At 38.0% G+C, this 72089-nt stretch overlaps 4 protein-coding genes across 5 annotated transcripts; 1 reads left to right on the top strand and 3 right to left on the bottom strand.

Annotated features, from left to right (window-relative positions):
• Positions 1-1863: 1863 nt before the first annotated feature.
• On the bottom strand, positions 1864-3821 carry LOC143560405 (uncharacterized). Of its 2 annotated transcripts, XM_077048722.1 has the most exons (3): positions 3407-3821; positions 2254-3315; positions 1864-2140 (listed from the first exon to the last, which is right to left on the bottom strand). In XM_077048722.1, the coding sequence occupies exons 2-3, from the start codon at positions 3202-3204 to the stop codon at positions 1964-1966; spliced, it is 1128 nt and encodes a 375-aa protein (XP_076904837.1). In that variant the 5' UTR covers positions 3205-3315; positions 3407-3821; the 3' UTR covers positions 1864-1963. The 2 variants fall into 2 exon arrangements, with proteins under 2 accessions (XP_076904837.1, XP_076904831.1); XM_077048716.1 differs by having other exon boundaries at positions 2254-3821.
• A 23811-nt stretch (positions 3822-27632) lies between these two features.
• On the top strand, positions 27633-28539 carry LOC143561244 (proteasome subunit alpha type-4). The gene has a single exon (XM_077049378.1). The coding sequence runs from the start codon at positions 27668-27670 to the stop codon at positions 28415-28417; it is 750 nt and encodes a 249-aa protein (XP_076905493.1). The 5' UTR covers positions 27633-27667; the 3' UTR covers positions 28418-28539.
• Positions 28540-29488: 949 nt separating this feature from the next.
• Positions 29489-30803, bottom strand: LOC143560984 (ERBB-3 BINDING PROTEIN 1-like). Its single transcript, XM_077049156.1, has 6 exons — positions 30781-30803; positions 30631-30724; positions 30394-30530; positions 30213-30304; positions 29960-30139; positions 29489-29550 (listed from the first exon to the last, which is right to left on the bottom strand). The coding sequence occupies exons 1-6, from the start codon at positions 30801-30803 to the stop codon at positions 29489-29491; spliced, it is 588 nt and encodes a 195-aa protein (XP_076905271.1).
• A 1684-nt stretch (positions 30804-32487) lies between these two features.
• LOC143560993 (ERBB-3 BINDING PROTEIN 1-like) lies at positions 32488-33270 on the bottom strand. Its single transcript, XM_077049164.1, has 5 exons — positions 33174-33270; positions 33016-33100; positions 32792-32941; positions 32568-32721; positions 32488-32505 (listed from the first exon to the last, which is right to left on the bottom strand). The coding sequence occupies exons 1-5, from the start codon at positions 33268-33270 to the stop codon at positions 32488-32490; spliced, it is 504 nt and encodes a 167-aa protein (XP_076905279.1).
• Between the last annotated feature and the right edge of the window lie 38819 nt (positions 33271-72089).

Consider the following 72089-nt stretch of genomic DNA (forward strand, 5'->3'; position numbering starts at 1 on the left):
GCAACAATAATTATTCCTACAATTCAACTTTCTTTAATTATCTATAAATCGTAAATGCCTTATGTTTTAACTTTACTTGAATTTTCATTTAGTGATATAAATCACTTACTCTATAACAATCATCCAATATTATGAATAAGTTTCACAATACAAAAATTATTGAATTTAACATAATTAAATTGTTAAATTTGAAAAACGCATTTTCTAATTATTAGCTTGTTTTTAACCATTTATTAGGATTTGAAAAAAATCATGATTTAAACCGTTATTAACAATCTATATATTATATTATTACGTCATAAGCACAAGTTTAAATAGCTCTCATAAAAAAATATTAAGTTTACAAAATTTGAAAAACAGTTTCCCTATCTAAATACTCGTATAAAAACATTATATTTTAGGGTGTTCCAAAAATCAGAACGGGTCGAGGTTCGGGTTCAAAAATTGATGAATGTCATGCTTTACAAAATCATACAATAAGAACACGAATTATCAATTATCTCATATAACTAACAAACGGCTCATGAAATATTTGGATTAAATAGGTCATGGGTTATAAGATATAGTAAATGGGTGCATTCAACAGAAGGTTTTTTTTAATTTAATATAGAATTATTTTAATAGTAAAAAATTTTAAGGTTGCAAGTTGTTTATGGAAAATAGTCAAGTTAACAAAAAGGTCTTGCTTTAATATAATATTTTTAATTTAATATAGAATTATTGTAATAGTAAGAAATTTTAAAAAAGTAAGAAATTTTAAGGTTGCAAGTTATATATGGAAAATAGTTAAGTTAACCAATAGGAAAGAACCATATGTCTAAAAAGGGTCTTACTTTAATATTATATATATATATAGGTTTCTGCACTTGATTCTGAGTCGTTGCGTAAGAAAATGGTTATGTGCTAAAAATAATTTAATTTAATTATTTATAATTTAGATTGTTCATAAAAAAAATTAAAAATTAATAAATGATGTTTTAAAGATCTATCTTGACTATAATAATGCATTCTAAGATGGTTAATGCATTGACTATGATTTAAAGATAGTTAATGTATTTAATATGATTTAAAAATATGTATAATTGCCATATAATATAAGTTGGCATTCAATATGCATTTAAAATTATTTAAATGTGAATAAAATCTATGAAAGCTTGATATTTTATTTTATTTTTGAATTATTTAATTATAAAGAAAATCAAAGAAATGCTTGTTATATATGAAAGCAATATGGTTAGACCAATAAAAAATGTCATATGTCCAAAAACTCTATTAGTTTAATAGTATAGTTAGATTAAAAAAAAGGTAGAAGTTTACTCTTATAAAGTTGACCATATATTTAAAACGTATTACAATAATTACAATATCTTTAACATATATATGTGTCGACTAAGACTTGCGAGTTATAAGTTACAACCTAATTTTCATCTAATATAGCGTTTCTAGTAGAGTAGTAGTTAAATCGTATTAAAGAACAAGTATAGGATCGGAATCTAAGTACAGTTTATTAATTTCCATTTGACTTTTGGATTATCATATTTTACTAGCATTTTTTAAAGAACATAAAACAAATACTTATAATTTTGGAGAGAAAAATAGCCATTAAAAAGATAGGAAAGAATTATAAACACAAAATAAAATAAGTATATCTAAACCCTAAACCCAAACATCAATTGAATCCAAAACCCGGATCTACATAATACAAATAACAAGTTCTGATCAAGGCAGAAACTCAAACAACAAAGAACAATTTTACACACAAAACAGTTGAGAGTCCAAGCCGGAGACAAGAATCATAGGACAACATATGTTACAAACACTAGTTCATTGCTGCATGAACATGGACATCCAAAACACCTACTGCAAAGGGATTATTAAAAAAGATAAATCCAGTTGCATCTCTCAAATGCCAAGAAATTTGATAAATTGAAGCATTATGGTTGACACCTGCCGCCACTGCCGCCTATTGATTGGTGGTATGAATGTCCTCAGAGCTAGCACTGCTGCTTGTTGCAAGAGGAGACTCTGAAGCACTTATGGTTCTGGTTTTAGCTGACTCTGGTCTCACACTATACACCGATGAAGCAGGAACTTTTGTGATTGATGCACGCATGTTGCCGGGCATGCTTCGCCTTATATCCTATATATAAACGTTATTCATATTCATATATGAATTCTATCTTATATTGTAGAAGCATAAGCATACAGAAAATTTTGCATGTGATAAAAAGGAAGTAGATAGAAGAATCATACCAAATGTCTCAAAGCCATGTCGAACGATTTCTTAGACAATGATCTTCCAAATCCTGAGTTGTTTTGGGACACCGACAACTTCCCAGATGCATTATCTTGATCAGACTCGCGGTCTTCCCTCGGTGGAGCCAGCTTTCTCATGTTCACAACCCTCTCAACCATTTGGGTCCCCATCAAAACCGGGTTTACATCATCATCCCCATTCGAATAACCACGTCCTCTCGTCATCTCAGATTTCACACCACCATTGGATGCGCTTGATGATCGTAATGTTGGTGTTGAAGATCTTGATGCTGACTTGGCAGAAGCAGTTACAGTTACAGATGGTCGTTGAGTTGGGGTTGAAGATCTTGATGCTGACTTGGCAGAAGCTGTTACAGTTACAGATGGTCGTTGAGTTGGGGTTGAAGATCTTGATGCTGACTTGGCTGAAGCGGTTACAGATGGCCGTTGAGTTGGGGTTGAAGATCTTGATGCTGACTTGGCAGAAGCTGTTACAGTTACAGAGGGTCGTTGAGTTGGGGTTGAAGATCTTGTTGCTGACTTGGCAGAAGAGGGTTGTTGAGTAGGGGTTGAAGATCTTGATGCTGACTTCGCGGAAGCAGTTACGGAGGCCTGTTTCGTTGGTGTTGAAGATCTTGATGCTGATTTGGCAGAAACAGTTGCAGAGGGCGGCTGAGTTGGGGTTGAAGATCTTGATGCTGACTTGTCAGAAACAGTTACAGAGGGCCGTTGAGTCGGGGTTGAAGATCTTGATGCTGACTTGACACTTGCAGGTACAGAAGGTCGTTGAGTTGGGGTCGAAGATTTTGATGCTGACTTGACAGATGCAGTTACAGAGGGCCGTTTAATAGGGGTTGATGATCTTGGTGCTGACTTGACGAGTATGGGTGGTCGGGGCGTTGGGGTTGTGGACCTTTTTATCAGGCCTGCTGGCTTTGTCGGTCCCATTAAAGGAGCCTTTCTTGATGGCGATGGTCGCCTGATGGTACTAGCAGGTTTAACACCATTGGTGGATGATACGCTGGTTGTTGAAGTAACATCTGTAGTGGGGTTTCCTAGCTACATGGAAAATATAAAGATTGTTAGTAAATCAATATATGTTATTTGAAACATTAACTATACATAAAAAAAAATAAAATCAGAGGCTTACTTTGGACTCTAGAGAAATAGATTGACCATTAGATATCAGAGTATGATCGCTAAGAGTTATCTGCTCTTCGATTTCCAACGAGGGTACCGGGTGACGTGGTGGGGAAAGGAGCCTGAGTTAAAAACATATTGTTTATTCTCTTTTCAATATCGTTATTGTATTAATATTTGTTAAACAATATATATTAGGCACATGAATTTATGCAAAATATTTGATTTGGTCAAATGTCTAAAACCCTTCAATAAAGGCAAACTATAAAGTAATGCAGATAGCAAAAACAATATAATAAATGATTTGTGATGATCAAACTGCTATAAGTATAATAGTTCCCATGTTCAGTTTGCACTTGCATATGAGCATAGGACTCTTTTTGAACCTAAATGGAGTACACACAATGACACAAAATATTACAAACTTCTATTTGATGAGCAAAGCTTACATGATAACAGTACATGTACATGTTACTTACTTTAAGTGTGGTCCATTTCTGAAAAGAACTGGACAGCAGCATATGGGTCATGACAAAAGTAATCATTTTTTTCCCAGAGCAACAATGACTTTCCAGAGAGCCTACGTCCACATATCATGGATGAAAGATGGTACCTTTCACTGGATTCAGTCATTTCAACTCTGGAAAAAGGAATACCCTTACAGATTTATGAAAGAAGCTACAAGGCTTACCAATCATAGTCCGTGATGTTCATGGAATTCAATAAGTCCTCAGCAGCACCAGAATCTTGACCATGTATTATTGATTTTGTTTCAGGCTTCAATTGGTACTCAGATGCAAAGTCTGCACATATATTATTAAACTGTCAATGTCATTTTAACAGAAAAGCATTTATGCTACCAGACAACCTCAAAGTGTATCTAAATAACTATACTGATGAAATTTTATAAAAACTATAAACATTTGGCAGTGTTAGACGATTACACACTTCTGTATAAAGTATAACTCGATTAAAAAGTCACGTTTCCATGTCCATATGGCTTCTTTTGAATGGAATAGACTTTATACAGACGTGTCCACGGTTAACCGGTTATAGTTAAAAAAAATAATAAAAAATAAAAATAAAATTGGTCAAATTGCTGCGTTAGGTGAATAAGTGAGTCAAAGTTACAATTTAAGAGGTGTTCCCTTATTTATAACAAATGCACACATCAGTGAAACATACGACACAATAAAGATAGTACAATCTAATAAAAATGGTAAATGAAACGAGGATTATGTGGGGCGACCGACCCACATTTTGCTTAGGATTCCCTAGTAACGGTCAAGATGTTGATCACTGATTGCTAAAGTGGGTCATTCTTTATATGCTATACCCTTGTTACTTGTACCATGCCATATAATGGTCCCACTGCAACTAACAAAGGTTGGGGATAAACACAGGCATAACTCCACTTACTACTTATCAAGCATATTCTTATTGGTACTTAACTTCAAAAGCCATCAAGTTTAACTTTTGATAAAAGTGGTTTAATGTTTTAATTAAAAAGCAATACGGTTTATAGACTTGTTAGTACCTTTTTAGCATAAAATCACAATCGGATTAATTTTACAAGTCAGTTGGTTTTTAAAACTTATATACAGCATTTTGCAATTTCGATTTACTATTGATTCATAAATTTAAAACTATCACAAGCTAAATGACAGCAATCTTTTTGCAGGGAGGTAGGGAACTACAGCATATTTGTTGCTTTTGTGACTGAGAGGACGGACGCTTAATAGTGAAGCTGGAACTAGGGATACACTACAGTATAGCTGAAGAAACTAGAAAGTTTGATTTTAAAGATTTCATTTGAGTAAATAAGTTCTCAAATGCAAAGTTACAATAGAACCTTATACATGCTTCTGGTCTATCACTTTTGTATATGTTATGTTATGTTAACACCTACAAATCTAGAATATAATTATACTTTTTTTTTTTTTTTTAATTTAAGTAGCAGCAGGTAATGTTCATTTTTTCTCACGAATATAATTCGATAAATCATCACACACAGCTCAGTTAAAATTAAAATTGACTAACAAAGACCGAATGAAAACCTAGCAATCAGATGCAGCAATATAAATATAATATAAGATGAATTACCGAATGCAAGTTGAATCTGAAGAAGATCAAGCGACAGATGGTTAGTGTTCTCCGTCTTGTCCTTAATCTCTCCGGAGCTCATGTCCTCTTGTCGATGCTCAACAGACGCCAATCTGTTAACTAAGGTTGACCTAAATCTGACTTTTTCTAATGTTAAAGTTAAATTAAAAGCAGGTGTAAGAAAGAAAGAAAGAGTAATTGAAGAACTTACAGCCATTGAAGCGGCGAATCTGACTGAGTGGAAAGAGTTCAATTTGGTGAAGGAAGATCTTGACAGATGGAGAATTTGATTTTTTATTGGATTCCAATTCTTTTCTCTCTCTCACAAGGAAGGGTTTGAGGTCATGTAATTATATTTATATATACTCTGTCTGTCCACGTGAGAGGAAGGCGCCATATTTTTAATTCAATTTGCTGTTGATTCACTCAGCTGGGACTCGGATTATTATGTTTTAAATTAGGACATTTATTTATACCTAATCCTAATTCCTAAACTCATTAATATAAAACCCTCTGTTTGTTGCGGTTGGTTACAATTCGATGCAAATTCTGGCAGTTATGATTTAATTTGTACGGGAAACGGTATTTAAATTAAACCTAAACTTAAAAAGTAAATTTATCTATACAAAAAGTAGACAAAACAGCAAAAGACGTCCTTTATGTTTGAACGTTTTTTCAGTGGACGTCCTTTAACGAAACTAATGGCAGAAAACATAATCGATGTTTCAAATCCCTTTCACATTAAGTCCTTTAGCACTAACCTCGTTAGTTTTGCTCGTTAAATCTGGACATGAGCAAAGCACATGAGGGTATTATTGTAAATTTACATACTTATTTAATAATATTAAAACTAAAATAATAATATTAAAACCAAACAACCACAATCGCCACCTACCCTCACCACCACCACCAGCCGCCCTCGCCCTCGCCACCGCCACCCGCCTTCACTACTGCCTAACATAAACACCATCTGCCGAGTTCCACCGCCACCACTAGGCACCAATAACAAACCCTAATTTCTTCTGGCCACTAGTAACAAACCCACCGGCGATGACGTGACTGAAAAGGAGCAGAAAAGTAATAGACATCTCCATCATCTCTGATTTAAAATCGGTGGATTAAATCAATGATTTGTGATCCTCATATCTGCCCCTTTTTTATTTAATGTTTTTATTAAATAAATTGTAAATTTACAATAATACCCTCATGTGTCTTGATATGTCCAGATTTAACGAGAAAACCGACAAGGTTAGTGCTAAATGACGTAACATGAAAGGGATTTGAAACATCGAGTATACTTTTTGCCATTTGTTTCGTGAAAGGACTTCCACTGAAAAAAACGTTCAAACATAAAGGACGTCTTTTGCTGTTTTGTCCAAAAAGTAACACATTTAAAAAATAAAAAGATCTTGATCATGTGACATTCGTATAAGAGCACTCTCAACCGATCCCTTATCACGATCTCTATAATTACACTAAAAAACACTACATTTCTCTCTTCTGTTTAATTAAATAATATTTTTTTGTACTTTAATCATTACAGTTTTTTCTCTCCATCCTATAATTTACAAAAAAAACACTATCTTTTCCCTAAATTTACAAAAAAATCACTTACATTTACTCTCTCCACCCTATAATTTATACTCACAACCACTTAAAACTCCAATCTATAATTTACAGATTCCCTCACAAAATTTTGGGGAACCGGATGAGAATGCTCTAACCTGTTTGTTACAGTTGCGAGTGAATATGAATTCGAACAGTATCGGTTAGGTTTGTAACGATAACGAAACCAAAGCCAATGGTAAATCAACCTAAAAAGCAAAACACAACTATATAAAATTAAAAAGAAAATAAAGAACAAGTAATAAGGTAGTGTTTCGTATGCAACAATGACAGGGGGAATGAAATGATTCATTGCGTATGAATGAAAAAAATGATGTTTGGTTGCTCATGGAATGGAATCATCCATTACACAATACACACGGAATCCCATTCCATAAAAATCATCCCTTCCCACCCCCTTTTTTTTCATTACATTCCTCCTTCACCCTACTTTCTCAACACTGCCGCCACTTAACAACAACAACCATCGCCACCACCCAACACCACCGCCGCCATCACCTTACCACCAGCGCTACCACCGCCGCCACCATCGTTGCGGTAACCACCGCAACCATTGTCATCGCCTCCGCTTGGCTATCACCGCCGCCACCACTATCGCTGCCTAACCACCATCATCTGACCGCCACCACCATTGCCACCATCACTACCAATTCTACCACCGCCACCCCCACCACCACAACCATCTCCCCTGCCGCCTGACCACCACCACTATTTTCGTCACCGTCGCTACCACCACCGTCGCCAATGTAGTATTTTTTTTCTATTTTGGTGAAAAAATATATTTTGAGATACGAGTGTTTTTATTATTTCTATTTCATTCCTATAATTTTTTTTGGATACCAAACAACATAAAGTAATAACTCATTTTATTCATATATGTTAACCAAACAATACAAAGAAATTATAATGATTCATTTTATTCTCTTATCCATTTCATTCCTCCTCCCATTCCATTCTCCCTTTATTCCATTACCTCCAACTCAATATATACCTTCGTGTCTCTATTTGGTCCCAATTTGATTAATATGGAAAAGAGTAAATAGGTGTAGAAAGAACCATAAAAATATTAAGTAGTGTGAGACACGCGCATAATCATCTTGTGAAACATTCAACGGGCTATTTATTCTAAGTTAAATATTTAGCTGGAAGCGTGTACGGTTCGGTTTTGGTCTAAAACCAAACAAAAACATCAGTTTTTAGATTTTTGAAATTGTTCGGTTTTAGTTTTTTCATTTTCGTTTTACCTTTTTTCGGTTTTTGCCATTTGACCTTAAAAATTTTGGGAAAAGAAAAACAAGTTTGCCAAAAATATTAAATTTAGGTATAAACCATTTAAAAAATTAATAACTAATTGATTAATATACATTTGAGCAAATATTTGGGTTGTATATTTATTAAATTTATAAAATAAAAAAATAAAAATGAAAATCTAGATATTCGATTCGGTTTTTGATGTCCCCAGTTCAAATAACAACATTAACATTCTTGGCCTGTCACTTGTATCAAACGACATGAGAGCATTCACATCCAAACCACTAGATTTTGTGAGTGGGGTTTTTATAATTTATGGGGTGGTTAGAGTGTTGTGAGTATATGAGGGAGAAAATGCAGCGATTTTTCTGTATATTTGAAAAGCTACTATTCACCCCCTATAATTTTTTAATATTTGTTCTTGCTATCCCTATAGATGGGTTAGGCCATCGTATGTCTGCAGTGGAGTATCGTACTATCCTTAAGTATCGCCTCATGATTCCTCTATTCCCGGTTGATGAGATATGTTATGTTTGTCGTAAGGCGTGTTTAGACTTATATGAGGAGCACGCGGGGCACTGTAAAGAGCTCCCGGGGTTCAAGTACTAACACGATTTGGTTAGGGATATGCTCTTTAATATATTCAGGCGGGCCAGAATTTTTGTTAAGAAAGAAGCACCTGTGAATTTCCTGATTGACCCGTCAGAGGGAAGATCATCTCTTCGACCGGCTGACATTTTGGTGTTTGGATGGATAGGAGGAAAACACGTGTGTGTGGATTTAACAGGGGCTTCCCCTTTGGTGGACCTAGGGAGTAGTGGTTTCGCAGTTGGTCAAGCTGCATTAAAAGCTGCTTCAAGCAAGGTGGCAAAACATGAGAAGGCGTGTCTTAACAATCAACATGTATTTATTCCTTTTGCTTTTGACACTTTTGGTTTCCTCGCGCCTGAAGCTGTGGAGTTACTTACCCGTGTTCAGCGGGTCATGCATAGTAGTATTATAACTCAAAGATCAGCAAATGTAGTTTTTAAAAGATTGGGTTTTGCAATTCAAAAAGGGGTAGTGACGCAGCTTGTTGCCCTCTTGCCTTCTGTTTCGATGTAATCTAAACATTTTGATTATAAATTCATAGTGAATTAAAAAAAATGTTTACACTTAAAAAAATATTTATTAAAAGTGGTTGTGAGTGAAATATAGAGAAAAGATAATGATAACAAAAAAAATATTATTTAATTAAAAATAAAAGAGAAAATGCAATATTTTTAATTTAATTTTAAATTTAAAATGGAGGGAAATCGGAATGAGAGTGCTCTTATTAAATTGCAACTAATTCTTCATTTCAAGTTGGTGAAGTAGGTTACACATACGTGAATTATGGTATATTAACCCAAATGGGTTGAATTTGTTAAAAATTGGTATATTAACCCAAATGGGTTGAATTTGTTAAAAATACGTTTCTGGCTCCCACCGTTGAAAAGGTGCATAAAATTTACAAAAATTCAAGATAGTGCAAGGAAGAACACCGAAAGAGCCTTTGGTGTGTTTAAGAAACGGTGGCATATAATAGCTAATCTGACACGACACACAAAAAAACTAAAAATTATGATATATGCTTATATCATATTACATAGTATTATAATAGATATATAAAGGTAAGACGATTTATACCTACGTTGAGATCGATGTTCCACAAGAACAGGTTGACGAAGCACAACAGAAAGTCAGAAACAATTTATCAAAGTATTACAAACATACAAGTGAATTAAAATTTGAAATCAGATTTAGCAAATCATATTAATTTTTAATTTACAAATGTAAATTTTAGCTACATTGCGAAGTGTTTAGTAGTATTATCTTAGCTCTATTCTTTTATTATTATTTTTAATTATTAGTTTTTACTAATTTTAGTTTTTTATAAATTCTATTTTGTTACCATTTAAAACACAAAAAAATATTTTTTTTGTTTAAGAAAAAGAGTGTGTGAAGAATGAAGTAGGACTCTAGAAATGGTCCATTACCTTGGTGGGGGTGAAAGAGACTGGAGTATGATATAACGTTTACATGACACATAGTGAAATTTAGCAGTAGACATACCATATAGTCTTTAGAAACATATACTTGCGTACCTTAATTGAGCGTATTTTAAATAGTTAAAGAACATGCCCTAATAAATGAATAGAACCACTTTAAACCACCAACTTATGTTTTAGATCAAAGATGTTCAAGCATTCATTCACTTTTACTTGTTTATAGAAAACGAAAATTATGTATAGCTCTTTCTACACATATGTATTTACCGACTGATTTGAACTAATAATAAGTTAGCTTGTATTTTATTTGCATATAGTAATTAATATATAAGTTATTAAATTAAAATGGCAAAGTAAGACAAAAAAAAAAAGAAGTGTGAAAAGAATATGTGATTACACAAAACCCCTAAAAAATTTAAAAAAAAATATAATAAAAAAATCATAACTCAAAATATAAAAAAAAAACTTTAAAAAACTAAGATGTTTCCCGTCATTTCCGTTAAAAAAAACGACGAAAAGACACAATGTCGAGAAAAAGTACACAATGATGAAAATAAACAAAAAACACAATGATAACTAAAAAAAGTCACAATAGATCGCAAAATATAACACAATATCAAACAAAATAAAATACAAAATTTAGTAATATAGCACAATATCAAGAAAAAAGACACAAATAATGACAAAAATAAACACAAAACACAATAATAAATAGGGATATGGATTTTAATAAACCAAACTTTGGCCTATTGGCCTGTATTAATCCCAACTTAAAAAAATTTCTAGGTTAATATCAACTTTCACCATTTTGGGCACCACTGATCATGTTCTTAATAGGAACTAGCCCGGTTAGTTTTAGAGCAAAGTATGTCATTTCTTTAAGTTGACGGGGACAAATGCAAAATGTAAATAAACTTAAAACTCACCACCACCGCCATAACCAGCGCCGTCACCGCACCCGCCACCACCACAGCCACGCCCACCATGACGACGACTACGACCACCACCAATGCGACCGCCACCACCATCACCATTGCGACCGCCACAGTTGCCGCCACCACCACATAAACACCATCACCACCTATTTATGGAGGGATTGAAAAGTTATATAATTGTTACTAATTAATATAACTATGCAAAATAAATAAATAATACATATTATATAAAGTTATAATTAAAAATATATAAAAATAATTATAAATATATAAATATTGATTAATAAATATATAAATATTGATTAATAAATACTAAACGAGTTGGACTCGAGCTTAAAAAATCACTCACGAGTTGAGCTCGAGCTTTAGAAATTAAGAAAGAAGCAAGCCAAGCTCAAGCTCTGTATAAGTTAAACAAGCCAAGCTCCGCTCGGCTCGGCTCGTTTGTACACATAGTTGGAGAAGAAAAATAAACATGGGTTCTAATAAAAATAAGTTTTGGAGAAGAAATGACATATTTTGCCTCAAAACTAACTGGGTTAGTCTTTATTAGAAAAAAGGCTCGGTGAAGACCAATATGATGAAAGTTGTGATTAACATAGGAATTTTTTAAGTTAGGATTATTGTTGGCCAAAATGCCAAAACTTGGATTAAAATCCAATATCCCAATAAATAAAAAAAACACAATGATCTTTATTCTTTAACATTTTTTTTTCTTTTTTTGGAACGAGGAAGACGGTGAAACATGATGTACTAAAAGTAGTTTAATAATTATTAACTAATTTAACTAAAAATAAACACTAAGTAATACTCTAGACTCTCTAAAACTCGACTAAACTACTAACCGGCAAGTGAACCGATCGACTCTAGTAAAGCTAAGTAAGTTTGGATATCGAACCCACGAGACTCTTTAAATTACGTTTATTAGCTAATTAGACTCGACTACAAACACGACTTATTAATTTATATTTGTTTGGGGGGTTTTATTTAAAATAATTATTTAATGCTATAATTAAAAACTAATTAAAAAAAACAAGTAATTTAAACAAAAACAAAAGTTTGTTTATTTAAAATAAGACGATGATGAGAAAACTACCTAGGCTAGAATCCCCTAAATTTCAGTTTTGAATTAACCGGGAAAATATTTAGTTATGGACTGAGATCGTAAAATAGACACTTAAAAGAAAACCCGAATATGACTCCTGACCCTTTTCAAGAAGACACCTATGGGTTTCTAATAAATTTTAACGCACACCAGTATTAAAAATCAAGTTCCCTTACGGTCGTTCACCTAATTAATTATGATCTAGTTCCTTTATAACGAAATCCTATCTTACAGCGCGGAAATCAAAGGCAATTTAAAATATTAAATTGACTTAATAAGCAATAATAAATAATCAACCCTAGACGGACTCCTTACGAAGAACTAAATCTAGCAAGATTAAATAATAAAGATCTATCAATAACCTAGTACTTTACAGATTTTAGGTTAGCAGCACACTTAGGTTTATTTGACAATATTATTCCTATGATCTTATCATGAAATCAACCATAAAATAATCAAAAACACAAAGTAATTGACCTAATAGCAACCTATCATATGACAAACAATAATCAAGGAAAGATATGGAATAAAACTCATCAAACAATCCTAAGCATTCATACGCATCAATTTAATATAAGTAAATCTTTTACTAAACCATAAAAACCATAACAATAAATAATCCCAAGTCAAAACAAAACATCAAAGTAGGTTCAGCATAACCTAGGCGGTCTAAGGGTTTAGCCAACAACCATACTCAAGAACAAAAGAAAGTAAACAAGTTCAAATAATAAATTCATGACAAAAATAATAATTTCAAATCAAATAATAACGATTCTTGGATGAATAGGTGTTGAACCCGGACGCTATTTGGTTGAACCAAGGCTTACTCCTTCTCTCTCTCTTTACTGCTTTGCGGACTCCTCTTCTGACCACGACTCCCTATCTGCCTTTTGCCTTGTCTTTTCTTTTTATATATCAATTTGTTGGCGGTGGCCTTTTTAAATAATACCCTATGTTTCCAGCCTCATCCACCGACTTTGTCACAAGATCCATTAGATAATTTCCATGTATGCCTTATTTTTTCTCTTTTTCAACCTATGGCCCATTTAAATTTATTCGTTAACTTCCTGAAAGATATTAATTCAAATCATTTATCATATTAATTCAATAAATAAAGATACCCAATTAACTATCAACTTATTTTACATGAGATAAAGTTAACGAAATTCATACTAATGTGTTTTCTCTTTATTAGTTTTGTTGTGTAATTTTAAATAAACTTAGATTGTTAATTATAGTGTATATTATTTCTCTTTTGTAGCTTATTCGTATCATTTAAGCTCATGATCTCAAGTTTAGTAAAAGTACCCAAATTTTAGCTCACTATCTCTTAGAACTTTAAAAATCCACATATGAGCCAACTAATAATAACATTAAATAAAAACCTAGCTCAAAGCACTTAAAAGTGTAGGAATATTTATATAATATTATGTATATTTTAGACCACATAAAATATCCTCACACTTGAACCTTTTTCGTCCCTGAAAAAAAAATCTAATTGCAATGGGATCAGAATCTGAGAAATACAGTCTTAAAAACATCTAGGTTATCTTGAAATTTAGAACAACGCAAAAACTACGATCACCGATATTGTTGTCCACTTAAACCCATGACTTTGTCTTTACCGGGACAAATAAGATCCAACTATTATTATTATGTATATAATCTAGTGGAACCCACAGTCCAGACCCGCTTTATTTTAGATTTTACCGGATCAAACCACCTTAACTTGACTTAGACCTCATAATAGCAGATTAAAAACATTGTTGCACATTTTTCATGAATAGCTAAAACGATCAAGGATATTGTTTATCCACCTAAATTTAAACATCAAAGTATACCAAGCAGCCATTAGATACGATTAAAGTTCAATTATTCAACTAACTAGCTAGTGTTTCCCACTACATGATATACCCCCGTTATCAAGCAACACCTCGGACCCATTACCACCCGTGATTTTACAAGTTTCCATCTGTCGGTTTACATACGTCGTGTCTCTAGTTGATCCTGTTCTTACTGGTATGGGGCGCAAGTAAGAGGACCATGTATGACTAACAGCGGGATGATCACTGGATCATCAAGATTTTACTTCACTGTAATTGATGTAAGTAAGTGTAATGATTGCAGTAAATTGCGGGTTTATGCTTAAAAGCTCTTATTTTTTAAATATCCGAAGACACCCAGATGAACAATCGTAAAAAGACCCGTGGTCTCCGAACCCGAGGCATCCCATCAATACAGGATTTAAGGCCATAAACCATACGCCTATGAAGTGTTAACCACTAAAACTAGAAGTGCAAATTTTAAGTTTATCTCACAGGCTACACGATATACTTTAACGTTTAAACCTACCCAAGCATCGTATGATAGCGTATTCAGATTTCTTTAAAATTCATAATTTTCTACAATCAAACTAAAAATGAGGCTTGAGTATGGCAGACCTTTCATCTCGTATTTTATACAGACTTAACATGTTTCCTACTAAAAATCATATTTTTTCGATTTAAACCAACTATCAAACTGCCCTTTCATTCTCAAGGCTGAGCCTACCGACACATCCCTAGTTAAATGCGTGTTCTTTAATTATCTCTTATTATTAGTAGTTTGGAAAACCGATTCCCGATAAGTATCCTCATCTCCCATTGATACCCAAAAAGAAACAAAATCAAGGGACATTTTCAAAACTTTTTAATTTTTCAATTTTTTTTAAATTTATAACTATGAAACTATGACTTAAATGTCCTATCCCCACACCTAAATTTTGCATTGTCCTCAATGCAAGGATAAGGACTAAAAATAAAAATAAAGTCGAAATACAAAAAACTAAAAACCTAAAAATAGAAATAAACAAGCAAGAAAGATAATGGAAAAGACTTAGCTGATAACATGTGCATGAAATATGATGTCAAAGTCTTCTTCCAAAGCTGCCCTCCAACTCCGAACGTAATCAGCAAACGGTATATCCTTCTCTCGTACACAAACGGAAACGACAATAAGACAAACAATATCTAAAAAATTCATCTTATCAAACTGATGGATATTAATCTTTCAAAGTATGGAACCAGACAAACCAATCAAACTGAATAAAAGTAGCAAATAAATAATAAGAAAAGTATACGGCTCCTGCTGCTCCATCCCCACACTTGAATGCATTATACTTCAAGGGGATCTTCTCTCTATCTTCCTTCAAAACTTACAAAAACTTAAAAATAAAGAAAAACTACCAAAAAACTACGTTAGTGACTCAAAAAAAAAATAGAAATAAAAATAAGAAAGAATGTACAAACTCTACACTTGAGAGTTTTCACTCAAGAACCTCGTGTGACAATTTAGTGCGACGAATCGAGAGGAGTTTCCTCCATCTCGATTGATTCCTCCGGTCCTCCAAGATAGTGCTTTAAGCGATGACCGTTCACCTTCCAAGATGTTCCATTATCCGGATTCTCCAGCTCAACCACTCCATACGAGAAAACTTCTTTCACCAAATATGGTCCCAACCACTTTGATTTCAACTATCCTGCAAACAACTTCAAACGAGAGTTAAATAAAATTACCTTATCGCCTTTCTTGAACTATTTTCCTCCTTTCAAACGTCGATCGTGTAACGCTTTCTTCTTTTCTTTGATTTTCAACGATCGAGAATATGCTGCATCCCGAAGCTATTCCAACTCATGGATCTGAAAATACATTTTCCTTGCAGCCACGGTAAGATCAACATTCACTGTCTTCAATGTCCAATAAGCACGATGCTCCAACTCCACCAGAAGATGACAAGATTTACCATAAACAAGTATAAACGGTGTAGTACCCAACGGAGTCTTGTATGCAGTTCGGAATGCCCACAACGCATCATCTAACTTCTCCGACCAATCCTTCCGACTAGCCCCAACCATCTTCTCCAAAATTCTCTTCACCTCTCGATTTGCATTCTCGACTTGACCATTTGTTTGAGGGTGATAAGCAGTAGATGTACGATGCGTAACCCCATAACGAGCTAACGCCTTCTCCATGACGGTATTACAAAAATGGGTTCCCCGATCACTAATAATAGTTCTCGGAGTACCGAAACGAGTAAACAGCTTCTTAAGAAACCTCACAACAACTCGTGCATCATTCGTGGCCAACGCTTGGGCTTCCACCCATTTCGATACATAATCAATCGCCACCAAAATATACTTATTACCATTCGACGTGGGAAACGGTCCCATGAAGTCGATGCCCCAAACATCAAAGATTTCAAGAATTTGAATGGGTTTTGAGGCATCTCATTCTTGGACGATATATTACCTGTTCTTTGGCACGCATCACAAAGCTTCACAAACTCTTCAGCATCTTTAACAACTGTCGGCAAATAGAACCCACTATCAAGCACCTTCTGCGCGGTAGCATGCGCACCATGATGACCTCCAGTCAACCCTTCATGAGCATGCTTGAGAATACCCAACCTTCTTCTTTTGTCACACATCTCCTCAGAATCCGATCACCACCAATCTTGAACAAGAATGGGTCATCCCACACATACCGACTCACATCCCGAAAGAATTTCCTCTTTTGTTGCGTAGTCATACCCTCCAAAATAAAACCATTAGCCAAATAATTAGCAACATCAGTGAACCATGGCATACCTTGCTTCTCAGCCGCAACAAAGTTAATCGACTCGTGAGGGAATGTATCTCCAATCTCCTCCTCACGCAACTCTTCTCTCCTCGGGTCTTCTAAACGTGATAGATGATCGGCCACTACGTTTTCCGCACCCTTCTTATCTGTGATCTCGATGTCACTCGGAAAGTAGAAGAATCTACCGTATAAGACGAGGCTTCACGTCTTTCTTGTGAAAGAGAAAACGCAAGGTTGCATGATCGGTAAAAACGGTGGTATTCGAAAGCACGAGATACGAGCGGAACTTGTCAAATGCAAAAACAACGGCTAAAAGCTCCTTCTCAGTGGTGGTGTAGTTCTCTTGGGCATCATTCAATGTCTTGCTAGCATAATAGATGGGGTGAAAATGTTTATCTCGCCTTTGCCCCAAAACTGCTCCAACGGAATAGTTATTAGCATCACACATGAGCTTGAACGGTAAACTCCAATCGGGAGAACAAAGGATGGGAGCACTTACAAGCTTTTCTTTCAAATACGTGAACGCCTTCAAACACTCATCATCAAACACAAACGACACATCTTTCTCGAGGAGTCAGGTCATCGGGCGGGTAATTATTAAAAAATCTTTGATAAATCGCCGATAAAATCCCGCATGACCCAAGAAACTCCTAATCGCCTTCACATTTGTCGGTGGAGGAAGTCTACTTATAGTATCAATCTTCGCACGATCCACCTCAATACCGTCTCTCGAGATCTTATGTCCCAACACAATCCCTTCAGTCACCATAAAATGGCATTTTTCCCAATTTAGCATTAACTTCGTCTCAATACACCCCTTCAACATATTCTCAAGATTAGCCAAACACTGATCGAAAGAATTACCGTAAACCGAAAAATCGTCCATAAACACCTCCATGGACGTCTCTATCATATTCTGAAAGATGGCAACCATACAACGCTGAAAGGTGGCCGGAGCGTTGCATAGTCCAAACGGCATGCGACGGTACGCAAACATGCCATACGGACATGTAAAAGTCGTCTTCTCTTGGTCTTCTAGTGCAATTGGAATTTGAAAATAACCCAAAAAACCGTCAAGAAAACAGTAGAACTGCTGACCTGCCAAACGCTCTAACATTTGATCAATAAACGGCAACGGGAAGTGGTCCTTCCGGGTGGCATCATTCAATCGCCTTTAGTCAATACACACACACCAACCGGTAACCGTGTGCGAAGGGATAAGCTCATTCTTCTTATTCATCGCAACAGTCATACCTCCTTTCTTTGGAACAACTTGAGTCGGGCTCACCCATAAAGAATTGGAAATCGGGTAAATCATCCCGACATCCATCAACTTCAATACCTCCTTCTTCACCACCTCTTGCATATTTGGATTAAGGCGCCTTTGTGGTTGCACCACCGGTTTCTACTCCTCTTCCATTAAAATCCGGTGTGTGCAATAAGCGGGGCTAATACCTTGAATATCGAAAAGTCTCCATGCAATCGCCCCCTTATGTAGCTTCAACACGTCTATCAACTTTGACTTTTCTTTTTCCGTTAACTTAGATGACACAATGACAAGCAAGTTCGAGCCCTCATCAAGATACGCGTACTCCAAGTGTGACGGGAGAACTTTCAATTCTAACGGAGTGGGTTTCTCCTCAGAACCCCCCTCACTTTCACAATTGATCTCATTTACCTCTATCATCTCGGGCAACCCTGAAATCTCAGCCAACTCATCATAAACCGAATCGTTCTCACACAACTCATCTTCACCCAAATCATCACAATCGATAAGCCCATTACTTCCCACGAGATCCGCACCACAAATATAATCGAAACAACTATCAATACCTGCAATAAACGAATTAATAAAATAAACCGAGTGGCACGGACCACTGAAATCATCTTAATCACTCGGATGCTTCATCGATCTCGCGACATCATAAGTAACATTCTCATCACCAACCCGAAGCGTGATCTTCCCATCATACACATCGATAAGCGCCTTCGTGGTTCGTAAAAACGTACAACCAAGAATAATGGGAACCTTCTCGTCGGCCTCTATATCGAGCACCACAAAATCAAACGGGAACACAAACTTATCCACCTTTAGTAACAAATTCTCGATAATACCTCGCGGATACTTGACCGAACGATCGGCCAACGACAAGGATATGCGAGTCGGTGTAAGCTCGCCTAACTCCAACTTCTCATACAAAGAATACGGCATCAAATTTATACTCGCGCCCAAATCCGCCAATGCATGGCTCATCGCATCACTACCAAACAAACACGGAATCGTAAACACATCCGGATCCGACAACTTCTCGGGTACGCGGTTCAACACTACCGCCAAACAATCTCCCATGAGGGGAATCGATGACACCTCCCCCAACCGATCTTTCCTCTTCAACAGGTCTTTCAAGAACTTCGCGTACTCCGGCGTGTGTTGGAGGGCTTCAATGAACGGGAGATTAATCTTCAACTGTGGGAACATATCAAGAAAGTGCCCATACTCCCGCGTATATTTCTGGTGTTTCGCGCGAGCGGAATACGGGATACGAGAATGATCAACCAAAGGTGATGGCCGGATTTCAACCGGCTTCTTCTCTACTGGCGGTGCAACTGGTGCGGTGTTCTGCACTTTACCCGGTACTTCCATCTCGATTTCTTCATCCATCACCTCCTCATCTTCTACTTCAACTTCATTCTTTCGCACCTCGGGACCCAAAACCCTGCCGTTACGAGTAGTAATTGCCTTTATTTGAGCGGCCGGATTCTGTTGAGTAGAACCTGAAAACTGTCCCGGGGGTCTTTCATTCAATTGTCGGGCAATATCACCAATGGTCCTTTGCATGTCGAGCATAGCTGATTGTTGACTCTTGAAAAGCAGATCATGCTCGGCAAAGGTCTTTTGAGTGGCTTGATCTCTAGTAACGATTTACTGCATCATCTCGCCCAACTTCTAACTCAGATCCGGCACATTATTCAAACTTTGACCATCAGAACCATCATTGTTATACTGTCCCTGATTTCGATTATAGGGAGCTTGGAAACCAGGTGGCCCACCGGCCGCACGCCAATTCGAGTTACTTTGACCTTGATTCTGATTCTGATTCCTGTAGTTGTTCCAGTTCTGATTGTTGTTGTTGTAAGCATTAGGGAACCTGTTCTGACCAGCCACAAAATCAACATCTTGATTATTCATCAACGAACAATCCAAGGTACCATGACCACCTCTACACATCTCACACTTATCCACCTTAGCCTTTAACTCTTTTATTTCTCGAGTGAGATTCTCCAAAGCAGCAGCCATACCAGTATCCAAATTAACCTGGTGCACACCTCGAGCATATGAGGGTGTACTGGTGACGGGATTGGAATTCCCGCCTTGTGGCTTCTTCGCGTACTTAGATTGCGCAAAAATTTTAAACATCTCGTTACACTCGGTCACATTCTTCCTGTCCATTAGATTACCCCCAGCAGCTGTGTTAAACCTCGCTTGAGCTTCATAAGTAAGCTGTAAAACCCCCGCTAAAGCGGAAATGCCTGAGTGTGACGTACAGATTGCTCAAACACACGTCACACTATTAGGTGACCATAATAACATTATTTCATTTAAATCTTCATGTAACACAAGTTTATCAAATAATAAAAGTTGTAACAAATAAATAAACAGGTGATAATTTGTTCTTTGAATATCCTATAGGCATGCTATGTGTCTTCTAACTTTCATCCTCGTATCTTTACACCTGTAACATATGTATAAATACGGTCAGCTATAAATATAGCTGGTGAGATTTCCACAGTTTGATATACTACGTAAAAACCATACAATTCCATGAACTCGTAAAATGCGCAAGTAAGGGTTATTTACACTCGATGCAATGGACCTGAGTGTAAAGAACAAACGAAGGTCCTTTCCAGTTGGGGCTACCAACGTACTCGGATATGAGGTCCCTTTTTCACTCGATACAAATGGACCTGAGTGCAAAGGGGGGCGTATGATCATACTTATTGAGGCAACCACTTGAAATCCACGTATATAACAAATAAGCAAGTAAGCATACAAGTCCATGATAAGAATTGTAGTTTGTAAGCAAAGTTGTTAATCTTGAAGTTTGATAATAAATACATATACCACCCCAAAATATGAAAGCGTTTAAAAAGGGGTTGTGAAAACTCCCCTTGAAATTGAAGATCAACATTGCAATAAAAATCGAAGCAACCGAAAGTACGTTACGGAATCTAAAACAATTGAACTTCTCGAACTATAAATAAAATATATATGAATATTTAAAGACTAACTAACGGGATAATGCGAGTTAATCACTTGTTGGGAATATATTTTATTAGCATTTGAGGGCATAATATAATATTATTTTTAAGCTTAACGGATTTATAGTTTTAACGGTTTAAAGGCTAATGAATTATTGTTAACGAATTTATAGACTAACTTTTAACGGTTTAACGGATTATAAAGTTAAAGAATTTAACGTAACGGAATATAACCTTAATTTTAATGGTTTAAATTATGTTAATACCATTTAATTAATAATGTATTTATAATAAGGGAACTTTACTATTTACGAATTTTATCGGTCTAATATTATTCCTAATATGGTTACTTAGCGTATATAGATTTTAATGGAACGAACAAATAATATGTTTAATAGAACGAATAAAATATTATGTTTAACGGGTTTGACGAAGTTTTAACGGGTATGAAATAGTTGGGGTTTAAGTTGAAAATAATAAACTTTATAAATAAATTTTATTTCAGTTAAAATAATTTTATTTGATTTATAATGATTTTTAAAAGATTTAAATGATTTTTAAATAATTAATTATAAAGATAAACAAACTGTTAAAAAAAAGTTGCATACTACACATGGCCTGACCCGGGTTTAGAACCCGAGCATTAACCAACTGAAACCCAGGTCCTTTTGTTATAACTCTCAAGCATTAACCAACTGATCCAGACAACATATTTGTTTTTAGAATGAGTTTTATAATATAAAAACACTAACTGATTATCATCTTCAACCTCAAAACCCTAGCTATCTAATACTCTTAATCTGTTCCATGTTTGTTTAGATTGACTTAGGGGTTTGTTTAATCTGTTGATCGCGATATAAAAAAAAACATATAACTATTACCTCGAGAGACGCCGGAGTGAACGAGAATGATGGACGGCCGGAATTTTGATTGGATTTTCTTGGCTTCGGATTATACGAACAATATTGTGTTAATTGATGTTTGGTGTGAGTTTAAGCTCGTTAGAAACGTCCTATCTATACTGGCAATTGGGTCAAAAACGAGTTAATTCTATTGATTTGATTGCGGCGTAATACCCGGCGGTAATTACGGATTTTACGGTGATTACAAGATGTTATAAAGCAATTAACCTTTTTGTTAGCCGCTAAAATAACTAATCGAGTTCAAATAGGCGTTTAATGGTGGTTTGGGTCTCGCCGGCGCCGATTCCAGCGGCCGGACCTTCGTGACGGAAAAGCGTGAAGTAGATGGTGACATTTTAGTGATATTATCATAATTTAAATAATATTGCACTTAGGCCCCTCTAGTTTCATTTTAGTTTTAAAACAAGAATTAAATTATAGTTACTTATTGGACCTTAAACTTTGAGACATGTTAAATGTTAATAAAAGTTATAAACTTGGATATTTTTCATATTATACCCGAATAGTTTGTGAGTCGTTTATATAAAGACTTAAAATCTCAGAGTTTCGTAACTTATCAAAACGAAAAGAAAAGCGAGCGATTGATAAACGTTAAGTACGAATAAAATGAAACGACAAAACAAGTTGGTGTAACGAATGCGAGTATGAATTCACATAAATAAAGATGACGAATGACACAAAAAAAAATACATGCAACGAAAATTAATTAATAACATTATAACATATATATATACATATATATAAACATATATATATATAAACAAAAGCGAAAATTCAAAATGGGTTAGGTTTCGGGTTAGAAAAGTAACGAATGTTACATAAGCCCATTGTAAAACTTCTCAACAAGGGCCCAAGGTGTGAGACCATGTTGCGAACAACGGGACAACAGATTCTGAAAACGTTCCCAAGCTTGGTATTATGGCTCATCCGACTTCATGTGGAAGGAGTGGATCTGATCACGGAGGCGAGAGGCCTTAGCAGGTGGAAAGTACTTCTTGAGGAATGCATTGCGAAGCGCCTCCCATGTGGTGAATGTTCCAGCAGGTTGCGAATCGAGCCACGTAGCGGCACGACCTAAAAGTGTAAATGGGAACAAGTGAAGGAAGATTGCATCCTGATTAGAACCTTGCAAATTGAACGTTTTGAACACACAGGTCGGACGGTTGATGTGTGCCGGTGCATCTTCATCTTCACGGCCATGGAACTGGTGGTGATTGGTGATGTTGTTCATGATATAGGATGGGATCTGTCACGAGTTAGGGTTATTAATGTCGGGGGCGACAATGGGTGAGTGATCTCCATGGAACCCTTCAAAAGCTTGCTAGTACACGGTGCGGTTATTCTCGGCCATTGGAACGGGTCTAGGACTTGGTGGTGGTGAATTTGTGGGTGATGATTTCGGTGAAGTATCTATGGTGATCGGTTGCTTTTCAGACGAACTTGCCTCGGACTTCAACGGTGTAGGTCCGAACAATTCAACGGCGGTCCTTGCGAACGAAGATGTGGCATGTACCTGAAAAACACGCAAAACAAAATTGGTAGACTCTAATAAAAGACTCAAAAATAAAAAACTGAAAATAGAATAAAATAACTAACACTTAAAATTAGACACCTACGACTCAAAGCAATAAATAAACCAAATAGCGTATATAGCAGGCAAGTCTAATCAAATCTAATAACGCAATCGTCAAGAATCTCTGGCAACGGCGCCAAAAACTTGATGTGCTAAAAGTAGTTTAATAACTATTAACTAATTTAACTAAAAATAAACACTAAGTAATACTCTAGACTCTCTAAAACTCGACTAAACTACTAACCGGCAAGTGAACCGATCGACTCTAGTAAAGCTAAGTAAGTCCGGATATCGAACCCACGAGACTCTTTAAATTACGTTTATTAGCTAATTAGACTCGACTACAAACACGACTTATTAATTTATATTTGTTTGGGGGGTTTTATTTAAAATACTAATTTAATACCATAATTAAAAACTAATTAAAAACAACAAGTAATTTAAACGAAAGCAAAAGTTTGTTTATTTAAAATAAGACAATGATGAGAAAACTACCTATGCTAGAATCCCCTAAATTTCAGTTATGAATTAACCGGGAAAATATTTAGTTATGGACTGGGATCGTAAAATAGACACTTAAAAGAAAACCCGAACATGACCCCTGACCCTTTTCAAGAAGACACCCTATGGGTTTCTAATAAATTTTAACGCACACCAGTATTAAAATCAAGTGGTGGTGGCGGACGGTGGGTGGTGGTAGTGGACGATGGTTATGGCCGACGGGGTGGGTGGTGGTGGTGGTGGATGGTGTTGGTGGTGGATGGTAGGTGGTGGTGGCGGACGGTGGGTGATGGTGGTGGATGATGGTTGTGGCCGACGGGTGGGTGGTGGTGGTGGTGAAGGACGGTAGTGGTGGTGGATGGTGGTGGTGGTGGTGGGTGGTGGTAGTGGGCGGTGGGTGGTGGCGATGATGGATGGTGGTGGCGGCGGACGGTGGGTGGTGGTGGTGGACGGTGGTGGTGGGTGGTGGTGGTGGCGGACGGTGGGTGGTGGTGGACGGTGGTGGTGGCGGTGCATGATGGGTGGTGATGGTGTTGGACATTGGGTGTTGATAGGATGTTAAGAAGTGTGAAGATGTGTGAAGAAGTTGAACAATAGCTTCTTTTTTAAGACCATAAAAGCAGTTTGCAGATCTTATTTAAAAAAGAAAACAAACAGTCTTCAGAAGCTTATGTCTGCGCGCCCACAGACATAAGCCTCCTGTAGATGTTTTAAGCAAAAACAAACACAACCTTAGTTTACATGATAACCTCATTTTATAAACATATTATTATTTAGCCAATAATTAATCATTTGAACGGGGTTCAAAACAGGATGATGCCTTTATTTTTGGTGTTGATTCACAATGTGAATGAAACATCTTTTTAAAAGTTATTAAAAATATCGAGATTGGAGTAGTGAATAAACCAAAAATAAGATTTAGATGAAAAAATTAAAACTCGGTCTGACTGATACATGGATGGTTCATCTAGACTCAATAGGGCATGTCATGTAGTCAGTTTTCAATTCGTCTGACCAATCTTATGTGACTACGTAATAAACCAAAACAGCATGGCGTAATTCAAACTTTACAATTCCATGGTTTAAGTTTTCCATGAACCAATTCGATCTCTGCCAAGAAGTAAAAGTTTTTATTTTATAGTATAGTAAGAGAGGTATAAAAAGCCTAGAATGGCTGTAAATAACGACATAAATGAAAAAGAATGAAAGTTGAAGGTAGTTTCTGAAAAGAAAAATAAGAAGGAAGCTTGGGGCACAATTAAAGTGAAAGTCCCAAGGGAGTATGGGTATAAGATCAATATCATAACCACTGCTCTCCTCTCGATTCATTCAGCTCGCCAGTTTCAATTCAATCTGACATTTGTGTCTTCCTCATCTCATCAAGGTCTGTATTTATATATCCATCCAATTAGTTAGCTTACATTTGCTTCTTCGAACCCTAATTTCGAATCTCTTGTTTAGGTTTGCAATGTATAACTCTAATTTCTGGCAGGATTAACCTTCCTTCTTGTATTATTATTATTATTATTATTATGTTGTGTGAATTAGCTTCTGAACCTAATAATAATAATGAATACTTCTGAAGATGGATTTAATCATGATATATGTTAACTCTCTGGAGGTTGTTTGTATGAATATTTGGTGTTTGACTGCTATTTATTTATTTGGTTGTAAAGTGTCTGAGGCTGCTGCTTGAAAGTTATCAGTACCTGCAGATTTTACTTACACTAAAATGACTTAATGAGCTAGTTAGTTGTTTCCGGGACGTGTTGAATATAGGCTTGTCTTTATTTTCCTGTCAATGCTAGCAAGTTCAGAAACTTTATGTAGAATATGTTTTTCATTGAGCAAATAGAGCCTGTGATGTAGGTTTTGTTTATGTAGCTAATACCAGAGTACTGGCTCTGTAGCTGACCAACCACTTTTATAGGCGAATCGAAACAAAACATATGTTAATGGTTGATGGCACATGCCAATAAGATTAGTCTCCTGACCAAGAGTTTGTTAAAACTAGTTTCACATGAGCTGGGGTTCATTTCTCTAAACTCTTGAGAAAGATGATGACTGAAGAACGATGTCATTTTCTCTAGCGTTATTGTTAATATTTGATTTTATGGTTCAGTGACCATTCCTGTTGTGGGCAGTTGTGAATAAACTGGAACATGGAAACTAGATCAATTTTACTGCATGCCCGAGTTATATGTTTATGTGTCGTGTGGCTTCCTTGTGACTGATGTGGCCCATATCTTGTTTTAAGGCATTTTGCACACGAAGGTATTTCTATAATATGTCAGGTGCAGATGCCTTATTAATCTAAATGCATATATTCCTTATTAAAACTTGTAAGAATTGCAAAAAGCTTCTAGAGAAAAGAGTGATCTTATGAAATGAAAAACTTATGACTTAGGATCTTAAATTGAAATTTGCTTTGGGTTACATCACTAATTCCTTCATTGATATTGTTAAAGCTAGATGTGTTGATTTTTACCTGTTTACTTATGATGGCTTGGTAGTGCTTTATAAGCAAATATGGTAAATTCAAAAGTACAAGGAAATGGCATCCGGACTTCAAAGCTTATTTATTGGAACTATGAGGTTTTGTAACGTGTAATAGACATACTTAACTGTTTATAAAAGAATGTAAAAAGATTTGGACTAAGTGCTTCGGGTCAATTCGGCCCATACAAAATAATTACCAGTTTGACCCCTAACTTGTTACCATGGTTGCAAAAGTCGCTAGGCGCTCCCAGGGCGGTCGACTAGGGAGTTGCGACTTGCGAGTACTCGGTTTATGCGGAGAGTACTCGGGGAGTACTCGGACATGGTAAATTATAAAGAAACTTATTTTTGGGAACTTATATATATGGCAAGTATCATAAATCTACTAATATTTATAACAAAATACGTGAATATCAATATAAGTAAAAAAGATACATCTTTAAATACTAAAGCATCTAAAATTTGAAAATCATTAATTGAAAAAATGACAGTCAATCTTTAATGTTATAAAAATATGAATTATGTTTAATTTTTTAAAGTTAAAATATGTTTGAGTTGACCGACTAGATCCAATTGTGGCGGAGGTTGACCATTTTTTATCGATTTCGAGTAACTAGGCGGAGTTAAAGAAAGTCGCCTCGGCACCATACCTTGTAGCGATTACTCGGCGAGTACTCGGTGCCTCGTCGGGAGTTTTACAACCATGCTTGTTACCCAACTGCCCATTTGGTCGCCTTTAGTTATATCCCTCAACTTTGTTATGCTTTTGCATTGTTTCTAAATTCTAACTATCTGTTTCTTGATTAGTGAAACCGCTTTAACTTTTTTATGGCAATGCTAAATAACAGATGTCGAGAAGGTACGACAGCCGAACAACAATCTTCTCCCCTGAGGGCCGTCTCTACCAGGTCGAGTATGCAATGGAAGCTATTGGAAACGCAGGGTCTGCCATCGGGATCCTCTCAAAAGATGGTGTAGTCTTGGTTGGTGAAAAGAAAGTCACTTCAAAGCTCCTTCAAACCTCAACCTCAACCGAAAAAATGTACAAAATTGATGACCACATCGCATGTGCTGTAGCCGGTATTATGTCAGACGCCAACATCCTCATCAACACGGCCCGAGTCCAAGCCCAACGCTACACCTTTTCTTACCAAGAGCCCATGCCCGTTGAACAGTTGGTTCAGTCACTCTGTGACACCAAACAGGGCTACACTCAGTTTGGTGGGCTCCGCCCTTTTGGGGTCTCGTTTTTGTTTGCTGGGTGGGATAAGAACTACGGGTTTCAGCTTTACATGAGTGACCCGAGTGGGAACTATGGTGGGTGGAAGGCGGCGGCTATTGGTGCTAATAATCAGGCCGCTCAGTCGATGCTGAAACAGGACTATAAGGATGATATTAGTCGTGAAGAGGCGGTCCAGCTGGCACTTAAGGTTCTTAGCAAGACGATGGACAGTACGAGCCTTAGTTCTGATAAGCTTGAGCTGGCTGAAGTTTATTTGACTTCATCTGGGAAGGTTAAGTATGAGGTGTGCGCACCGGATGCTTTGAGTAAGATGTTGGTTAAGTATGGTGTTACCCAGCCTGCTGCAGAGGCTTAAGGTTTTTATTTGGATGATGGTGGTTTGAGTTGTATGGTTGGATCTTTATATTTTGTTATGTTGATGTCAAAACCTCTGATAAATTATTGACTTTATGTTTAAATTGTGTTATGTAGGTCTAAGTTTTACAAGTTTGGGATTCCTTATTTTTACCCCCTTATGACTTGTCATAAGTTACAAAATCCTCCTTTTTAGACATTAAGCATTAATCTATTACTGAATTACTATAGTTTTTAAAATTATATTCTTGGATCATATCTAAGATTTTTTAGAAAGTTAGACTATTACTGAATTACAATTGTTTCTGTAAATCATATTAAAGTTAGTACATAACTCGAAAGAAATAGGCTAAAACCAGTTTCCGAATAAGTTTCTTTTCCCTTCCCCCAGATCAATGAAGGGAGAACTTGATTATTCCGAAGAACCAGAAATGAAGTGTCTTTAAGGTGGAGAACTGGACCAAGAATTCTCTTTTTACATCATCAATTGAAACATTGTTTGCAGCAACCCAGGATTAATCAATCCAGTCTCTGTTCATTTCTTTTTCTTATTAATAAATTGATCTCTTTACTTGGCTTTGGTTTCATTAAGATTTTGTCCCTATGCTTTAAAAGTTCGCTACATTGGCTTTGATAATTTTGCTGCCATCACCACTTTGGTTGGGTGCCTTACGTACAGCAAGTGTTGTCTGTTTAAGAGAGACATCGCTACCACTACGATAGACGCCTTTTAATGAAAAAAAGACTGAATAGTTAGTAGTTGTTGGTCAACAATTGTTGAAAGTTGCTTCAAAGCAAAAGCTAAAAGATGCAATATATGTAACTTGTTACATATTTTATTATTAAAGAGTTGTAAAAGAAATGCATATTTTTTGTCAAAAAATTTGGGGACGTTAAATAAAGTAGAGAGCAGATAGTGAAAAACTATAAAACCATAAACCGGTTATTTAATCTAAGAAGCAAATTATATATCAGACAGGTTATGAATCAAATGTGTACATGCTTTTAGACAACAAACAATTTGATTCAACCAAAATTGCATTTCAAACTCTCCCATACATCCCATCCATCCTTAGGCGCCAGTTCCACCATTTGTTGCATCTTCCGTTCCTTCAACCTTTTCAGCACCCTTCCCTGTCATCACAAAACCCAACGTTAACTTTGTTACAAAATAACACTTTTTAACCGACTATGCCCCGTAGAATTTAATAACGGAAAAAAACAATTTACAACTCAATTTTGGCATATCAAACTTAGTTTAATAAGTCACTAGTTTAATATATGTATATCAAATGATAACCTGTTAAGTTTTTGATAAAGCGTCAACATATTTACAAATGAAAAAGGATCTTTACCATATAAGCCATTAATTTTGTAAAATCAAAACTAAGTTTGAGATATTTTTAATATAATAAAATTAGGTTTAGGGTTTATAACATAAAGTTCAGTGAATTTTTCTATAAAAACTAGTGACTTTTTAGTGTATAATACAACATAGTCTAAATCAGCCCATTACATAAACTAAATACACATGCCAACTCACCTTTCTTCTTCTTGCCACCTCCTTTCTTTTTGGACTTCACAGGAAGAGATAACCACCCTTTGATCTCAGGGTCATCGACGGTTTTAGTTGGCTGCAACTCTTGAAGGGCATGAGATGTTATGCGGTCTGAACCATTTGGCATAAGAAGAACCGTGAACTTGATATGAGCCACAAAGTCACCTGCACACCGCCCACATTTAGTCTACTGCAATTAGCAATAGAATGTGCCATGCAAACTGAAACAGTCAATTACCAGGCTTTTCATGAAGAACGGGGTATGGCTGCAAAAGCTCATGGTTAACACATTCCACTAATCCTAATCGAGCACGCTTCTCTTCCAAAGCTCTGTTACCAAACAGATGATTTCAAATTATAATACATAAACAAACAAAGAAATAAATAAAATACAAGTTGCACATATATTAAAAATATACCTGGCTGAGAATGGCATGATTGGGAAATTTTGACTGATCTCACTGAATATATAGCGAGATGCTTTCATCTTCAAGTGATAACTTTTATCAACTGCTCTTTTATATATTGTTGTCTGTTTTTCATCCAACAACTTTGGCTGCAGAATAATCAAGAAACCATTAGTGATAGCTTAACTAATGGCTTAACTATATAAAGAAAAAAACATAATGTTATAGAAAATAAAAATTGGTTTTTACCTTGCCATCTCCTGTGCTGGTGACTATATCAATTGCATAAACCTCGTTTTCCTCAAACTCAGCATCATCGACTCGGGTTTCAGGGTTTGAAACACTCAACACAACTTTGTTCCCATCGATCACAAATTGTTTCAATTGATGAGTAAGAACGCCTTCCACAATTTTGCAGTCATATGCAGCAGCAACCTTCTGTATGGCTTCGGTAACCTCTTGGTTCTGAAACAACAAATATATCTTGGAAATGAATTGATGTGTCACCATAACAATAACTACGACAAGTATGCTTTTAAAGCCAGAATAAAGCATCTATCAGAGTAACTATGACAAAAAACATTTAGAATATTCATCCATAGTTTTTATAAGTATTCATCATTTAGAGAAAAGCTGTATGGATCAAGATGTTATAACTATATTGAACATGACTTTCTATCAGTGTAACTATGACAAATAATAAGCATCATGGGAGTTACTCCATAGCTCACTAAAAAGCATCATCATTTAGAAAGATCATGTTTCAACTCACCCAAAAAAGCATCATTAACAAAACAAAAAAAACAAAAGGGTCAAAAAGACCAAACTGCAATTAGTATGATGACTTAAAAGCGGATAATAGGAATTAAAATAATATATTCATCATAAAGACAAAATTATGCTGCGCATGACTTTCTATCAGTGTAACTATGACAATTAGAAGCATCATTGGAGTAACTCCATAGCCTATTGAAAAGCATCATCATTTAGAAAGATCACATTACAAATCACTAGAAAAAAATCAACAAAAGTTAAACAACAAACGTGTCAAGAGAGGCGTATGAAGACAGGTTATGTCAATCATAATGCTTTAACTATACTAAACATGATTTTCCATCAGTGTAACTATGACTATTAAAAGCATCATTGGAGAAACTCCATAGCTCGTTCATAAACATCATCATTTAGAAAGATCACATTTCACTCACCAAAAATAGTATCATCAACAAAACAAAACAATATCAATAAAAGAGTGTCAAAAAAGAGGAAAATAAAAATGAGCATTATACTATAAAATATAGGCTCACAGGAAGCACACTCAACCAACTGTGTAGCTGAATGTGAAAAAATACGAGATTAAGCCAAAAAAGATATAGGCAACAGGGAAAAAGAGGAGATCAAAAAACAAGTGACCACCTCGGCAAAGCTGCCTCATGTGAACACTATGTCACGGCATACTTTCATCGACACATAGGCTCAAAAAGTGAAAGAAATGATGAATACAGTACCAAACTAGTTAATACTATATAGGCTCACAAGGGGCACATTCAACCAATTATGTGGTTGAATATTAAGCAAACCCAAGACCAAGCCAGAGCAATATAGGCAACAGGGAAAAAGAGGAAATCAAGAAAGATGTGATAACCTCGGCAAGGTTATCCTCCAAAAACACTTAGGTCACACAATATACAATCAAAACATAATGTCAAATGGCTATACAAGTAAAATACCCTTCAAATATTATTATAGGCTCACATAGAGCACACTCAACCAACTGTGTGGTTGAATGTTAAGAAAACCTGAGAACAAGCCGAAGTTGTTATTGGCAACAGGGAAAAAGAGGAAATCAAGAAAAAAAAGTGATCACCTCAGCAAAGTTGCCTAATCTAAACCAGTAAATCACAAACATACATATAACAAATAAGTTCAAAAATCCCAATCAACAAATAGAGTAAACAAATGTAGTACCAAACTGTTTATACAAGTAAAACTCCCTCTAAAATATATGCAAGTTCAGATGACAGCAAAACAGTTAAAAAAAGGCGAAAAAAACAAAAAAGTGAAAATGGTTCATTTTTGTTTAATATAGCCCAAGAATAACTTAAACTAGCAATGCCAAAGAGACTGTAAACCATTTAAAAATCATCTCAAAATGTTTAAAATTCTAAACTGTAAACCATAATTACCTTCTTCCCAGGCTTAACAAGTCTTAAAGCAACCTCAGCAGCAGTATTAGCAGCTGCAATCACATCAGCTGCTCTACCAGTAACAGGCCCTTGTTGAAGCACATGAGTGTGTGCCACCACAGCAATGAACCCATCTATATGACACCCCATATCACTGCAGCCCAACAAAAACCATCACTAACTGACACCCATAATCAAACTTGAATCACAAAAAACACACTTACATTTTCAAAATGTCACCTTCTTCCAACACAGTTTCATCACTGGCAAGTGGAGAGTAATGACAGACAGTGTTGTTGACAGACACACATGTTGGGAATGCAACCCCTCTTTCAATCTTCTTCTTAACATTCTTGTACATACTCCCAGTTTGCCTGCAATCAAAATCACAAATTACCAATATTTTTATTAAAAAAAGAAAAAAATAATAATAATCAAGAAAGCATACTCTCTGATAAAGGAGTCTCCTTTTTCACATATATCAACAATCTTGGCTTTGGGTTTGCATTCTGACAAAACCAATTGAAGGGCCTCTGTAAAAAATAAAAATTAGACAAACAAGGGTTAACCATAATAATATTATTAATATTAATAATGGTTGCTTACTGTTAAGAATCTCGGCTGCTAATTTGTACTTGGTAACTACTTCCGGAGAAGAGAGATCCAACTCCTTCTCTTCAACTTTTTCATCGTCAGAAGACATGATTGAATCAGAGAGCAATTAGGGTTTGAAGAATGAGTGCTAGGGTTTTGAAGTCGGCGGTGATTGTGAGTGAGTCCGTTTATTATATAAACTTGGTAGTGGGGTTTCGTTTTTAGGGTTTATGGTTACATGCCACGTCACTAGTCTTTTTTTTTTCTTTTTCTCTTTTTTTTCTCTGAATATTTAAAACTGAAAAATCAAAATTTACTATCACACTCAATTTACTCAAATCACAAAAGCGTTTTTGGTTGTAATTATTTATATTGGTATGGCAATTTTATAGTATGTTCGAAAACTTATTAACGTTTAGGGTTAGGAGGTCTGTTATTTCTTCAACGATGTGGTAGATAACAACGTGGGATAAAAAGGGCATGACCCGGTGCAATGAGGAACATAAGACTCCTCGTCATCAAAAGTTGAGCCATAATATATAAAAATATAGAAAAAGTTTTCGATTGATGTTAACAGGTTTACTTTACCTTATTCGTTCATTAATCACATGTTTTTTATTGTCGTATCCATCAAAAATAGTTATTATCATTTTACAAAACGTCTTTATGAGAATATAGAGTTTACCACAACATTTTATTTTTATTTATCAAACGGGATCTTTAGTGGGGTTTCACTATTCAATGACAGCAACATTTTCATATAAAAAATAGATAACAACAACCATAACAATGAATCCCACGTATAGCAAAAACTATTAGTAGGATTTAAGAAGGGTGAGATGTAAGTAAACCTTACATTTATCCCTAGGAATAGAAAGACTGCTTCCAAGAAACCCTGACTCCAAAACAAACAACATAATAGTAGAAAAACAAATAAAGTATAAAATAGAATATTAGAAAAATGTATTGTTTAGCATTAACGAAAAAAATAAAAAAAAATAATAATAAATTAAAAGAAGGATGATAAATAAATAAAATAATTTTAATAAATGGCAGTACTAGTAGTAGTAATAATAAATAACAATAATAATAATAATAATAATAATAATAATAATAATCTATATCTATATCTATAATATATATAAACGAAGACTCTAAAATCCTATGTGTCGCGATGTGGTCGCTCCCCCATTTTATGGAAGCCACCAGATTGCTTGATTTTTAAATGAAGGTCTCTCATTGATTTAACCCAGGGTCGAGCACACGTACAACCCAAACACGTAACATCCGATGATGATCATGCCACACGAGCCTCCCCCCTCACGGGCTTTTCAGGGCCCGCCACAGGATTTAAGAACTTGAGTAGTATAGTTTAGCCCGGCCACGATCACCATCCATCCGTATGCAAACACAAAGTAGGCATACGCAACATCCTTAGTCGAAAACGACTAATTAACATCGCCAATTATCGGCCACAAAGTAACGCATGCATAAACACGCTTGTATATATATGTATATATACTTATATATATATATATAACATTCCAAACATACCATCATGAAAGTAAGCCTAGGGTCATAAAGTAACACCGGCATACACATTCATAAATATCATCTCATGACATACTACAATACGAGTAAGCCTTCATCCTTGAGTCTAGACCATAAGTAATGTTTATAACCTTATAAAATATATAACCATAAACGAGCCTTAAATATTCCAGGGCATAGAGTATAATTCACACATATTTTCATGAACCCACAAACACAAGTAAAGCCATATAAAACCATCTAATTAGTTTAAACGAGTATAGTCGGATAAAACTGTAATATGGTGTGCATGCTAGCCCAAAACGTAAAAAGAGTAAAAGGGGAATCATGAACTCACCTGACACGAGTCACGCAAATACCAACGAATTAGAGAACCTCAAAGCCAATCCACAAATCACAAGCCTGTCGAATTGCACACAAAGATTACTAACTAAACCATACCGACTTGTTTATCCTACGAGGCGTCCTAACATGGTTCGAGTTACCTAAATCCTTGACCTCATCAAAATCAATCATAACAGCCCCCGGGGCCTTACATTTACCAACACGGCCGTTAGATACTCCCGGGAATAAAGAATTCCCAAATTACCCTCGGAAGCACTAGGTGATCTAACACGCGCGTTTAAGATTCGTTTAGGCAATTAACATCCAACTCAACCCCGTGTGGACCCAATGTGATAAATTCACACCCAACAAGTCCACACGACTCTACACGAGTCAAATGGGTCGGTAACTCGCAAGTACAACGCATCAACTATCAATAAACGCAATTGCGCGTTGTACCGACCCGTTTGAGTAACCGACAACCAATTCAGCCCCATAACTTATAAAAATGATTTTTCAACAGCCCTTACATCAACCCAAGTTCCCCCGAGCTAAATTGGTCGTTAATCACTTCAACCCTCGCGTTAAACGCATCAAACTACAATTCTAGTCAACCGAACACTAACATTCAAACTACAACTAGTTGACCAATCAAACGAACACCAATGAACATGATTTTAAAGTATGTTATACTAGACATACCTAGGAAGCTTTTGGTGCAAAAACCTTAGCCAAAACAGCCCAGGAACTACTCAATTGGACAGCCACCCGACAAGCCTAAAAACAACCGAATTTCGGCGAATAAACGCGCCATATGGATGAATTAAGGTGAAAAAGAGTTGTAGGACTTTAGTACCGACCTGGAATTGCACTTTCAGAGGCTAGACGGTGGCTGATTGCACACAAAACGAGGAGAGAAGGGGGTGGGGGTTGCGCCGATCAGACCAAGGTGGGGTTAGGGTTAATTATTATTTTTTGTATAATGTAATAACAATAATACATTCTAGTCCCTCCACTTTATCAATGGCTGAACTTTTAAGAAAAGTTAAGTATGATAAGCTTACGAGGATGGCAAGGAGCTCCCGGGAGAATGCCGAGTCAAGCCCGAAAGGTGCACACAACACTACAAGGTTAAACATTTTACCGGAAATTAACGGACGTTACAAGAACGCATTCATCCATTGCGAATGTTCGAGCAACAAAAGGACTAAATTCACCTCGAGCGTTTTCGAAGAGCGGGCTCTCACTTGTGGAACACTTTCAAAACCATCCAAGGAACCGAGTTCACTATGGCAATGCCTTGGGATTATCTCAAAGAAGCAATGAAGAATGAATTTTGCCCCGAACATAAACTACAAAACCATCCAATGGAATTCTTACGGAATTTTCTGAAATAAATAAAATCTACTAATTTAATGAAATATTTTTGAGAATGAGGTGTGGCCTTAGAGTTTGTGTGTGTACATGATTTAAAATAATAAATAACAAATAATTAAATAAGTTGTAAACACATTAAAATAGAACACATAAGGTTATCAGATAAGCACGTATAGGGTCTTGAGCATATTACTAGGACTTTTCTAACAACCTATTTTATAACCTTTGACTCTGATACCAATCTGTCATCCTAATCTATGGCGTAATGTCGGGGTGCGAACCATTGGTTCACAGCTGTAACATCACAGAAAATTTGGTCCAATTTTGACAAGTTAATAAAGATAATGGACTAAAAATATTCATAAGTAATGGGAAGACAAGATAAAGAAAGAAAACATCTTATGCTAAGGAAATAAAGTATGGAAACTCCATCCCACATGGAAAGTGGTAAAGAAATGAAAGCACTTTATAAGGAAGGAACTTTCAATGATAATGTTCTTATGTGGTTAACCACTCTCCCTAGTCCTAGCGGAGGGTGCGAAGCACCCGACACGCATGCGCATGCGCACTGGCACGGGCGATGGGCGCTTCAATGGCGCACTTTGCACTTCGCACGCTCGCATCGTCGCGAGCCGCCTTTATTTTTTTGGATGTTGGGACGAGATCAAGACATGGCGAATTACCAAAAGATGAGGGACTAAAAATGGACAGATTTGAAATTTTGCATCTTCGTGCGACGCGAAGAATTTGAGTATTGCATCTTCGCGCGACGCGAAGTGGAGAGTTCACCGACGATCGACACGTGGAGACACGTCACGGACACGTGTCACCACGTGGTGACACGTGGCAAGCCTACTTGTTGAGTCAGCAAGCCTACTGCATTTGAAGCTAGATCGTTGATCTAGTATTTATAAAAACGTTATTCTCGTACTATAGGTTCTGGGTAACAAGACAATACAAATTAGTGAGAAAAACCAAACAAGAAAGAAAGGTGAATATATCCAACTTTTTGTAACTTTTATAATACAAGTCTTTGAATGTTTGCATGGGATTACGTATCCCTAAACCTTTATAAACATAGGTAACCGCTGGCCCTCAGGCTATTGTATATGTTTGTTTGGATCCTTACATATGTGGGTAGACGGTGGGCACACAATACCACACTTGCTAATGCCTCCGCTACGTTGGGCCGGACCTAACTAATGTCCGAGAGGGGATTATCTCGTGTATATTGGTAGTTGCTAAGTCCTCGATGTTGCGGTAGTGCTGAGTGGTTTCAACTAGAACTGGATGTTTATAATAGTAAATTTGAACTTGGATATTTCCTAAGCCACGATGGGCCGGGTCATAAGATACCCGAGGGGATAACTAAGTATTAAAATATTTTGCGTCAGCGTGTTCACCAGCATGTGATGCTGACGTATTTTATAAACTGTTTTATAGGTAATGAAGAATAGGTGTTTGGAGATGATGGATAGCTGTTAGACGATCTGATGGCTCAGATGAAGTTTTTGTCAATAAATATTGTAAATCATATTTTTGTCATCCAAACACTTTTGTACAAATCAACGGGTGTTTAAATCCCGTCTTTTGAATATAATAATATTTTAAACAAGTCTTCCGCTTTACAACCTTAAACTCTGATATATTTACAAAACAGGTACCAACTTAGGGTCACACGCCTAGGCCCTAGATTGGGGTGTGACAGGGTTGATGTCAGAGCCATCGATCTTAGCGAATTAGGTATATAAGTATACCTAAGCTTTGATTAGAGATAAGTTTTAATATTTTATTATATTATTATATAGGGATAAGATAGGTTGGTATTCTTTCCTATCCCTTATTGTTCTAATCCTGATTGATGTCGACATTCAAGAAATACATGGAAACCTTCTGTCAAGAACGATGGATGGCAAATTGTCCAGAACCCGCTATTCCTCCTAGCGATGACAGTGATAGCTACTATATCGATTTCTTCAGCCAGGACATGCCAGTCATACCAGTGGTACCCTATGGAAGTTAACCCGTTCATTTCCCTGGCACGGAGCAAATGCCTATCAACATACCAAGTGACCCGCCAACTCCGGAGAATCATCTTTTTGATAAAATGGAGGTTGACGAGCCAGCTAAGTCTGATCCCAATGAGGACACCCCAAGCTGGATGCAGCTTCATTTTGACCAAAGCCGGCAGTATACTGGAACTCCAGTTTATAACCCCACAGATTCTCCTAATGATTCTATTGCAGGTCCATCAAGGAAGCCCAAAATGAGGGTGATGCAATCTTTCGAAAAGGTGACCATACCGGTTGACTTGAATAAAGATGATGTGGAAGATGATCCTGATGAGGAATCAGAGGAGGATCCCGAATAAGAAACTGATCCAGAAGAAGAGTCCGAGGAAGATCGAAGAGGAACCTTCGAAAGAAATGAGTATCAATGAAGGGAGCCATGATGTTCAAAACTCTCCAAGATGTAACTGTCCACCAATTATTGGCAGTCAACAACCGTTTTTTCACATGTCCTCTTATTATGATCCGCAAGATCTGCACGTTCAAGCATTTACAAATGGTTTTCCACCCTACACCGGTGTTGTTCCTACCATATCAGAACAGGCGGATGAGATAAGGCGACAAGAAGAGGCTGCGAAAGCTTTTTATAACTTGCCATTTAAATCAAGTCCACCACCACCATATCCAAGGAACCACTATGACGTAGTCATGATGGGATATCAAGATCCACCTCCTCAATATGGGTATCCGAATGTCATCCCTCAATCTCAAGAATAACACCTTGACCGGACACTCCATGAAACCGATGAGTTGCGAAAGAAGATGGCTACGGAGGGTAGCAAGAAAAAGAAGGTGGGAAAGAAGTTACTACACAAATGTAGCAAGTTGAAGAAAATGATCAAGAAATACATGAAGGATTAGGGATCCCACTCCGCTGTAGTTGTACCGTTTGTTTCCCACTATGCTGTAGTGTACCATTTGTTTCTATAATAAGTTCGTTGTACTTGTGCTTGTATCGTTTGTTTCTAAGTCCATGGTAGTAGAAGTTGTCAATGTTGTAATGTATTCCCGTTATGTTATAAATAAAACACCTTTGGTTATAAATCCATTTCCTTATAATTTCAGAATGTCGAAACAAAGTAATCCCTCTCAAAATAAGGAAGCTTCTAACGCTAAAAGCAACCAATCAAAAACCGAACCTGCTTAAAGAAACCATGAGCAGTTGATGACCAAAATGCAGGAGATGATTAATGCCATGAATACTTTATTACCCACCATGAAAGAAAAATCTGTCCATCAAAGTGAAAACCGACTGCCTAGTATGACTGTCAAATCCAAATCCCGTTTGAATCCTACACCTCAAAATGAAGAAAGTGATCAAGGATCAACCAATGGTGAAGAGTTCCGTCGAACCTTTAAAAAGAAGTTAAGAATTGAAGGCTGTTTGTTCAAAGACTTCAAGAACTGTGGGCCGAAGGAGTTTTATGGCGACAAAGGTGCCATAGCCGAAGATGGCTTGAAGAAATGGAATCAATCGTTATAATAAGCAAATGTACTGAGGAAGAGAAGATTCAGTACATAGCACAAATGTTTAAAGGGGAAGCGTTAGAGTGGTGGAACACTTTGTTGATGACAAGAGGTAGAAAAACCATGTATCAGCTGACACGAGAAGAATTTAGAGACCTGGTTCTGTAGAAGTTCTGTCCAATGCATGAGACAGACTTAATCCAAACCGAGTTTCTCAATCACAAGGTAGTCGGAACAAATCTGAGAGACTACAATACCGAGTTTCAAGAGTATTGTAGGCTTGTGCCTTAATTGGTGACTCCCAAATCGAGCAAGGTAACCCGCTACATTAGGGGTTTACCGAGAGAGATACGAGACATGGTGAGGTCTCATCTTCCGCAGACAGCTGATTCCGCCATGGAGCTGGCTGGTTATCTGATTAACGATCTTATCCGCAACAAGGAAGAGGATAAGAATGAAAATATAACAAATGACAAGAAAAGAAAGAGAAATAACCGTTTCAAGGAAAAGGAAGTGGATAGAAGGAGGGGTGGTTTTAATTCCAACTACCCGTTATGCAGGATTTGTAAAAGGCACCATCTGGGTCGATGCCAGTTTTCAACATCTACATCTGCCATCTGTGATACATGCAAAAGGCCAGGGCATGTTGCTTTTGATTGTTGGAAAAACAAAATGACTTGCTTCAACTGTAAAGAGATGGGACATATTAGCTTTGAATGTCCTAAAAAGAATGTTGTTGGTAGTGGATGTACTGGAGGTGCTGGAGGGAGCGGCACCAAGAACGATGGAAAGAAAGGGAACGCTCGCGTCTTTGTACTCGACACCAAGAAGGCCGCATACATACTGGAAACCATCACCAGTACGTTCTTAGTTAATAACGTTTACGCGAGAGTTTTATTTGATTCTGGTACAAATCAAAGTTTTATAGATTATAAGTTTTGTAGTTTGTTAAACGAACCTTTAAGGAAATTGAATAAAACTATAAACGTAGAGACGACCAGTGGTGAAATAGTTAAAATTTCCGAATCCTTAGAAAATGGAAAGATTTTGTTGGCAGGCTATGTCATACCTGTACAATTGCTACCCATGACATTAGCTGGCTTTGATATAGTTCTAGGTATGGACTGGTTATCTGATAACCATGCCCGTATCATTTGGAATAAGAAAACCATAGAACTCCAAGCCCCTGACAAACGAACAATTCAAATCGCGGTCGACAAGACGCTGGTCATGTTAGCATAATCTCCATGATGAAAGCTAACAAATGCTTAAACCAAGGATATTTAGCATTTATGGCTTATGTAACGGAAGAATCAAAACCGAAGGAAATCAAAGACGTACCTACAATATCTGAATTTCCTGACGTCTTTCCAGATGAACTTCCAGGAATTCCACCCAATCGAGAAGTTGAGTTTAGGACTTGATGTCTGGAGTAGCTCCAATAGTCGAATCCCCCTATCGTTTGGCGCCAACAGAAATGAAGGTATTGAAGAAACAATTAGATGAATTGTTAGAGAAAGGATTTATTCGTCCAAGCTCATCACCTTGGGGAGCGCTGATATTATTCGTCAAAAAGAAAGACGGTTCCATGAGAATGTGTATTTGTTAGTGCATGTTTTGTAACAGATGATCTTTCGTGTTTGTTAGAATTGAGAGCAACGGTCAAAGGGGAGACTGTTGGTGCATTCTGTGACCATCGCTATGCAATTCTGACCAGCGGATCGTCACAGGCGAAGTTAGCACAACTTCGCCTAGGCGAAGTTATAACAACTTCGCCAACGGCGAAGTTGTAACAACTTCTGCCTTAGGCGAAGTTATCACAACTTCGCCCTAGGCGAAGTTATCACAACTTCGCCCTAGGCGAAGTTATGAACAACTTCGCCTACTGAAGCCCAAGCCCGTGAAGATTGTCTATATATACATGTGTCGTGTTAGGTTATAGAGTGTGAATCCAGTAATTCAGAGAGTGTGTGTTACAGTTTGAGTGTCAAGAGAGAGCAAGAGAGTGAGAGTCGTGTGAGACGACCCGAGGTAGAGCTCACCTCGGGTCAGTCGTGTTTCTGTTTATGTTACGGTATGTAACGTGATTATTTTATATATGAATCTGCAGATTTGATTATATTACGGTATGTAACGGGTGTAGAAAACGTCTCGTTTGACCTATTCGCGGGACGTGTTTTTGTTGGGATTGAGTTTTGCTAGTGCTTGACAGTCATTTTCAAGCCTTTGCATTGATCGGGAGCTGCTGGATTGACGAAAACAGATCTGAACAAACTTCCCTGTTCATCGGGCGAAGTTACCGTTCATCGGGCGAAGTTACCATTCTTCAGGCGAAGTTGCCGTCGCTGGAATTAGGGTTTTTGGCGAAGATATAAGGATTAGCGAAGTTAACTACAACTTCGCTCACTTCATAAGTTCGCCTTAGCGAAGTTATCCGCAACTTCGCTTCAAACCCAAGTTCGCTCAACTCATAAGTTCGCCAGAGCTAAGCGAAGTTATTCTTAACTTCGCCCAAATCAAGCGAATTTAAGATCTCCGCGAAGTTCTCTTTCAGCGAAGTTAACCTTCAAGCGAAGTTATTCTTAACTTCGCCAACTGAGCTGTTTTAATATTTTTTTGTTTTTCCAGGTTTTTCAGGTTTTTGCAAGGATGTCGTCGATCAATATCTCCGACTTGGTCAAGATGGAAGTAGAAGCGGGGTCTGCCACTAAGGCCCCGAGGCTGATGAAGGGAACTGACTTCGTGGCATGGAAGGACAGATTCATCCAATACATCAAATACCAGGATGCCAAAATGTGGGTGTGCATCCAGGATGGATATATCCCTCCAACTGCGCAATACGAAGGTCGCGATGTGGTTAAGAAGTACAGCAAAATGGAGGAGGAAGAAAAGAAAATGTACGAGGCCGAAAGCAAGGCCCATGCTGCGATAACAATGGCACTTCCTCAAGAGGTTCTCCATACATTCCGAAAGTACACTTCTGCAAGAGAGCTTTGGGATGCTCTTGAAAATAGATTCGAGGGGAATGTGGGTATCCGTGCATCGAAGGTAAAACTTTTGAAGACCCAGTTCTCCGTCTTCAAATTTTTGAAGAACGAATCGCTGGATGATATTATCACCAGATACTATCATCTAATGACAGAGCTTAGCAATTATTCGATTGCTTACCGAGAAGAAGAGATCGTTGAAAAACTTCTCGATGCCCTTCCACCGAAGTGGGAAATGTACACCGTTTTAATGAGGGAAGACAGAGACTTTCCTAATTATGATCTTGAAACGGCAGTGAACAAGCTCAGAACTTATGAGCTTAATATGGTTCGAAAAGAAACACCTACAGATCAGATACAAGACCCTGGTATGTATGGTGCAAAGGTCAACTCAGGCTCAAGTTCAAGGCCTGAATCTGCTGCTTATTACTCTAAAGGGGAGTCAGGCTCTGACTCGTCTCATGAAGGAAAAGTTTCTGTAAACACGAATGGTGATGTATGTTTCGTTGCTGGAGGATCTGGTACTTCAAAGCCTCAAGCATCCACAAGTAGTTTTTCTGCAAATGCATCTAGCAATAGTTATTCCAAGATGCCTATGAGTGTAAAATCTGCTGAAGAGCAGTTTGCAGTCTATGCATCATTTATTGCTTCCTATGAAAACTACATCCAGGGGAAGATTGTGGACCCTGCTGTTCTGGATGAGGATTATGACCAGATCGATGCTGATGATCTGGAGGAGATGGATTTGCAATGGCAAATGGCCATGATAGTGAGGAGAGTCAAGCGTTTCATGAATAAGACGGGGAGAAAGTTTGTTGGTGGTCGGCCCGGGTTCGACAAGTCCAAAGTAAGGTGCTATAATTGTCAACAGTACGGGCACTTTGCCAAGGAATGCAGAAATGAGAGGGTTGAACGAGGACAAGGTCGACCTACACAACACTCAGGAGTTAAAAGAGAGATAAATGCCATGTTGACCAGAGAGGCAGGAGAGTACAACTGGAATCAACGCTCAAGTGGTTCTGGTGAGCAAGCAAACATGGCTGAGTCTGAAGCTGAAGAATGTAAGAAGGTTGAAGAAATTGAGAAAGCAAATGAAGAAGAAACCGCTTTCATGGCAAATGACAAAGATAATCGCTCCGAGGTAAGTCCTAAAACTATTTGTACTAGTTGTGAGAATTTGTCTGAGCAACTTAAAACAATAACTGATCAGTATGTCCATTTAGATGCTGACTTTAAAACTATTAAAGAAGATCACCATTTTACGAAAGCAAGAGAAACGAGTTATAAAATTAAAATAAAAGCATGTGAAAAAGACGTTCAAAGCTTAAAAATTAAACTTGCTGAGAAAATTGAAATAATTGATCTTAGTTATGAAGTTTTGGAGGAAAAAACTAAAGTGATTGCTGATCGAGATAAACAGATTGCTGACCACCAGGTAAAGGTGGTGGAACTGAACCGCAAACTTGAGCAGTTCAGGAATTCCTCGGCCATCCTTGATCACCTCGTGAGTGATCCAGGTACCTCTGCAAAGAGGGGAGGAATCGGATATAATGAAGTTCCACCACCCTTTAACCACAACTATACTTATAATCCGAGTGTTCAGAAATCTGTCGATTTCGAAGTTCCTCAGACAACTCCAATCAAGATTACAAGTGTAAAACCAAGTGTTAGCTGTGGAGAAACAAGTTCGAAAGTTTCTAATGTGAATATTTCTGTTTTGAGTCCAGTCTCATCGGATTCGGATAAGTTGTCTGAATCTGATCAGACAAAAGAGAAGGTAGGGTTACCCACCGATGGAGATAAAAATGAAGTTTCTAAAAAGAGTTCTCCACTCAATCCGTACGTCCCACCTTATGTGAGACGAACGGCTGGTAACGCTGCCTCTACATCCAAACCAACATTTGACAAGAAAATGGAGAGTAGATGTTGCTTTAGATGTAACAAGTTAGGACATCTAGTTGCAGATTGCCCTTTGAAACCGAGATTTAGAGATGTAAAGACAAATAAAAATGAGAATAAGCATCATTTTGTTCCTGCTAAAAATGAAAACTTTAAAAAATGCCAAAATATAACGAATTCAAGTTTTCATAAAAACCAACCTCATTTTTACAACCAAACCTCAAGATATAACACCTTCAATTCTCAAAGGTTTGGAAGGCATTACACACAATCTGCAGGGAGATTCCCTAACAGGACTTACAGAAATTATCCTGATGCTAACTTAAGAAAGCCAGGGTACGAGACGTATCGATCCAAGACCAATTGGTCTTGGGTCCCAAGATTCTAACTCTTTGTTTTATTGTGCAGGAACAGTTGAACAGGGCTGCAAACAATCTTTGGATTGTAGATAGCGGCTGTTCCAGGCACATGACAGGCAACAGACACTTGTTGCAAGACTTAAAACCTGTTCAGGGAGCTAGAGTTAGTTTTGCTGGTGAAAGCGGAGGAAGGATTACCGGTAGAGGAACTGTGTCGAATGGGAGAATGACACTTGAAAACGTAAATTTTGTGGAGGAATTAAAGCACAATCTGCTGAGTGTGTCGCAGATCTGTGATAAAGAATACACTGTCCATTTCACTAAGAATGAAGCGATTGTATTGAAGCCTGGTTTTCATATACCAGAAGAATGGATAGTAATGAAAGCTCCACGTGAAACGAATACATACGTGATGGATATGAGGTCTACTGAAATGGCCACCGGAGAATCCTGTTTAATGACAAAGGCAAGCGAATCAGAATCAGAATTATGGCACAGGAGAATGGGACATATTCATCTTCGTAAGATGAACTTCATTGTCAAAAATGGGCTTGTGATGGGCGTTCCCTTAAAGAGTTTTAACTTTGAAGATAAATGCATAGCGTGCAAGAAGGGAAAACAACACAAGAAATGCCATCTCACCAAGACGATCAACTCAATTGCTGGTACTCTAGAACTACTTCATATGGATCTCTTCGGTCCGGTGAATGTACAAAGTCTAGGTGGTACTTCTTACTGCTTGGTGATAACTGATGATTACTCGCGATACTCGTGGGTATATTTTCTGAAAACGAAAGACGAGACGACTCAGATGGTGAAGAATCTGATTACAAAAGTCGAGAACGTAATGAGTAAATCAGTTAAATTCATCAGAAGCGACAATGGGACAGAGTTCAAGAACTTTGAGATGGAAATCTTTTGTCTTCAGAAGGGTATTGAGCATCAATACAGCGCTCCGTATACTCCACAACAGAACGGAGTAGCTGAAAGGAAGAACCGAACGTTGATTGAAGGAGCCAGAACTATGCTGGCAGACTCAAAGCTTCCTGTGATGTTCTGGGCTGAAGCAGTTGCTACAGCCTGCTATGTTCTGAATCGGGTGTTAACTGTTAAGAGACTTGGAAAAACTTGTTACGAGCTTATGCACGGAAGGAAGCCCAACTTGTGCGGTCTTGAACCTTTTGGGTCTCCTTGTTCGATTTTGAAGACTAACTCGAAATTTGGTGAAGTAGCCGATGAGGGAATCCTAGTCGGTTATGTTGTTGGGACTCCCAACAGACGGGTCTTCAATACGACAACTTGCAAGGTGGAGGTGGTTTGTAACACCGACATTACTAGTTACCAACCGCCAAAACCAAGCAATGGACCTGCTGAGCTGTTTGACTATGTTAAACTTTTTAAGTCGTTTAACGTACCTACTTTGGAAATTTCTGAAGAAGACGAAAGAGCAGTGACGAAGATGATCTTTGATGAGGAAGAGGAGGTAGTGCAACATCAGATGACAGAAAAATCTCAGCCTTCCACATCAAATCCTATCGATACCCCTGCGGCCTCAACTGAAGATGAGTTTATTAATCCTTTTCACTCTCAGCCAGAAACAACCATAGACGAGATCTCTTCGAACTTGGAAGACAATTTACATGTCGGTGCTGTTCCGACCACGAGAATTCACAAAGATCACCCTTTGGAGAACGTTATAGGTGATGTGTCCTCGAGTGTACAAACCAGAAGTAGCTTGAATGAGCACACCTGTGTTTATACAAGCATAAAAGAAACGGGTATAATGAATGAATGTTTGTACTCCTGCTTTATAAGCCAAATTGAACCAAAGAATTATCAAATGGCTTTAAAGGACAGCTCGTGGGTCGAAGCCATGCAAGAAGAATTGGCTCAGTTCGAGAAAATGGAAGTTTGGACCTTGGTTGAAAAACCAAGAAATGTGCATGCTATAGGCACGAAATGAGTGTTCAAGTGTAAGAGGGATGAAAAGGGGATTATCGTGAGAAATAAGGCGAGGCTGGTTGTTAAAGGTTTTAATCAACAAGAGGGTATTGACTACAATGAGGTTTTCGCTCCTGTTGCCCGGTTAGAAGCGATTCGATTGTTTTTGGCGTTTGCTGCATCTAAAAAGATGAAGGTGTTTCAGTTAGATGTGAAGAGCGCGTTTCTTAACGGGAAAGTTGATGAGGTTGTGTTTGTTGAACAACCTCCGGGTTTTCCTGACCCAGACTTTCCGGATCACGTATACAGGTTGAGCAAGGCGTTATATGGGTTACATCAGGCACCTCGTGCCTGGTATTCAACGTTATCGGACTACTTGCTGGAAAATGGTTTTGAAAGGGGATTGATTGACAGTACGCTGTTTGTGAAGAGAGAAGGATGTGACTTCTTACTGGTTCAAGTCTACGTGGATGATATCATTTTTGCTGCATCAAGAGTATCCATGTGTCAGGATTTTGAGGCTGTCATGAAGAAACGATTCGAGATGAGTGCTATGGGTGAACTAACCTTCTTTCTAGGATTGCAGGTTGATCAGAAGAAGGATGGGATGTTCATTCATCAAACAAAGTATGTTCATGATGTGCTGAAGAGATTCAAGATGGAGGACAGTTCTCCATATGACACCCCAATCTGCGTCAATCACAAATTGGGCGCTGAATCAGATGGTGACGCAGATGTGGACCCTACTCTGTATCGGGCGATAATAGGTTCATTAATGTATTTAACTGCTTCTAGGCCCGATATAATGTTTTCTGTTTGTCTTTGTGCTCGTTTTCAGGCAAACCCAAAGGAATCTCACATGAAAGGTGTGAAGAGGATTTTGCGGTATCTTAAGGGCAAGCCGAAACTAGGGTTGTGGTACCCAAAGGGGGGAGACGTTGAACTGGTGGCGTATACAGATTCTGATTATGGTGGCTGTAATCAGAGTCGGAAGTCAACAACAGGAGGCTGTCAGTTTCTTGGAGGAAGATTAGTTTCCTGGCAGTGCAAGAAACAGACATCAGTTGCAATTTCAACATGCGAAGCTGAATACATGGCAGCATCCAACTGCTGCTCTCAGGTTTTGTGGATTCAGCAACAATTGCGCGACTATGGTCTGAATTTCTTACTTACTCCTATTTTAATTGATAACACTGCCGCCATCTCAGTAATTAACAATCCCGTGAAGCACAGTAAAACTAAGCATATTGACATTCGTCATCACTTCATACGGGATTGTGCTGAGAAGAAACTGATCAAGATCGAAAAAGTTGATACACTTGAAAATTTTGCTGACTTGTTTACAAAAGCGTTTGATAAATCCAGATTTCAAAACCTAATTGAGCTAAACGGGATGATCAATCCCGAGTAACCATGTCTTTGATTTAAAAAAAAAAAAAAAAAAAAAAAAAAAAAAAAAAAAACATGGGTCATTTTTGCTTAAAATTAGTCGGTTACCTCAGTTTGATGGACATATCCTAGGATATGTTTTGGTCCTCGTTTCAACTTAGAGAATGAGGATAGCCATTAACCGGAAGACTGAAAGTGACCGGTGCAGCTATGACGTGTGTTCTTTCAGTTGCTGAAAATTAGTCGGTCATACTTAGTAAGAAGGACACATACTTGTATGTGGTCGGTCCAGTTGATCCATTGGATCTTCAGGATAGCCGTTTACCTGACGACTTTGACGTGATTGGGGCGATTGAATTTAAAGTTTTTAAAGGGAAATGAAATTAATTTTCAAGTCTGTTACTTCGTATGAAGTTCTATGCTGTGTTTAACAGAAAATTGATCCAACCTTGGAAAATGATATATATACTAATCGTGTGTGCTTAACTAGTGAAGTTATTAGGCTTAAAAGGCTTTAGAACAGTCATTGTATGTCGTGGTAATTTTTATGGTGCGTAAAAGTGTATGTGATACTAACTTAAACTACTCGAATTTACGTGGAAACTCCTTAAGAGTTTTGAATGTCTTCACACATATCTTTCCGAATGATAGGCAGAAAAGCGACTACCCAGTCATACACGAGCCCCTGAGTGATCTGATTCCCGTGAAGAAAGCATTTCAAGACACTGCAGTGATCCAGATTCGGGACTTGCAGTAGTTTAATACCCCGAAGTCAATAAGAATGTTTGGTTAAAAAAAAAAAAAAAAAAAAAAAAAAAAAAAAAAAAAAACATGTATATTTTTAGTACTTATGAGACATAGTAACAATCAAGACTTCTCATGTCTGGAGTAAGAAGAGAACGGGAAGCAGTCAACGAGTATATACAAGTTAATCAGACATTATGGGTCGAAGTCAATTCGGGGTGACTTGGGTATAGCCAAATACGCTTTGAGAATAGATAGAAGACATCATTATCTCTGAGATGTTGCCAACTTAAACTTTTGAGCTTAACTGAACCTTAATCCGTATCACAGAAACGATGAAAACCATTTACGTTATTTACATGCTTACAACCTGTGTCTCTATGTCATAATACAGCCAAACACGGATCTAAGTGACAGTCACATAGTTAGTATGATTCCTGTTAGGATCTTTTCTAAAACGTAGTGGTCCCTGACTAGACTGAAATTTGATCCCTTATTTCGTTAAAATTTTTCTAAGATTTTTTTTGTTTTTTTGTAGTTATATCATTTCATTGTTGGTTACTAGATCTTGATCATATTTGTTTAACTCTTTTTGGTAATTTCTAAGGTTAAATTCAGGATTATTCAAACTTAAAGGGCTGATTTTGAAAATTACGGGCGAAGTTGTTGAATTCGGCGAAGTTGTGCTTAACTTCGCCTTGGCGAAGTTAAGCGTAACTTCGCCTGAACCAACTCTGCCCTATATAAGGGATTGTAAACAGTAAACTGTATCGTTTTTTCTCGATTTACCAGCGAACTTGTTCGAATAATCAATACATCCGGATCTTGTTATTCACTTTCGATTTCGATCTTGTGTTCCTTGTTTCTACTATACTAGTGGTATGTGTAGTCAATAACATCCTATCTTTCTCGTTATAGTTTTACCCGGTTCGAGACCTCGGGTCGTCGAACCTTAGAAACCAAGTTTTCCGACCTCACGTTACGTGTTCATGGACGACCTTTTCGTCCTAACACCATTGAAATATGTTGGACTTCATTGTTAGATCGTTAAATCGGTCCGAAACATCGGATAAACCTTGTTTGAATCTGAACAGTCGCCGTTTCAGATTCAGGCGAAGTTAAGGTTTACGCGAAGTTATTCTCAACTTCGCCAGTGGCTTAAGTTCGCCTTCAGCGAAGTTATCCACAACTTCGCTTGAAGCTTAATTTCGCCTATGGCGAAGTTATCCATAACTTCGCTTTGAACACAACTTCGCCTATTTCAAATTTTTTATAAGTTTATAGACGAACTTACAGATGAAGCGAAGTTGTTCCCAACTTCGCCTCAACTATAAATTCGCCTGTACATCACAACTTCGCATATGGTACACAGCGAACTTGTGAGATGATTATATGGTCTCTAACTTGATTTGTTTTGTGCAGATATGGCTGCTGTTGGAGGTACTGGAGGTGATGATGGTGATGAGCAACGACAATTCTTCCCAGCCCATAACCAATACATCACTTTGGATCCAGATGCACGAGGCGTTGAGGACTATAGGGAGATTATCACATTTCTCCAACGATCACGAGTTTTTCACGCGATCACTAATACACTACCCATATCTCTGCCCAACATTCAAGATTTCTGGCAGACGGTGTATTATGATTGCAGACCTGAGCCTCCAGTGATGCGAGCAACTGTCAATGGTCAAGACATACAGTTTTCCTCGGAAGACATACGGTTGGCTCTGCAGTTCGGTGATGAAACGAGAGACGACCCAACGGAATTCGTAGCTCCTTTCCGTGACGGAGCTTACTTAAGGATGGGTTATTCGGGTCCGCTGGGGGACTCGCAGAGGAGGAAAGGCTTTCTGCTGGATCAATGGCGCTTTTTGATGCATGTGTTGATAGTATGCATGTCCGGCAGAAAGGCAGGAACAGATGGGATGGGTGCGACGATGCAATCGGCTATGATTGCGCTGACTTACAACCGCAGATATTCGTTTAGTCAGCTAATCTTTTACGAGATTGATCGTCAGAGACGGGCGACGGCGCGCGAGCGTTTTATTATGTATCCTCGGTTCCTACAAATGATTATCAATCATGTCGCTCCGTCTGTACCGCAAAGACGCCCTATCAGATACGTTGAGTGCGTAACAAAACGTATCTTTGCTCAGTGCAGAACGTCGAGCACTCGAAGCAACCCTGAGCGGCGTCCCAGGCATACTCCACTTTTCGGGTATCTCATTAACCCGGAGTATGTTCCTGCAGGAGGGGACGAGTTCAGGGATCCGCAACCACATCAGGCGGCAGCACCTCATGCTGTATCAGCTGCGCCTGTTGTATCTTCTGCTGCTGTGCCAGCTACTATATCTCAGGCTGTGTCCAATGCTGAAAACGTTGATCTAGATGCTGCTTTTAGTGGACATGGTTTGTTTGATATGGATGTCTCGGGTCCTCAGGTTATGGATGTTACCAGAGCAGCTACTTCGGTAGCTGACTCTGATCTAGACGAGACGTTTGCTGAGGCAAGAAGACTTATGGTGTCTCGTGAACGGACTACGGGAAAGAGGCCGAGAACTGTGGGGGAGGATGAGGATGAAGTGGATGAAGAGGAGGCAGTACAGATTGTGCTAAGACGCTCAAGAAGAGAACAGAGAGGGATAGGTTCGGGAGCTGGAGAATCTTCAAGACTAGTACGTTTTGCTCCACCTGCCTTATCTGGTATGTCTCTTATTCCTACTACTGCACAGGTTTCAGCGATCGAGACGTCGGCACCAACAATTGTGTCCCTACCACCTCAACCGCTTAATCCACCGGTGGTAGTTGCACGGTTTGTGGAGTCGACAATCACCTCTACTGCAGGGTTACCAAGTGTACCACCTGCGGTCACTTATGCTGATGTTCCACCAACTCCATTGCCTACTTCAGATACCGAGAGGATTCTTTCGCTAGAGCGGATTGTTGCTGAACAGTCAAAGACTATTGACCGCCTAGTGGAATCCAATCGACTACAAGCTGCCCTCCTGGTAGAACATGGACGAATAATAGATGCCTTCAAGGATTACTTGGCATCTCAGGGGGAGAAGACGTGTAGGGGCGATGAGTTGAGAACGAAAAGACGAGAAGATCATGACGATGATCCCAATGCACCTTCAGGTGCAGGTGATGAGCTGCCAAGAACCTCTCAGGCTCTTGGAGCTTCCACAACTGAGGGGGAGTCTACAAATGCAGCTGGTGATGATGTTGTAGTTGTGGATGACGACGCTGATGTTGAAGACGTTATTGATGCGTTGAAGGAGTTGGATGAGGAGGAGGACGATGAGTTGATGGATGATGATGACGTGTTGCCTATGGATGAGATTGAGAGGATTGGAGAACAGATTAATGTGGAAGATGTATTAGAAGAAGGTGAGATTGTAGATGAGTCAGTGGAACATGAGATTCCAGCTGTTGAGAGATCAGAATTGGGGGATGAGAGTGTGATAGAAGATACAGTATGGGAGGAGCAGCCGAACTGGAAAGAAGGCTGTGCTCAGTGGTTTGTTAAAACCAAGAAGCCTGCAGTGCCAACGATGTTCAGAAAGACTTATAATATAAAGGGCTATGCAGAGTCAAAGAAAGGAATCATATGCTGGTTGTACGACAAAGAGCTGAAACTATTTGTGATCAAACGGTACGACGGCATTCAGTACTTTAAGAGATTGTTGAGATCTCTGAATTCCTTACCAGAATGTGAGGTGAGAGATTTAGCGAGATTGGGGCTGATCAATAGAAGTAATGATGATATGGCAAGAATCATTGGGAAGATCGTCTGGAAAGAAGCCATTAAAGACAAAAAGTTTGAACTCCTAAAGCCTCAAAAAGGAAAGTTGATAGAAGACAAAGATCGTGGAATGAGGGCTGACGGCAAACCTTGGATGGTAATGAAGTATAAACCAGTCCGTCATTTGAAAGAAGTACCGATGAAAGTTATGCCCAAGAACGTCCTAAAAGATTTAAAATGGTGGTACGTGGATTGTGAGACAGCTGAGGCGGTAATGGAAGATGAGGATGAACAAGAAGTACTTCGGGTGTACGACCCGATGCATCTTGTTAATCTATCGAAGGATGATTTGAAAGTGCTCAACGAGAAGAAGATCTTCTACATTCCTGCTTGGAAGGATCAAGCTAGGAAATATCAAAGGGTAGTGTCGGTATGTGTGAGAGAAGGGGCGCACGCGTAGAGGTAAAGATTACAAGACTCAAGATTTGAAGATCAAGATATGAAGCTACTGCCAAGGGGGAGTCTGTTGGTACATGTATGTCAGTAGTTCATAGTCTAGCATTTGTAATCGAGTCTGTAATGTAATTATGTTTTGTTTATGTTTGTTTTGTAATGCGCGAAGTTGTCAACAAGTTCGCTATGGCGAACTTGTTGAATCAGCGAAGTTATTGACAACTTCGCCTGTGGCGAAGTTGTCGTGTTTATATACTGTTTCAGACGAAACAGTTTAGTGAGTTGGTTTAGGGTTTTCGTTTCAGTTTTCAGTAACCGAGTTACGTGTCATAGTCTGTAACGGTGACCTCGGGTCACGTGTTTGTTATCAATATAACGTGGTTGGTTTATTGCTTGTGTGTTCGATCTCTACATACTCTACACTCGTATCTACCTACGCAGGGATTCCGCACCTGCGTTGTTAGAGACATCCCGTGTACGATCCGTCCAGGAACCTACAGTATTGATTACAGAGCATTGAATAAAGTAACTATTAAGAATCGATATCCGCTGCCTAGAATCGATGACTTAATCGAGCAACTGCAAGGAGCGAGTTTCTTTTCAAAATAGATTTACGTTCTGGATACCATCAGTTGAAGGTTCAAGAGGAAGATATTCAAAAATCAGCTTTTCGGACAAGGTATGGACATTATGAGTTCACCGTAATGCCATTTGGACTTACTAATGCCCCATGCGCTTTCATTGACTTGATGAACAGAGTTTGTAAGCCTTATTTAGATAAATTTGTAATCATATTCATCGACGATATACTTATTTATTCTAAAACAGAAGAAGATCACAAAGTTCATCTTAGGATCTTACTTGAAATACTCCGAAACGAGAAATTGTATACAAGTTTACTAAATGCGAATTCTGGTTGCACGAAGTACAATTTCTTGGCCACGTTATCAATGTGAATGGAATTCAAGTAGACCCTGCAAAGATAGAAGCAATAGCTAAATGGGAGATTCCTAGATCGCCAACCGAGGTTCGAAGTTTCCTAGGTTTGGCTGGATATTATAGAAGATTCATCGAAAATTTCTCCCGTATAGCAGTTCCCTTAACTTCATTAACTCAGAAAAATGTTAAGTATGAATGGGGAACTAAGCAGCAAGAAGCATTTGATTTACTTAAGCAAAAGCTTACAAATGCACCTATACTGGCCCTGCCAGAAGGTACAGAGGATTTCGTTGTATTTAGTGATGCATCTCATTCAGGTTTGGGTTGCGTACTAATGCAAAGAAAGAAAGAAATAGCTTATGCTTCTCGTCAATTGAAAGTGCACGAAAAGAATTATACGACTCACGATCTAGAGTTGGGCACCATAATTTTTGCCTTGAAATTATGGAGGCACTATCTTTATGTAGTCAAGTTTATCGTGTACATTGATCATAAGAGTGAACTTAACATGCGTCAAAGAAGATGGATGGAAACCTTAAACGATTACGACTGCGAAATCATCTATCATGAAGGAAAAACAAATGTCGTAGCTGACGCATTGAGTGGAAAAGAACGTGAGAAACCCAAAAGAGTTCGAGCCTTGAGATTAGAGCTACAAATAGATTTAGTCAAACAAATCATGAAGACTCAGAAGCAAGCAATTGAAGAAAATCATATCTCCAAAGAAAAGCGTAATGACACCATAGATTCTTTAGTAAAAGGAGAGGATGACATACTCAGACTTGGGAACCGAATCTGGGTACCGATTGTTGGTGATTTATGTGAAAGGATCATGAGTGAAGCTCATAAGTCAAAGTATATGATGCATCCCGGTAGTGATAAAATGTACCAAAACCTTAAGCCGAACTACTGGTGGAATGGAATGAAAAAGGATATTGCTTTGTATGTTGCTAAATGTTTAACCTGTTTACAAGTCAAGGCAGGGCATCAGAAACCTTCAGGTTTGCTTCAGCAACCTGAACTTCCTGTATGGAAATGGGAAATGATAACAATGGATTTCATTAAAAAACTCCCCAGGACTACTCGACAGCTCAATGCTATTTGGGTAATCATTTATAGATTAACTAAATCCGCTCATTTCTTACCAATCAACGAATCTTACTCTATGGATAGATTGGCACGAAAATACGTGAACAACATTGTATCATTGCATGGTGTGCCATTATCTATTATATCCAATCGGGACAGTTGATTTACGTCTTATTTCTGGAATAGTTTCCAGCAAGCCTTAGGAACTAAAATGTCACACCCCAACCTAAAGTTGAAAAGCCGGGACGTGATCCAATTGCTCACAGCTCGAAGATACTATCATACATAAAAGGTGACAATATCTAATTAATTATTTTATTGAAAGAATACACACAATATCCAAATATAACAAAAAATTTAAATACATGAATGTAAGATCAAATAATGATTATCCTGTTTATATCCTAAGGTCTTGTCTAAGTGTTCAAGTTCAATCTTCAATACAAAGCATCCTTCATATTCGTAGAAGATGGAGTTTGTCAACATAAAGTTGAATGAGATGATCACCAATTTTTACACAACAAATAATTATATAATAAATAAATAATAGATGATAAATATTAAATACGCAAACAACACATGTGATAGTATTCAATCAAATCATAACAAAGCATATATCAACCATAAACACAACCAAAGACAAAACCAAGACTTGCTAGTGTGCCAATGAATCGTTGCCAAGCGAATCGGGCATTGATTACAATAACTAATGTTGTCGTTTTACCTTCGCCAAACGAATCGAGCTCCGGTTACTAAGACGATCGTATGATCATACTAATGAGAACCCTATATACAAGGGGATATGTTGGACCCCTCCAAATGTGATAGAATAAAAGCACTTAAACAATTAGCAATTAGCAAATAGCATTTAATTGATATACACACAATGATTATGTTTGCGATTGTTTGTATATAATATATGATCGAAAATATGAGTAAGTACGCATATGCCCCCAAAACATTTGAAAAACTTAGATAAAAAGGGGAATGATCAGACTCACCTTAGATTAATGACAAGCGATTAATAAATGCGATTAATGAGCTACGAATAAGCGAGTCGTCCACTATACGTCAAATGTGACATTCATCAATTTCGGGTCTTGTTTGTATTCGTTTTTGTATTTGTTTATTTTGTAAACCGACCCGATTTGTAAACCGAAGCTTATGTTATAATCAAAATGATGGATTTATGTTACAATATTGTTTCACACTTGTTGGGTCTTGAAAACATCTTATTTTTATTTGTATTTTTATTTATTTATTTTTTATTTATTTATTTGTTGTTTTGTGTTTTTGTCTTGATCCATTTTGCATGAAAATTCTTGTGTCTCACACCCATATTTGACCACCAACATTACCCTATATATACGCCACCTTTCCTCTTCATTTTCCCTTGCTACAACTCAATAAAAAAAAACTCTCTCAAACATCAAAGATTCAAGGTTATCTTCTTAAGTGTTCTTGAAGGATTTTGGTCTTTCATCTTAATTAGTTTATGTAGCCTTATTAATACTTGTTTATGGTTGTGCAACATATATATAATATACACCCCTTGTTTACCTTTGGTAGTTACTTCTCCGATTCCGGTTGGTGAGGTTTCGGACCCCATAAGGCAAGGCTTCATGGAGGACTTCGTGTCCTTGATATATATACATCTATATAACTTGTTCATACATATTAATCTTGCTTATTTAGTTTGTTGGTCATGTTTACAAGTTCCATGGTTATGGGTTTTAAAGAGTCTATGCTTCGGTTTAACCGTAAATAGCTCTAAACCGTAAACCGAACTTTGTTACTAGTTTTGTTTGTTTAAACATACTTAGTGTTAGATCTAAGTTTCTAAAATCATTTTTACAAATTCTATGGTTATGGGTTTGTAGAATATTACCTCGGTCTTAACCCAAAACACGATCCGAACCGAAAACCGAACTTTTGTTTAAAGACTTTATTGTTAACTTTTGGTATTTTTTTTATTTGTACATTATTATACAAGTTATTTAGTGTTTGGACATGTGGAAACCATCTATGAACTTGTTGTAAGATGGAAACCGAACCAAACCAATTCTTGCTCGTTTAAGACACACAAGTGTGTTTTTTTTTGCCATCAAGACTTGTATATTTCTTTAAAAATAGTTACAAATTGATTTTTAAATATTTTCTTAACTACTTGGAAATGTTGGATCCAACTTGATCTCATAACAAAGTTTGGACCGACAAAACCGAACTCTCGCTTAACGTGCGTTGTTAGTTCTAAAACAATGGAACTACATACTTGGTTAAGTCTTATTAAAATTTATTGAGTTATCTCATAACATTCAATATTTTGGAAAGTTAACTTTGGGTTTGACCAATTATCAAGACCCGAACCGACAACCCGAACACTCGATAAAAAAAACCCGTTTTAGTATCTTTATTCCAAAGGGATTTGCATTCTTGCATTTTACCCACTTTATTACTTAACATAGGTTGAGTAAATATTAAGGTTAGATACTTTAACCCGGTTTCGAGCAAACTTACATTTTTAAAGGGTTATTATTATAAATTTTTAAATAGTCACATTTTAAACCTTGAACTTTAATTATTTACATTTCTCAACATTTATTTTGTTTAAAGACCTTCAAGACAACCTTTCTAAATTCAAGACTTCTTTTCTTTTTAGGCATTGTGCGTTAAACTCGTCGTTCCGACAAATCTCCAAATTATCATCTTTCAAGTTTACTACTTGAAGGTGAGTACTTCATACCCCATTTTCCATCTTTTATTTTGGGGGTGACATTTCATACTTATTCAACAAAATGCTTTATATTTGAATCTTAAACCACAAACGTAGTTGTATACTTTACCTAAATAATTGCTCGATTTGGTGTTCTATGCTTATATGCCTATGTGTTTATCGCTTTTGGTTGGTGGAACTATAAAATCCTAGACTATTTGGCATCCCCTTATAGCAAGGTGTCGTTAACGTAATGCAATTAACGATAACTATAAAATCCTAGACTATTTGGCATCCCCTTATAGCTAAGTGTCGCTAATGTGTTTAGCGATATCTATTTATCCAAATTACCACTTTTATTTATCGTTTCGTATGCAAGTTTTGTGGCTATCTTTATTATATACTAATATGATTAAACTTATGAATTTCTCACCGACCTTTGTGTTGACAAACTTTATTTTATGAAATGTTGCAGGTTTGCATCTTGGTTGATTTATGATTGTGAAGAAAACGACATCAAAGACCTTAGGATATTAGTAAAAATGAACAATATCAATTTGCCATATTTTGTGATATCTTGTTTATGGTTATTTTATGGATAATTGTTATGTGACATTTTCGATGTTGTGAAATGAAATGAGTTTATTAAATACTGTCACTTTAATTAGTGTCATGTGCTTATGGACAATCGTTACACCTCGGCATGTTCCGCCGCCTTTGGTCGGGGTGTGACATCAAATGTCATAAACAATCCAGAATCTGATATTTTAGGATATGATAATATAAGTAAAAACGAACTTGTTGCCGCTGGAATCAATCCAAACGAACATTTAGAACTTTAGTTATGTTATATTTAAGATTTAAGCGAGTTGGTACTAACCATAATCCGAACAGCAAGTCAGGAGTCAGGATTTGGTCAGTAGCCTTAAAATTCGTTACGAAAATAAAAGTATTCTGGACCGAACGTTGAATCCGACCAGAAGTATGAGAAAACGTTAAGTTAAACTTATTGACTGTTTTTCCCTTTAACGAGTTTTAAACAAATTAACCAGTCAACACCCTTCAATCACCAAAATTGATGAAGGTTATTGACTAGGGAATGTATATGAACGAAATCTCAGCTTACAACTTACCCGGAAAGTGAAAGGATCAAGAGACATAGCGAGTCAAAGATCCGCACGCATGCAAAGTCAAACGAACAAGCTTAAATCTTCAACCAATAAGCAAAAACCAAAGAAGATGATGAAGGTTGGAGGTAGGTGACGGCTGGAGGGTCTCTCTAGGGTTAGGATAAAGGTTTGTGGTAGAGAATTATGATGTGTTTATATAGAGATTACAAAAACGAACTATATTTAGTATACTTACTCGTTTAGGAACCGAATCGAGTTTTAATGATCAAATCAATGAAATAAGTTGAAAGATATGATCTTGATCAGTAAGAAACTATTAGAGACTTGGATTTTAGTTATAATATGTTTTCTTGGACCTTAATTCACTTGATTTATGCCTAAAATAAGCGATTTAGATGATAAAAACAAATTAGGAAACAAAATAAGCTATTTAATGAGAAAATCTAGTACAATAACTAACAAAATTTGGCTTGGACACCAAGAAAACAAAATTGAACCAGCTATAACATTTCTTGGAGTTTAAGTTTCGTTAATTTAATCGAAAACAGGAAAGAATTGACAAAATTAGTCCCTGTAGTTCCTGAAAATGCGATTTTTAGCCGTTTTAAGCGATTTTTGAAAGTTTCTAAGGATTATTTGGCATGATTAAAAGTTATGGAATTATAAAATAAGTTAAATACAAGTTTTAATCAGTTCAAAATATCCGAATTACATTCTTGAATCAGTTTAAACAAATATGAAAAATCCGAGATGTTACATAAATTGAATCTTAGAACTGCTTATCATCCTCAAACTGATGGGCAGAGTGAAAGAACAATTCAAATGCTTGACGACATGCTCCGAGCTTGTGTGATCAATTTAGGAGGAAGTTGGGATGATCACCTTCCTCTTATGGAGTTCTCGTATAACAATAGTTATCACACAAGTATTCAGGCCGCACCATTTGAAGCTTTGTATGGATAAAAATGTAGAACACTTGTATGTTGGTCCGAGACTGGAGATAATCAAATATCTGGACCCGAAGTAGTCCAAGAAACAACGGATAAAGTGTTACAAATCCGTGAACGACTTAAGACGGCAAGAGATCGACAAAAGAGTTATGCAGACGTCTGTCATAAGCCATTGGAATTCCAAGTAAGTGATAAGGTCTTATTAAAAGTATCACCATGGAACGGAGTCGTACGATTCGGCAAGAAAGGAAAGTTAAGTCCTCGTTTCGTGGGACCATTCAAAGTACTAGAACGGATCGGTGCTGTTGTTTATCGCTTACGTTTGCTAGAAGAAATGAAAGGAATACATGATGTGTTTCATGTCTCCAACTTACGTAAATGTCTGGCTGATGAAACTTTAGCCATGCCTTTAAAAGATGTTGAAATCAACGAAAATCTAAAATTTGTAGAACAACCTCTACAAGTTGAAGATTTCCAAGTCAAACAACTTAAACGTCGAAGGCTGAAGTTAGTCAAGATACGATGGAACTCCCAAAGAGGACCCGAATTTACTTGGGAGTTAGAATCAGAGATGAGAAAGAAATACCCACATCTGTTCTAACGAATCTCGAGGACGAGATTCATTCTAAGGTGGGGAAGATGTAACATCACGAAAAATTTGGTCCAATTTTGACAAGTTAATAAAGATAATGGACTAAAAATATTCGTAACATAAGTAATGGAAGAACAAGATAAATAAAGAAAAAATCTTATGTTAAGGAAATAAAGTATGGAAACTCCATCCCACATGGAAAGTGGTAAAGAAATGAGAACACTTTATAAGGAAGGAACTTTCCATGATAATGTTCTTATGTGGTTAACCACTCTCCCTAGTCCTAGCGGAGGGTGCGAAGCACCCGACGCGCGAGCGCACGGGCACGGGTGATGGGCGCTTTGATGGCGCACTTTGCACTTCGCACGCTCGCATCGCCGCGAGCCGCCTTTGTATTTTTGGATGTTAGGACGAGATCAAGACATGGCGAATTACCAAAGGATGAAGGACTAAAAATGGACATATTTGAAATTCTGCATCTTCGCGCGACGCGAAGAATTTGAGTATTGCATCTTCGCGCGACGCGAAGTGGCGAGTTCACCGACGATCGACACATGGCGACACGTCACAGACAAGTGTCACCACGTGGTGACACGTGGCAACCCTACTTGTTGAGCCAGCAAGCCTACTGCATCTTCGCGCGACGCGAAGTTGTCGCTTTTTGCCTAAAAATATCTGGCCATGGGGGGGGGACTTCTCATCCATCCCTCAACCTCGAAATCACACACACAACCTCGATAATCGTGCCACAACTCCGACATGCCGATATCCCGACGATTATGGTCTCAAAGTGCGTGCTTGAACTCGACCTAGTTACTCTCTCGACTTTCCAACGCTAAGTAGAACTATCGCCCAAGTAAAGCCTAGGCATTTCTTATAATGAGCCATACAAGGTAAGGGTTTTATCCGATTATTATATTATAAAAGGCTTAGACCATCGGCGGATTTAAAGGGGGTCAGGAGGGTCACCTGACCCTCCGGCCGGCGAAATCTACAGTATACCGAGTAATCGATCAACGGGAAAAAAATATAGTTTCACCCTCTCGATTATGTTGGGGAGAGCATTTAAAAGTCGAAAATGAAAAGAATAGTTACTACACTCAAAGATATTTTCACATGTGGCGGAGTTGCGGCAGTCCGGCCAATGATGTGTTCATCACGCAGGGAGGTGTGAATGGAGAAGATGAGGCACTGATAAATTATAAAAGTGGTTGTTGGTTTAGTATTTAATTACTTACACAATCCTTAATGAGCTTTTTTTTACCCACTTTAATATTATTTACTAGGCCCATTACAAAACTTATTGTTTCATTTTTATTTTTTTCACTTAACCTAGTTATTTACCCGTCGATCAATAAAAAAAAACCCTACTTATTACCCTTCTATCGATGAGACTTTCACTGTTAATGTCTGCTCCACTTACACGTCTAGTATGCTGGATCTGTTTCTATCTATCAGCTTATCTCTATTTTCATCATGAGGTATGCTAGATCAAAGTAATGTTTTACTTTGTTTAAATTTTAAAAATTATAAGAAGTTTGTTTTCTGGTTTGATATTTACATAGTTAATTAACATATTATCTAATAGTTTGTCATGGTTTTATATTGTTACTGTTATATGTAGAAATTCTCATTTTAAATTTTGTTTGTTAAAAAACCCCAAATCCGAACATCAAAACTTCATAAAGGCTGTTAATTGTCAATTAAAATAATAATACAATAAGTCGAGAATAGTTATATAATTGGAAGATTAAATTGTTGTTGCCCTTGTCTTGCACAAACCAATTAATTACAACTACTATCAAAAGATCTTTCTTCGATAGAGTTAATCAAGACTGATATAGGCAACGAAAGGTAAGTCAGCGAAGGTTAGATTGACCAATTGTTAGTAGAAAAGTAACTAATGTACGATAACTAATTACGAATGCAAATCAATTCTATCATGACCCTCCGGTTAAAAAGTTCTAGTTCCGCCACTGGCTTAGACCCTAGTCGGGGATATAGCCCGTACCTTGATCATATAATAAAGTGAAAATAAATTTCATAAGTCGAGATTATAGATAAAATATTATTTCTCTATTATATATAAAGATTATATATCTTATGATAGAAGAAACTTGAAATATACATTTTTCATGAGAAAGAAACGTAGTTTATATACAATTGATAAAAAGAAAGGACTAGAGGTCCTTATATTTTATAAAAATAAATAAATGTCAAGGTAAAGGTTATGCAAACGGACTAAAGGTCTGAAGCTAGATCGTTGATCTAGTATTTATAAAAACGTTATTCTCGTACTACAGGTCCGGGGTAACAAGTCAATACAAATCAGTGAGAAAAACCGAACAAGAAAAAAAGGTGAATACGTACAACTTTTTGTAACTTTTATAAAACAAGTCTTTGAATGTTTGCATGGGATTACGTATCCCTAAAACCTTATAAACAAAGGTAACCGCTGGCCCTCAAGCTATTGTATACGTTTGTTTGGATCCTTACATATGTGGGTAGACGGTGGGCACCCCGCACCACACTTGTTAATGCCTCCGCCACGTTGGGCCGGACCTAAGTAATGTCCAAGAGGGGATTATCTCGTGTATTTTGGTAGTTGCTAAGTCCTCGATGCTGCGGTATCGCTGAGTGGTTTCAAGTAGATCTGGATGTTTATAATAGTAAATTTGAACTTGGATATTTCCTAAGCCACGATGGGCCGGGTCATAAGATACCCGAGGGGATAGCTAAGTATTAAATATTTTGTGTCAGCGTGTTCACCAGCATGTGTTGATGACGTATTTTTATAAACAGTTTTACAGGTAATGAAGAATAGGTGTTTGGAGATGATGGATAGCCGTTAGACGATCTGATGGCGCAAATGAAGTTTTTGTTAATAAATATTGTAAATCATAGTTTTGTCATCCAAACGCTTTTGTACAAATCAACGGGTGTTTAAATCACGTCTTTTGAATATAATAATATTTTAAACAAGTCTTCCGCTTTACAACCTTAAACTCTAATATGTTTACAAAACAGGTACCAACTTAGGGTCACATGCCTGGGCCCTAGATTGGGGTGTGACAACAGCTCACAAGACACTATCATGCAATTTATTATGCAAATATCTAATTCATTAATTTTAAATTTCAAACTAAGTACACAAAGTTTCGTATCAAGACAAAATCATCCTAAAACAAACAATTATTCCAAAACAAACATCTCAAAATAAATAATTCAAAATATTTTGTCTTTTTATTTAATAACCTAAAGCTCGATAACTAAATGTCTTCATCAACTTTCAATCATCCAATGCAAGCACCTACAATATGCGTACAAATAATATAGTTTGTCAACAATATGTTGAGTGCGATAACCACAAATTAATATATACTAATAATAAAACAACCAAACCATATGCGTTAATGTGAGTAATACAATTGATATAACAAGTAGGTGTTGTTTGACCATGATTAATCGAACATAATTGATGGCTACTCAGACCGCATATGATCATACTTGATGAGATAAACTGTGATGGACCTATCTGATGCGATAAATTAAACAAATAATACACATTGCACATAACAATCAACTTGCATACAACACAATAAGTGTCACACCCCAACCGGGATGTGAGCTGATTGTTCACAGCTCAAAGGTACTATCATAAATATAAATGACAATATCTATTAAGTTAACTATTTCAAATTACAGTGCACAAATATCCATAACACAAATAAATAATTTAAAACAAATAATCCAATCAAGATAAATATAATCTTCATAAAATTCCCTATGGTTTTTTACTAGATGTCCTTTTCACGTCAAACTTCAATTCAAAGGCAACCTGGATATGCTTAGAAAATAGAGTTTGTCAACAATACATGTTGAGTGAGATTATCACCAGTTTTTGCAATGTTATAATAATAATATAAGAATTAAGCAAAACGTAATAAGTTGTGGTAAATAAATCAAACCATGAGCAAATAAGGTGTCAATTAACCATTGCCAAGCGAATCGGATGTAACACCCCGACCGATGGCGGATTATACATCGGGGCGCCACGTATTGTTTCATTACTCGTGACACTATTTAGGTGTCAATATTTAATAAATACATTTTCATTGCGCACGCGCGAAAACACAAATCGTAAAGTAACATAAATCATATCATAACTCAAAATATTCAAATAACATAATTTGTCTTGTTACATTTTAATCTAGGTCCAAAGAAAAAGAAAACATCCTACGTGTCCTTGAGATTCCCAAAAGCAGCTACAGCAAACCTGAACATGTGTTAAAATAAAACGTCAACACTTGCGTGTCGGTGAGAAATCAAGTTTAATAGATATAAATAGATAATAACAAACACTGCGCGCAACATGTGCTTAACTGGGGTTTAACATAGGGTGTAATCAGATTGTGATCAAGCCTAAATAGATCATAGCTCATAGTTCAATCCGTGCTCCCAATCGAGCACAAAAACAAATAATCATACGTGCATGTGTAAATAAAACAAGAAAACCGTAAACGATAGGTCTCCCGTGTTCATCTAATGGATCCATGAAAACTTCGGAATAGGCCGAACAAAGCGGTTAATGATTCACACATACAAATAAACAGCCAAGTAAACGTCCATAACACATGGGGTTTTGCGCACATAAATTTCATAAACAAGTTTAAGACTCAAGTTGTACGAACACATGAACATCCCAAAACGTTAAAAAAATAAAAGGGGATTAAGTACGAGATTACTCACCTGTAAACGGTGCGTTGAAAGATAATGCAAGAATCCAATTTTAAAACAAGCACAAGTTAACCTATAAATAAGAGGTTATTGGTTTAACGATTGGTTTTTATGTCTTGAATATATGCAGTAAGTATCGATTTTTGTTAGTTAAACAAATTAAAACAAAATATATATATTTATATTTACCGAGATTCTGGGCAGAACAGAAGAGAAGACGGAGGCAAAGAGAGGAGTGGCGTTGCTGAGGAACTACGGCAGAGAGCAAAGGGAGAGAGATTTGGGGAGTGTTTAAGTGTGGTGTGTGTAGTGTTAATAAACAAGAAATTAGCTTAATTTATAGGAAAACCCAAGGGAACACAATCCCTTGAAAGGGGAAAAGATCTTATCAAATCAAGCAAAAGATATTAAAAAGCACAAGAAACAAAAAGCAAAAGATATCAAAAGATATGCCGGCAGCTGCAGGGGATGGGGAAAAGCTGACAGGTTACAGATCAAAGCATGGGAGGTGTCAGATAAAGCACTGTTCAAGACATGCAAAAGAAGATTTCAAAAGATTATGTCAGTCACTTTTTCTGTCAACCAATAGGATTGGTGCGCATGCTGCGCCGAAAGTGGCTTTTCGGACAGATGTCGGAACTGACCTACAGTGTTCATACAAAAGATAAGATATTTCAAAAGCATACAGGCTGGCTTAACTGAAGAAAAGACTTAAGGTCTAGCGCGAGAAGACTCGAGCGCGCGCGAGGGCGAAGGCAGACAGGGAACAATCCTTAGCGCGCCGCGGGAAGAACTACAATCCTTAGCGCGTCGCGGGAAGAACTACAATTCTTAGCGCGCCGCGGGAAGAACTATAATCCTTAGCGCGCCGCGGGAAGAACTACCATTCTTAGCGCGCTGCGGGAACAGTTCGCCTCGCGTATCGCAGGAACAGTTGGTCTTCGCGCAGGCTTCCTTGTAAGGAGTCTGGCGCGTGGAGCTGCGCAGACATCCTTAGGCGGGAAGAACCAAAGGACAAGCAAAGAGTTAAGAGAAAAAGGGGTTCCAGGCTTAAGGGTTAAGCAGAGGGGCGGGACGGCGACAAGAGAGAAAAAGGGAGGCGGGACGGCGGAGAGAAGGAAGAAAGGGACGGGTCGGCGGAAAAGAAATTATTATTATTAGTAAGTAATATAAAAATACATATATATATATGATTTATTAAATGTTGAAATTACAAAGATTAATAATCAAATTTTAAATCATAAAAAGAATCGGATTCGAAAACGGGTACCTGGGTCGGGTTGGATTGGGCAGTTGTCACAGTCTCCCCTACTTTAAGAAATTTCGTCCCGAAATTTATCTCGAAGTAGGTTGCGCAGAGAAAAGGTGCGGGTACTTGATCTTCAACTGATCTTCCCTTTCCCAAGTGAACTCGGCTCCGCGCTTGTACTGCCAACGAACTTTGACAATAGGGATGCGACTGCGCTTGGTTTGCTTTACCTCGCGATCCATAATCTCAACAGGCTTCTCAACGAAATGCATAGACTCATCAACTTGAACTTCATCAAGTGGTATGCGGAGGTTCTCGTCAGCTAAACATTTCTTGAGATTGGATACATGGAAAGTTGGATGCACATTGCTGAGCGCGGCCGGCAGGTCCAGTTTGTAGGCAACCTTTCCCACTCTCGCGAGAATCTTGAACGGACCAACATAACGAGGTGCAAGCTTACCTTTCTTCCCAAAGCGGACAACACCCTTCCAGGGCGACACTTTGAGGAGAACAAGATCACCAACTAGAAATTCGAGAGGCTTCCGCCTGCGATCTGCGTAACTCTTCTGTCGGCTTCTGGCAGTCAGCAGATGATCACGGATCTTGGCGATTTTATCGGTTGTCTCTTGAACTAGTTCGGGTCCTGTGATTTGAACTTCACCCACTTCGTTCCAACAAATCGGTGAGCGACACTTTCGACCGTAAAGTGCTTCAAATGGGGCCATACCGATGCTGGAATGATAGCTGTTATTATAAGAGAACTCGATCAGAGGTATGTGTGAATCCCAATTGCCTCCAAAATCAAGAACACAAGATCGAAGCATATCCTCAAGGGTTTGGATGGTTCGCTCAGACTGTCCGTCAGTCTGAGGATGATATGCAGTACTCATGTCCAAACGAGTTCCTAACGCAGTTTGGAGAGATTTCCAAAAGCGAGATATAAAACGGCCATCGCGATCGGATATGATGCTCAAGGGAGTACCATGACGGCAGACAATTTCTTTGACATATAGATGCGCAAGTTGTTCAACACGGTAGGTTTCACGAATGGGCAGAAAGTGGGCAGACTTGGTCAATCGATCCACTATTACCCAAATGCTATCATGTTTGCTTGCGGTCGAGGGTAACTTGGTGATAAAGTCCATTGCTATACTTTCCCATTTCCACGTAGGAATTTCTGGTTGTTCGAGCAAACCAGATGGGCGTTGATGTTCAACTTTTACCTTAGAACAAGTTAGGCATTTAGCTACGAACACAGCAATATCCTTTTTCATACTGGGCCACCAATAAGAAAGGCGCAAATCTTTGTACATTTTGTCAGCACCAGGATGAACGGAATACCGAGTTTTGTGTGCTTCACTCAGTATGACAGAGCGAAGATTCTCATCATTGGGGATCCAGATGCGATTGAGATAACAGAGAATTCCATTCAGGTTAGGGACTAGATGCGCTTCTGCACCACACGCTAACTCGGCGCGTAGGTTGCCTTTGCTGATCGATGCGCGCTGCGCGTCGCGAATGCGCGATTCAAGATCATTTTGGATCGGCGCGAAATGAAGCTGCGTGCGCGGCAAGATACAGTTGAGTTGACTGGGTTTGCGGCTGAGCGCATCGGCTACCACATTAGCCTTTCCAGGGTGATATCGGATCTCACAATCGTAATCGCTGATGAGTTCGTTCCATCGGCGTTGTCTCATGTTAAGTTCCTTTTGATCAAAAATGTGCTGAAGGCTTTTATGGTCTGTGTAAATGATGCACTTAGTCCCATAGAGGTAGTGTCTCTAGATTTTTAAGGCAAATACAACTGCACCAAGTTCGAGGTCGTGAGTCGTATAATTCTTTTCATGAATTTTGAGTTGCCTAGACGCATAAGCGATAACCTTGCCTCGTTGCATAAGTACACAGCCGAGACCTTGGTTGGAGGCATCACAATAAACGACAAAGTCGTCAGTACCCTCAGGTAACGCTAGAACAGGAGCTTCGCACAACAATTGCTTGAGCGTTTGAAATGCTTCTTCTTGCTTAGAGCCCCAAATATACGGTTTGCCTTTGTGCGTTAATGCTGTTAAAGGCAAGGCGATTTTTGAGAAGTTCGAAATGAATCGCCGGTAGTAACCAGCTAAGCCCAAAAAGGAACGGATTTCGGTAGGAGTGGTCGGTGTAATCCAGTTCTTGATTGCTTCAATTTTGGATGGGTCGACATGAATACCCATCTTGTTTACAACATGACCAAGAAACTGTACTTCGACAGACCAAAACTCACACTTGGAGAGTTTGGCATAGAGTTGTTCGGTTCGAAGCTTTTGCAACACCAACTGATGATGTTGTTCATGCTCGGCCTTGGTTTTGGAATACACCAGAACGTCATCGATAAACACGATCACGAATTGGTCCAAGAAAGGCCTACACACCCGGTTCATTAGATCCATGAAGACAGCGGGGGCGTTGGTTAAACCGAAGGGCATGACCAAGAATTCAAAATGACCGTAGCGGGTTCGAAAGGCAGTTTTGGGAATATCTTCCTCGCGGATACGCAACTGGTGATAGCCAGAACGGAGATCGATTTTGGAGAAACAAGAGGCACCTTGGAGTTGGTCAAAGAGGTCGTCAATACGCGGTAAGGGGTACCGGTTCTTAATGGTGAGCTTGTTCAGCTCGCGGTAATCGATACACATGCGAAACGATCCGTCTTTCTTTTTAACGAACAACACCGGAGCACCCCAAGGCGAAGAGCTAGGGCGAATGAATCCTTTATCGGTCAACTCTTGAAGTTGACTTGCTAATTCTTGCATTTCAGCGGGTGCAAGTCGATAAGGAGATTTGGCTACGGGGGATGCACCAGGGACAAGATCAACACGAAACTCGACTTCCCGAGCGGGAGGTAAACCAGAAAGATCATCGGGGAAGACTTCAGGAAAGTCACGCACGATGGGAATTTCAGAAAGTTTCTTCTTTCCTTCATCAGGTTTGACCACATGAGCTAAGAACGCGACACATTTCTTCCGCAAAAGTCTTCGGGCTTCAGTGCATGACATAAGTTTAAGACCGTTAGATGGTTTCTCGCCGTAGATATGAAGATCTTGACCATTTTCCCGAGGAATGCGAATCAACTTCTTGGCACAGATTACTTCGGCGCGATTTTGCGAGAGCCAGTCCATTCCAATAATCACATCAAAACTTTCAAGAGGCATGGGAATGAGGTCGATTAGAAAATCATGTTCATTAAGGTTAAGCGTGCAATCTTTGATCACGGAGTTTATTAAAATAGTTTCACCATTAGCCAATTCAACTGAAAAGTTTTCGTTTAAGTTTACTCGCGGTCGCGCAAGTTTTTGTTCAAATGCGCGAGAAATAAAACTTCTATCGGCGCCAGTATCAAAAAGTATAGATGCATATTGTCCGTTAAGTAAAAATGTACCATTAACCACGTCATTATTCGCTTGTGCTTGGTGCGCGGTTATACTAAAAGCTCGTCCGCGCGTCACTTGGTTTGAAATTTGGTTAACCGGATTAGCTTGCGTAATTTGTACTTGCAGTCTCGGGCACGCGTTCCGGAAATGACTAGGGTCACCGCAGTTATAGCACGACCTGGGTCGTGGATTAGGGTATGTTGGTTGTGGGTTTAGCGGGTAAGTTGGTGGTGTTTGCGCGTTTGGGTTGGCGGGAAGGACTCTACAGTTCTCAGCAGTGTGACCAGTACGGCCACATCGGTTACATTGTCGACACGGGACTTGAGTTGGATGGTGAAGTCTACAGGTTGGGCAAAAGGGTTGGTTTCCTGTGTAAGGTTTCTTAGTTGACGGGGCAGGGAGTGCGGGATTGGTTAAGGCACAGTTATGGACTACAGGGGGTGTTGGGTAGGTTGACAGTGGGTTAGGAGCGTATACTGGAGGCTGGTAGGCGGGTTGCTGGACAATGAGCGGGTTGGTAAGCGCGTAGGCTTGATGATTGGGTTTGCGCCTACGCTTGAGGTTGTTACGGTTTGAGGGTTCTGGCTTGGTTTCTGTTGGTTCTGGGACAGTCTTGGTGAGTTTGGTCTTCTCGGATCCCCGCAGGAACAGGGTTCCTGCCCTGACATGGTTGTCGCTGAGCACAGCGGCCAACTCGATGGCGTCAGAGAGGGTTGCTGGGTTCCTGGCCCATACAGAATCTTGAATTTCCATGGGGAGACCCCCAAGAAACTTCTCGATGGCTCGGCGGGAAGGGGTAACTAGGTGCGGGACAAGCAAACTTAGTTCGTGGAAGCGCGTAGCGTACTCGCGCGCTTCGCCACTGTAAGCTTCAAGTTCCAAAATTCCTCCTCAAGGCGCTTTATTTCGTTGGGAGGGCAGAATTCTCTAGTCAAAAGTTCCTTGAATTCCTCCCAGATCATGCTAGAAGCAGCCTCTGCGCCACGCGCGTGAGCTACTCCGTTCCACCAAGTAAGCGCCCTTGATTCCAGGACACTTGAGGCGTATAAGGTTCGTCGGTCTGGAGGGCATTGGGTATGGAGGAAGGTGTTCTCAATTTTCTCGAGCCATTGGAGCATTACGGTGGCTCCTTCAAGCCCTGTGAATTTCGGAGGGTTACCCGCATTAAAGGATTTAATATTGTATCCGGAGGGGTTGGTATTATTTTGGTTTAAGGCTTGGGCTATTGCGGCGGCCATTTCCTGGGAACGTTGCTGCCTATGTCTGCGCGAGGCTTCTCTCCTCTGATGACGGCGAGCTGATAGCGGAGGCATTCTATAAAAGTTTTAGTTTTTGTTAATATCTTGGTATGGGAAATCGTTTTAGCGCAAAGTATATCATTGTAAAGCTTGTTTCGCGGAGTTAAATGCTATCAAATTTTGAAGTAAAATATGAATTTAAATGCAAACTTAATACAGGTAATGAATTCGAATTGAAAATCGACAATTCATGCATCACCATGACTTTCCGAATTCTCAATTTAAAATATCGAGTAAATGAATATTGGAGATTGACAATTCATGTATCACCATGACTTTTCGAATTCTCAATTTAAAATATCGAGTAAATGAATATTGGAGATTGACAATTCATGTATCACCATGACTTTCCGAATTCTCAATTTAAAATATCGAGTAAATGAATATTGGAGATTGACAATTCATGTATCACCATGACTTTTCAAATCTTCAATTTAAAACATAAAGTTAATGGGGATTGAAAATCAACTATTCATGTATCACCATGACTTTTCGGATTTCAATGCTAAATCC

This window comes from Bidens hawaiensis, unplaced genomic scaffold (genome assembly GCF_021521415.1).
Source record: "Bidens hawaiensis isolate Kalapana, Puna unplaced genomic scaffold, B.hawaiensis_p1.1 tig00001143_1, whole genome shotgun sequence".
Taxonomy (NCBI): Eukaryota; Viridiplantae; Streptophyta; class Magnoliopsida; order Asterales; family Asteraceae; genus Bidens; species Bidens hawaiensis.

Coding starts and splice junctions, on each gene's coding strand:
- LOC143560405 (XM_077048722.1), bottom strand. CDS start 3,204: ATGGGACCGACAAAGCCAGCAGGCCTGATAAAAAGGTCCACAACCCCA. Junction 2,141..2,253: donor ACATGGCTTTGAGACATTTG/GTATGATTCTTC, acceptor GTTTATATATAG/GATATAAGGCGAAGCATGCC.
- LOC143561244 (XM_077049378.1), top strand. CDS start 27,668: ATGTCGAGAAGGTACGACAGCCGAACAACAATCTTCTCCCCTGAGGGC.
- LOC143560984 (XM_077049156.1), bottom strand. CDS start 30,803: ATGACTGCAAAATTGTGGAAGGC. Junction 30,725..30,780: donor ACTGCAAAATTGTGGAAGGC/GTTCTTACTCAT, acceptor AGTTGTGTTGAG/TGTTTCAAACCCTGAAACCC. Junction 29,551..29,959: donor AGGTGGCAAGAAGAAGAAAG/GTGAGTTGGCAT, acceptor TTGTGATGACAG/GGAAGGGTGCTGAAAAGGTT.
- LOC143560993 (XM_077049164.1), bottom strand. CDS start 33,270: ATGTCTTCTGACGATGAAAAAGTTGAAGAGAAGGAGTTGGATCTCTCT. Junction 33,101..33,173: donor AGCAGCCGAGATTCTTAACA/GTAAGCAACCAT, acceptor TATTTTTTACAG/AGGCCCTTCAATTGGTTTTG. Junction 32,942..33,015: donor GGAGACTCCTTTATCAGAGA/GTATGCTTTCTT, acceptor TTTTGATTGCAG/GCAAACTGGGAGTATGTACA.